A 72,089-nucleotide genomic window follows, 5' to 3' on the forward strand; every position below is an offset into this window, starting at 1 on the left:
ACAGAGGGCCACAAAGTGACCAAACAGAGGCCAATGGTTATTTAAATCCCCCAAGGCGTGGGACTCCTGTGGTGGTACTTACAAAACATAATTGTTTATAAAGTTATAGTAAAATATTCTTTAAAATTTAAACAAACATATCCATGGGTTTCATTTAAAGCAAATAGAGTTCAGAAAATAACCCACGTAATTGAAATATTAATATAATTTATAAAACATAACTTGTATAAAATAAATTATGGTAAATCAAACTATACGTAAAATATATTATGGTGACTCAAGATATAATATAACTCACCTTAAGTTTAATACTTCACTCTTTCTTTCCACTATCAAGGACCTTCTTTACTTCCAATATTTTCTTTCCCCTTCTCTGTTTGTTTTCCTTCTTTTTATTCACAACCCACTCCTCCTTTTATACTAGATGTACAACTTGCTCAGCAAGTTTGGCTGACGCATAGCCATGCCACGTGGCCTCTATACTCAATTCACTTAATTGCATGCTTATCCACGGCTCCCTTATCCATTGATCTCCTTTTTTTTTTCTTTTTTTTTAATGCTTAATTAATCATACGTAAAATTATATTTTTTTATAATTAAATAATACTAATATAAAATTTAAGGGATAGCGTAAATTTTTGGGTTGTTACAAATGTCAAATAAAGGGTATAAATATTATATTTCTCTAAATATAGAGAGAGATTAAAAAATTATTGCAAGGTTATATCATGAGGTCTTGGAAAACACAACTTTATAGATAACAATAGATCTACAAAGTGAGTTGAAGAAAGCCCATTTTACAATATTTTTGTTTGTGTGGAAAGATTGGAAGGGGTAATTTCTGAGTTTAAATTACAATTAAAAGAGAAATCAATATGTACAGTGAAAAGTTAGATCATACAAAACCAAAAACCAAAAACAATAAAGAACATTCCCAAAACAAAAAGTGGGTAATCACTAATTGACTTGTATAAACTACCACATAACACAAAACCCAATTCAAATACAAACATAACGGGTAGATATAGAATCAGAAAATCAAGGGAAATCCAAAAAGAGGAATTAACAATGCAATCATGAGGTAACCCAAGCACCCCTGAAAGAAGTGTGGAAAAAAAAAAACACAGATTCATAAATTAATGTTGTTCCAAATTGATAGAGAAGACCTACCACTGACATGATGAAGATGAGTAACACCACAGTCTGCTCTGATTTTGATCACTCCTGTTGCTAGCAAATACAAGATATGAAGAAGTCCATTTATAAATAGCAATGCACAGATAGACTTTTATTGATGAAGAAACAACAATTTGAGAGCTGGGTGGAGGAAAGGTATCACTTTGTTAGGGTACCAAAGAAAGTAATGACTAAGTGGATCGCTAATGGTGCGTCAATTTTTTCACTAAATTTGAGTAAAAGCTCCCTTTGATATCAAGTGCTCCAACGGAGGATTTTGATGTTTCATCAAACCACCAGTTGACCGGGCGGATGACCAGTCGACCAACCAGTGTAACATTTTCATAGATTTTTGCCTTGAGGTGGTCATCTAAGAGGACATTCGGGGGACATCCGGTGGTGAAAATCTAACGGCAATAAACAGTGATTTGATGAAAGGCATATTGGTCATCATAAATGAAACAAAAGTGAAATCCTGGATTTGATGAACTGTTGGAGAAGCAAAAAGTAACTTTTTCATCAAATTTAAATTTGACGATGGATTTGATGAACCATTGGAGATGGTCTAAGGAAGTGTTCCTTTTTCTTTTGCTTGCTTTCTTTCTTTTCTTTTCTATCCTTTACCTCTATATATATATATATTACAAAATATTTTTTTGTTGTTAGAGCATCTCAAATGTGTACCCTTTTTTTTTCCATCAAATTTGAGTAACAATTTAAGAAAAAACTTCATTTGATATCGCCCATTTCAATAGAACAATCTGGGATTTCATCAAACCACTGGTTGACCAGGAGGACGACCGAGGGATGTCAGGTGGTCGTCCGGCCGGTCGACCGTCCAGTGTAATTTTTTCAAATTCTGAAACAGATTTTTGCAAAGAGGTGGTCGACCAGGGGATAACCGGCCGGTCGTCCAGTGATGATGCATGTTGCCTTACATCTCCAATGGCTATGTACAGTAAATTGATGAAAGACATAACCATTTGATGAAAAGTTTAAAATATCCTAGATTTGATATTGGTTTGATGTAAACGTCAGAAATGTACAGCAAATTGATGAAAGACACAGTCATCCTCAATTTGATAAAAAATTTAAGATATCCAAAATTTGATACTGGTTTGATGTAAACGTTGAAGCAACAAAAGTCTCATTTTTTCATCAAATTTAAATTTCATAAAAGAAAGATGAAGTGTTGGAAATGCTCTTAAAAATGAAAAATGATGATGACCAAAATGTGCATTGGAATGTTATTACAAATTTATTAAAGTATATATATATATATATATTTTAATGTCATATGAAAGTATTTTAGAAATTATGTTTCTTATTATTTTGAACAAACTACAACCTTGTATCTAATTTGATAAATATTTAGTTATATAATTAAATTGTTCAATTTTTGAAATAAATCGAATTAAGTTTCATACAATCTTTTTTCAATTGAACTATATGAACTAAAATGAATAACTGTAAGCACTAAGTAGATAAGTTTGACAATTTTGATATGAAACCAAAAAAAATTAGTGATAATTTAAGAGATAAAAGTGAAATGAAAAACAAAATATTTAAGGGTAAAAAAAAAACATCATTAACCCGTTTATATTATTGTTACTTTAGTGATTACAAATCTATTGTAATTACATCAAATTTGTGAAGCTAAATCCAATTTTCTAATTACTTGGGAGTAGAAAAAAATTGTGAAAGGAGTAAGAGTAAAATTTATAACAGGGTGTAAATACATCCTGCCCATAAATCATATGAACAACCATGAAATACAAACTCAAATGCAAATACACCACAATTAGAAGGGAACATGACTGATACCCTTGTATGGAAACCATCTCGGAGGATGGTGCCATCCAAGAACATCAGCTAAAAAAACTTAAATAGAAAATGCCAATAAAAAATAGCATTCCCAATAATCCATAAGATGTATCGGCAAACTCAATAACAGTTAGCATTCAACATTTGTAAACATAGTCTAGTAAATTATCCGATATAATCTAGCATTCCCCTAATTCCACAAGCAAGAAACCAATAACCCACATCCCTAACTACCTGCAACTTAACTACTCCGTATTTACAGTTTACTGCAAAACTATTTGGAGCTACCCTAGAAATACTGGGGGCTTCTCATTATTTGGAGCTGCATTTGAAGGATTTATGAAGACTGATCTGCACAATCATTGATAACAACACGAAAAAATATTGTTAACATAATATCCATGAATTAAAGCACGATTCTGTAAATAATATCTACATCCAAAACTAGAAACTAATTTTATATGTAAGCAAGTAGAGCAATCCTTTTGATGTTGTGCCCTAGTACATAAAAATCAATTGGAGATCAACTGTTGATAATTTCTTCATCTAACGGGAAGGGTCAGGGTATGAGAGACTCAAATTGTAGGGGTCAAGCGCAGCCTACGCTGTGCGCCAATGCACATTTACTACTATAGATATTCCAATCACCATTCGCACGACACAAAATGACCCCAACAACTAGAGGTGTCAGATTCCGGGTTTAGGGGTTTAGGGATTTAGATTCATTCAAAAAAAAAAAAAAAAGTGTCAGATGGAATAATTAAGAGAAATGCTATATGCCACCGATTTTTGTCATTGTTTTGTCTACATGGATACTCATGATTGATTCCTTGTTTGGAAATATTATTAAAAAACTAATGAAGAAGAATAATATATCGTCATGTATTCCAGACTATTGTTGTCAAATTGTGAATTGAATTGAGAATTGATTTGCTAAATAAGTGAATCATGAAGCATATCGAATTGTAAATCGTAAGACTCGCTTTATTTAAAATATTAAATAATTTTATACATACATACATACATATACATATATATATATATATATATAAAAGTATGCACATAGCATTTAAAATGAAATAAATATCAATATAACTAAATTATATCTATGTATAAAACATATACAAAATCACCTATATTAATAACACCAATTGTTCTTTTTCTTATTTATTTATAGAGGGACAAAAACAACATTGTTTAATGCTTCCCTGGACCCTCATTCAATAAATGTATGAAATTAAAGCATGGAGATGACAATTTATTGCCACTTACCGCATTCAAGAAACAAATTCAAAAAAAATGCAAAAAAATAAAAGAAAGGAAATAGAATATTAGAAAAATAATCACAAGCACAAGATTCATCGACATGACAAATGAGAATGCTAATCAGTATTCTTAATACTAACCATTTTTCCTTGTGAATGCTTCCCATTTAGACCTAAGGACATAAAAAATAAAAAATAAAAAAAAAGAGTAAAGATTAGACCATAAAGTTAAACAAGACAGTTTGTACCAAATTATAACTTTTTAAAGGGTACAAACATGAATAAAAATGGGGTCAACTATTACCAAGTGAAGAAGTTCATAACCAAGTTGTCACCGCATGAGGAACCTTGTGTTAAGTAGATAATCACATTTAGTGGTAGAGACAAAGACGAACTTAATCCTCCTTGTGTCAACTGTAGATGCTTCAACTTATGAAATGGAGAAGAATGACTTCTGAGAGAATCAGGATCCATTGCAAGAACCTTACCACATGCAAAATCAAATAATTAATTAATACAATTTAAAGATAGAATTAGGCAATATCAAGTAGTGGTTAGGCTATTTTATTTTTATGTTCCACATGCCCATGACAAATTCTACATTGCTATACATGAGGGTGAAGTGCAGCAAATACCCACTATAGATATGCCACTCTCACAAATCAACATGATTATTTGTAACTATGCAATTTGATTTAAATGACTATCATACTATAATATTTGGCAAAAATTGGATGGAACATCATAATCTATGAAAACGCACTACCATGGGTTGGATTACATTAATTGTATGTGTGAATCCACTAGGTATCATGGTATTCTCGTTAATCAATTTAAAAACTTTTCAAAAGCAAACAATTCTAAGATAGTTATTTGCCATCGTAGTCCACAAAGGTAAGCCAATTACTCCTAAAAGCAACTATGACTTAAGAAGCACAAACATTTCTAAGAAGGTGGCATGTCCGTGTCTGACAATAATGCTCCACAGGTGTCAGCTTGTCTAGCGATGTTGTATGGAACGGAATGTTGGGCAACTACGAAACAACATGTAGATAAGATGAGTGTTGTTGAGATGAGAATGTTAACGTGGATGTGTGTAGGGGGGTTCAAGGTTACGGAGGTGATTAGAGAGGCAAAACTACGCTAATGGTCCATTGATGGTGGAAGTGGCTTAAGAATGAACAACAACAATTATCTGGGAATTGGAGAGTGTGTAGCTCGGTGAGGGTGAAGCAAGTGGCTCAAGAAGAAGTGTATGGCAATGCCAAATTGGGCAGCATCTTCCCCAAATCCCCAAAATCCTTCTTTTGAACCTTGAGAAATGGGTCCTATTTATAGGCTTTTCCTTGGTGCCAAGAGGACACCAAGTGGCCAAATAGAGAGAAGACATGTCTCATAGAGGATCACATGGAATATTCTGCCTTGAGCCACTAGGATAAAGGTGCCGCGTGTCCCTCCGCATGTACTGTGTACTATCTGTTTGCCTCCGCAACTACTTTTTTGAGCCTCGGCAAGTGTAGTTGCGACGGGAGTGTTTGCCTCTGCACTTGCCTTCTCAGCTTGAACCTCAGCAAGTGCACTCGCAGCGGTGAGCCTTGCCATTGCATTTGCTTTCTCAGTTCTATTTGGCAAGTACATGCATTCTCAGGACTCTATTAGTCTGCTATCGACTATGTTCGTGTTCACCTCAGCGAAGCCTCCACCCTTAGCCACCTAACCATAAACTCCCTGGCTTCTTAGGGTGAAGACCACAGCCAAGCCTACTATCAACCATGCTGCGCTTTAGTACCAAGCCCAAAGGGGATTCCTTAGTCTTGCCTGTGCGACTAAGGTAAGTCCATGACCTAGGTAATGGAAAGTGAGTCATTTATGTTCGGGCTACCTTGCTTCCATCTTCGCAGGGTTGCCGCAGTAAACTGGTATTTCTAGGCCTGCTATCAGCTCCAACTAGTAAGTTTTGGGGCTTGCTATCAGCGCCAAGTTAATAAACTATGGGGCCTACTATCAGCCCTAAGCCAGTAATGCCTTAGGGCCTGCTGTCAGCGCCAGGCATTAGCCTCTACTTGCAGAGGGAAGCCTCTCTCAAAAGCTGTTATCACCTTGGCAAGATATTCCCTCAACAAGATATTCCCTCTGTAACTTAGTTGTTGTAGTAGTAGTTGCTGTGGTAGTCATTTCCCGCGACAAGTTCAGACCGCATGACCGAAGATATTAGAGATGGCGGTGCCGACAGAATGCCTCCGCAACTTGGGCGTTGCTAGTATTGCCTCTGCAACTTAGTTGCCTCGGTCTTCTCTTTCCCTTAGCAACTCCAGATAATCGTGACACCGACATTGCTTGGAATGGCGGCGACACCGAAGATACTTAGAATGGCGGCGCTGAGACAAAGTGCCTCAGCAACTCTGTCGCTGCACATGTTCCCTCAGCAACTTCAAATGGCGGCGAAACCGAAGTTAATAGGAATGGCGGCGCTGAGGTAAAGTGCCTCAGCAACTCTACTGCTGTACATGTTCCCTCCGCAACTTCACCGCTACAAGCGTTGCCTCTGCAACTTGACTTGGACATTTCTCCTCACTGAGTCCATCTAGAGCCCTGGTGGGTCAGACCTGTCTCGGCCCACTTGTTGGCCCACTTCCCTTGGGCTTTGGCCCATGCTCCTTTTTTATCCTTGGTCGCCTTTTAGGGCGATCTTAGTGCTTGGGTTCATACTTAGTTTAGGGCTTAATTTCTGACCCTCTATATTTTGCCCCCTACACGCGTGAGAGACACGCTTCCTGTTTCCCGCGCGTGCATGACGTCAGGGAGCAACCCAAGGGTTGCGTCGGTTGGGTCAGAAGTTACGTTGGCTTTGAAAAGGTATCTTTTTGACTACCAGGTCATAATGACCTAGGGCGACGTGCTGGCACCCTTTGCTGATTTTCTTTATAAATAATGCCCTTGGGTCCACTGGTCCCCCACTTCTTCCCACCAAGAGTAAAGACATACCCACTGGTGGATTTTGAGTCTCTAGTATCCGATATCCAATTTGCATCACAATACCTTTCAAGTACTGCTGGATATCTAGTATAATTTAGCCCAATGTTATGAGTAAATCGGAGATATCTTAGAATCTTTATAATTGCTTTCCAATGTTCTACTCCTGGGTTACTCCTATATCTACTTAATTTACTTACTGCATAAGCTATATTTAGGCGAGTGCAGTTCATCAAGTACATTAAGCTTCCAATAATTTGGGCATACTCTAATTGAGAAATACTTTCTTGTACATTCTTAGAAAGAAGCAAATTAACATTCACAGGTGTTCTAGCAAGATGATTATCATCTTTGCTAAATTTGTCAAGTATTTTCTCAATGTAATGAGATTGTGACAAAGCATAACCTTTTGATATTTTAGTAATTTTCATACCAAGAATTACATCAGCAATGCCCATGTCCTTCATGTCAAAATGTTTATTTAATATTTTCGTAGTAGTTTTAATCATATCATTATTACTACTTATGATGAGCATATCATCCACATAAAGACATACAATGACATAACATTTGTCTGTGTTTTTAATATAAACATATTTGTCACACTCATTAATTTTAAATCCATTTGACATCATTGCCTTGTCAAATTTCTCATGCCATTGCTTTGGCGCTTATTTTAAACCATATAATGATTTAACCAATTTACATACTTTCTTTTCTTTTCCTGGAACAGAAAAACCTTCTGGTTGTTCCATGTAAATTTCTTCATCTAACTCACCATTTAAGAAAGTGATTTTTACATCCATTTGATGAATTTCTAGATTGTACAAAGTTGCAATAGCAATTAGCATTTTAATGGATGTTATTCTAATAACCGGTGAGTACGTGTCGAAGTAATCCAGACCTTCTTTTTGTCTATATCCTTTGACCACAAGTCTTGTCTTGTATTTGTCAATTGATCCATCCGTTTTCATTTTCCTTTTGAAAATCCACTTATATCCCAGAGGTTTACAACTTAGTGGAAAATCCACCAATTCTCAAGTGTAATTTTGCAAGATGGATTCAACTTCACTATTGACAACTTCTTTCCATAAAGGAGCTTCAGGATTGGACATTACGTCTTTAAAAGTTAAATGCTCATTTTCTAACAAAAAAGTTAAAAAATCTGGACCAAAAGATTTTGAGGTTCTAGCACATTTACTATGCCTAGGTTCCTTTTCCTCATCTTGATCTATCACTTGCTCTTGATCTTGTTCTTATTCATTACTAGTAATAGCATTAAAAGATCTTTTATTATTACTAGTCTCTTGTCCAATCTTATTTGGAAACATATGTTCAAAGAAAGATGCATTCCGAGATTCAATAATAGTATTTACATGCATTTCGGAATGTTCTAATTTATAAATCAAAAACTGATATGCACTATTATTCTTGGCATAACCAATGAAAATGTAATCAATGGTTTTAGGACCTATCTTAGTCTTTTTAGGACGAAGAATAGCCACTTTAGCCAAACACCCCCACACTTTTAGGTATTTGTAGGATGGTACTCTCTCATGCCACAATTTATAAGGTGTTTGATTTACTTTCTTTCGAGATACTTTATTTAAAATATAATTAGCAGAAAGTATTGTTTCTCCACAAAAGTTTTGAGGTAATCCAAAACTTATTAACACGGCATTCATCATTTCTTTTAAAATCCTATTTTTCCTTTCAGTAATTCCATTTTGCTGAGGTGAGTAAGGAGCGGTGATTTGATGAATTATTCCATGTTCTTTACAAACCCCACCAAAAGGTGATTCATATTCACCACCTCTATCACTTCTAAGTTTTTTAATTTTTTTACCAAGTTGATTTTCAACTTCATTCTTGTATTGAATGAAAGTTTCCAAAGTTCCATCATTTGTTCGAATTAAATAAACATAACTATATCTAGTATAGTCATCTATAAAAGTGATAAAATATTTTTTCCCACCACTAGTTTGAATTGATTTAAAATCACAAATACCACTATGAATTAATTTAAGTGGTTCCGTACTTCTTTCAATTGAATGAAAATGAGATTTAGATAATTTTGCCTCAACACAAATTTCACATTTATAATTTGAGTCAATGTCAAATTTAGGCAAACATTCCATATTAATTAATCTACGCAAAAATCCATAATTAACATGTCCAAGTCTACTGTGCCATAAAATTTGAAGACTCAAGTAAGAAAGAAGAAGATAAATTTTTATTAATACTAGAGGGTACAACAATCATTATATTCATTGTGAAAAGGCCATCAGACATGTAACATTTTCCTACATACATTCTGTTTTTGATAAGTGCAAACTTGTCACTTTCAAAAACTAGCCTAAACTCATTTTTACTCAACAAAGATCTGAAAATAAGATTCTTGCAAATGTCAGATACATATAGCACATTGTTGAGAGTGAGTTTCTTTCCAGATGTCATTTTAAGTGCAATCTTTCCTTGTCCTTCAACTTTGGAAGTTGAGGAGTTGCTCATAAAAAGTTGTTCACCGTTGTCCTCTATAGAATAAGATGTGAACATCTTTTTGTCGGCACAAATGTAGCAAATAGCACCAGTGTCCACCCACCGTTCTTTAGGATTTCCGACAAGGTTTGCCTCGAAAACAACTGCAGAAAGATTTATGTCATCAACACCATTGGAAATATTGTACACTTCGGTCATATGGGCTTGAGCAGGCTTCTTGCTTGTTCTTCTTTTGCTTTTGCTTTTGCCTTTGCTACGACAATTTTTAGCCCGATGTCCCACTTTGTCACAGATGTAACATTTACCATTAAACTTGTACTTTTTAGTTTCCCTCCCTTTAGAGCCTTGTGATGTACTTTCTCTAGAAAACTTCCGTTTCTTTGCTTTTGGAGCATATTCCACCACATTTGCCTTAGACTCCATTGGATGCTTACCAGCCCGCTTTTCATAATTGTGATTGTCCTCCTCAATCCTCAAACGCACAATCAATTCCTCTAAAGACATTTCTTTGCGCTTGTGTTTGAGGTAATTCTTGAATTCCTTCCAGCCTTGTGGTAATTTCTCAATTAGAGCAACAACTTGGAAGGATTCACTAAGAGACATGCCTTCTGCGTGAATGTCATGCAGAATGAGTTGGAGATCTTGAACTTGGCTGATCACAGTCTTAGAATCAATAATCACAAAGTCCAGGAATTTGCCAACCACAAATTTCTTTGAGCCGGCATCTTCCGTTTTGTACTTTTTCTCCAAAGACTCCCAAAGTTCCTTTGCTGTTTTGATAAGACTGTAGACGTTGTATAATGTGTTGTCAAGTCCGTTCAAGATGTAGTTTCGGCAAAGGAAATCAGTATGTTTTCAGGCATCGACCGCAGCAACCACTTGCCGATCAGTTTCATCCTCTTTCAAAATAAGAGCATTCTCACGGAGAAAACGAGCCAGGTTCAGAGTTGTAAGATAGAACAACATTTGCTGTTGCCATCTTTTAAAATCAGTTCCTGAGAACTTCTCTAGCTTCTCACCGTGATTGACTGGCACAGTCACAACAAAATGGATTAGAGCAATTGCAGCTACCACACTAGTACTTGTTTGGGTATTAGTTTGACTAGTTTCAGTAGCCATGAACTCTAAATTGTAATTAGAATTTTATACTACACAGAAAACTTAAACCAAAGCCACAGAATTAAACTCTGTAAAAGTAAAAGAAACAAAAAATGTAAATTTTATTTTTCAATTAATTTGGAAATAAAATAAAATTTTATTTAACCAAATTAATTCCACACAGAAAATTAAATTTCTATAACACTTCAATAATTAAAATACTAAAGCAGGATTTTAATTAATGAACACTCAGAAATAATTTTTGAAAATCAAAATTACTTTCTGACAAAATTTCACAAATAAATATTCTGAATTGTTTATAACACCAGTATATTACTACGAGTTGTCAAAGAAAATAGACAATATATTACTACTATCTGTCAAACAGTATATTACTACTATTTATTTTTCAACCAGAATATTATTTTGTAAAATCACAAAAAATAATTTCTGTAAGAAGAAGAAAGAGAAAAAGAAATAAACGAAAAATTCTGTAAACAGAATAATTCAAATATGTCTTAAGATTGTTGGAACAATCTTCTATGTACAATAAATAAATTGAAACTAAATCAAACAAATAAAATAAATTACGTACCAAATTTATTTTACCGAACCAAATGAATAATAAAAGATCAAGTCGAGTGTGTGACACTCTGTCCTTAAGACAGATTCGCCCCGCTACGGTGCTTACGGTTATGTGGCGTCTATCTCTCAGGATACAATGACCTTCACAAATTGTAAAACACTCCAAACAACTTGTACGGTGAACCTTGTGTTATATACTCTCTTTAATTTTCCTAAAAATTAATATGAAGAATTTATGCAAACAGAGTAGAAAATTGGACAACAAAAAAGTAATTTTTAGACTGTTTTTCAGATGAGAATGATTGCTGGAAATGGTAGTATTTATAGACAACCAAGGCTGTCTGAACAGGTGCCGTTTTTGAATGAACAGATGTGAAACTGTTTGAACAAATATCATTCAAAATTCAAACAGATTTGCAACTGCTGCAGTTTATAAAACTGTCGAGATTTTGAATCTGTCTGGACAGTTATGAATCTGTCCGGATTCAGCAGATTGGCGACCTGTTTAGACTGTTGTGGAATTTGTACTTAAGGAGGTAACATTGGACAGAAAAATTTAAATTCAAATTTGAATTAAATTAAATTTTCCTGCAAGTATTTTTTGAAACAAAAATGTCTAAGACCCTCTATTTTTCCTACCCCCTTTGACCCCCTCTCTCTCTCATTGGTTGGATTTTCTTTTCTTTTTTTTTTTTGTTTCCCGAGACCGAACAGACGACCGGCGATGCGTGTGTGGTAGTTTGAGCTAAGGTTCACTTTGTCCATAACTCCTCCCTTCTACAACCTTGGGGTGCCCCTTGAGGCCCAACCCAAGTGTTGTCACCTAGAACTTATATACATACATAAGTTCTCTTCAAGTTTTAATGTGGGACAAGCCTTACAAGGAAACTCACATTTAATTCTTTAAATGTCTATTCCACGAACCCGAAAACGACGTCAAGTTCCCATTCACTCATAAATGATTTTGACGAACCGTCTTCACCGTGTGACTTGCTACGCGGCAAGGAACATGTCACCTTTTCGGACTCATCCCAAAAGACATTTGAAGCCCACTCAATTTTGGGCTCAAAGTTACCCCAAAACAAACCTATATAAAACCAATTTTCCAACACCTCAAGCGTCGACAAGGACAAGGACAGTGTAACGGATTTTGCTTCGCGAAGCTATCCAAGCATGTTGATCACATTGAGTGGCATCCTTTCCAAAATCAAAGTTGCCAAATTGGGACAATACCCAGCAGAGTGATGAATTGGCAGAGTCATCTCCTAAACGATGAAGATGCAAAGTGTTTAATGCCGGCAATCGCAAGGGCTTGTCCACAGGCAAACTAACGCACCTAGAATTGACCAATTTGAGTTGTTTTAAAGAAGCGCAGTTAAAGAAGCAGAGAGGAAATTCATAGGGTTGTGTATAAGCTATAAACTCTCTCCATTTCATACTAATCTGATGAATAGGTTGGAGACCATTTTCATCAAAATTGAATTTGAAAAAACATTCTAATACAACCTTAAAAATGATCTTACTTGACATGTCTTGAAAGATGGTATTTTTTTATTTTTTATTAGAGAAATTTCAATTTATTGTAATTTTTTTTAAAAAAAATTACATATAATTGATAAGCTTCATACATATTAATAATTAGAGTAATTCTATTTACATATTATGAATTTTCTTAATACACTCCATGAAAATAATAAATTTATATTATAATAATAACTTTAAATAAAAGGACTATTAAGGATAATAATGGTGTGTATTCAAAGAATTCATGCATTACTCTATGTACACAATGCATATAGATGAGAAATGTTATGATGTGTATTATATATAAATTATGTCATTTGTGAATTTGATTATTATAATAACTTGATCTTACACGAGTCACAACTAAAAAAATAACTAATAACACAAGATCACATAATGTATAACAAAAAACTCATGGATCATAATCAAAATAATGTTATAACCAACACACAATGAGTCATAACTAACAATATAATAAATTATAATCAAATACACAAAGATCATAACTAGGAATGCATATGATACGCACCCCAACCATATAATTTCCCCATATAGTTATATAAATGATGTATTTTCTTACCATCTCTCAACACTTATCATATTTTTCATTATAATCTAACATGTTGCATTCATAATATTATTCATTATCAATTACTTTACCTCATTTTTTTCTCCATTATAATTCTATTCCCAACTTAAAACATTATTCACACTGTTTGGTTTACTCTGTTTTTTTGAAAATTATGTTTTTTTTCTGTGATTTTTTTAATATTTTACACAAATTTTTTTATTTTTAGATACATTTAATCTAGACACACTTACAAAATATAATTTTTTTGAATTTTTTTTTAAAATTATCAAAAATAAAAAAAACACAAAAATTCCGTACATTGTCAAGATTAGGTGGATCTAAAAAGTAAATAAAAAAGAAGAAGATTAAATTATTTTAAAAAATACTAAAAATATAAAAATACAAATTAAAATTTTAGAAAATTATTTTTAAAAATTTCAAATCAAACATAGTGATTGTATTTAAAAATTTAAGGTTTAAAGAATATTAGAATCAATCGATTTTGCAGATTTGTACATCATGGATGACATTTTGATTATTGATTTGAAACAATACAACAATGAAAAGGATAATTAACTACTTATAAACTGGACTTCGTGTTTTTTTTTTTTCATAAAGTCATTGGGTGGATGATTTTGGTCGTTACACATTTAAATAACTAGAGTCGAACATTTGCATAATATTTAAATATTCATATGTGATCAAAGCTATTTTGTTTAAATTATTAAGGTTGATCAAACATTAAATATTTATATATAAAAAATTGAGCATAATAAGTCCAGACGAATTAAAGTTGTTCATCATAAAAAGTATGAACTTATTTTTGTTCAACAGAAATAATTAGAACATATTAATAACTGCTCAACTAGGCGAAGCTAAGCTATACTCTTTGCACTCACTTCTCCTTTATTGATATATTTTTATATAAATTGTATGTTAGTTTCATCAATAATTTCATCAATAAAAAATTTCTTCTTTTGCTAATTAAAAAATAATAATTGTCCAATTTTGTTTTGTCATATAATAATGATATGTTCAGACAACCAATGTCGAGCCAGATTTGAAAAATTAACTTAAGTTAGATTCAAATGTGACAATCGTATATCTCTAGAAGTCACAATCCAAGATCTTCAATATCGACAATACACTGATCTGTACTCAAATCTATTATGGCCCTGTTTGGTAAGACTTATTTTCAGCTTATTTCAGCTTTTAGCTTAATTTAAGCTATTTTGATGTGTTTGGTAATAATACAGCTTATAGCTTTTTGTAAGTCAAAAATCAACTTATTTTTTGAGTGGGGGAGGAGAAACTTAATTTATAAGTCAAAAATCAGTTTATGATCACAGTTATAAGTTATAAGCTATTAGGTTATAATCACTTTCCCACAGCTCTACCAAACGGGGCATATATGTGTCTTAGGGTAAAAAATGAAGATTGTAGTGTGTTTTAAGTAAAAAAATCAAAAATTTAAAATACCAAAGGTGTGAAGTAATTAGCAATGGGTACTGAGACATTTTATGGTGTTTAAATAGGATTTCTCTAATAATTAAAAGGGGTAAATTACAATAAACACCTTTAAACTATGACTCATTTATATTCTATTCTTGAACTTCAAAAGTTAACTGTCAACTCTGCGCAGTATTATCTTATTACAGTTAACATTTTGTTAGGTATTTACAGAAAATTAGATCATGTATAAAGCACATAATACATTTATTAAATTTCATTTAAAAAATTTCATTTCAATTACATTTATTTTGGCATATTTAAAAAAAATTCCATTTAATTTACATTAATTTTTTTGTTATACATTTGATTTGATTTTAATCTATCGTATTACAATGAAACCAATAAACTATATCTAAGGAAACATGTGATATATTTTCATCAACAAATCTTTGGAGCTTTTTTATTCTTTTCATCAACAAAGGCTAAAATAATTATTTTTTTTGATATTAAAGATTCAAACTGAAGTTTGAATTTTGGGTAAAATTATAAATACATTATTGAAATTTACTTAAAATACGACTTGTCTCATGTGTTTATGAAAATGATAAATACTATATCGTTAAATTTTTTTATTTAACAAATTAACAAAAAAAAAAAATTTCCTAACTATTCTCCTATACAACAATAAAATTATTTAAATTGTTAATCAAAATATATCTTTGACATCAATAAAAATTATTAATTGACTTGATAATTTATTAATAAAATGTGTAATTTGTTATGCAATTAGAAACCTAAAGAGGGGATATAATTTTTAAAATTATAAGAAACAATTCATATTTTAAGTAAATCTTTCTCTTTTTTTTGTTCATAGTCAACTTCATTTTATATATATATAGATATATACATATAACTTTGCAAAACAAAATTAAGAAAAAACATTTTAAATCTCGCCAAACATGGTATGTTTGTTTTAAAATGTGATTTTCTTTTTTCTCAGGGTGTTTCGCAACACTTACAAAAATCATTTTTTTCAGGTTTTTTTTTTTTTTTTTTTGTACTTTATCAATTTTTTTACTTTTCTGATCCGTTTTGTATAGGCAAATCTAACAAGTGAAAAAAAAAAATTCTACAATTAAATTGTTTTTTTGAAAAGGTCAAAATAAGCCAAAAAAATTCTACTATTTTTATTTAATTTTGGCTTTACTGGGCTTTTTTTGGAATTAATTTTTCGGCTCATCTTATTATTGAACTGAATCTAAGAGATATTGCAATCGCAATAAATATCACACATGTACTCGTTTGAAAACGTGTTATTTTAATAACTTTTTAATTTTATAAAAAGATATACAAAAAAATAGGGAGAATGATGTAACAACTTATAATAACTTTTTAATTTTTTAACTAAATATATAATTAACAAACGGGTGGAAACCATCTACAAGGATGGGGCCACCCAAGAACATCAGCTAAACCAACATACATAGAAAATGCCAATACAAAACCAATAACATTCCCATTAATTCATAAGATATTTTGGCAAACTCAATAATAGGTAGCATTTACTAAACTATCCACCATTTGCAAAGATAAAGTCTAGTTGCCTCCATTTACCTTGCAACTTTCAGGCTCTGTGTAAGCAGAGTTGAGCTCTAACATTTGCTTCAATCTCTTCAACAATAGTTCTAGAGTCCCTGCAATTATCCTATATAATCTAGCATTCTGCTCCTTCCACAACCAAGAAACCAATAACCCACATGTACAACCACCCCATATTTACAGTCTACTTAAAAACTATTTACAACTACCCTAGAACTACAGGGGCCTTCTCACTATTTGGAGCCGAACTTGAAGGATTTTGGAAGATTGATCTGCACAATCAGTGATAACAGCATGAAATAATATTGGAAAACAAAATATCTATGAATTAAAGCACAATTCTGTAAATAATATCTACATACAAAACTTGAGACTAATTTTATATGAAAGCATGACAATCCTTATGGGGCTTGTTTGATGGGACGTATTATACCATAGAATTTGGATTATTAATCTATGAGATCCACATTTCATTGTTTGGTTATAAATTTTATTTTTTGGATTAGATTTCACTGGCCATTCTAACCTAACCAAACCAAACAAAGCCTTAAGTCCCATCAAATGGGGTCGGCTATATGAATCATTCTTCTCCACGCGGCCCTATCAAAGGTCATTTCATTAGTCAAATTAAGTAGATTCATATCTCTATTTATAACGCTAGCCAATGTTAATCTAGGCCTACCCCGTCCCCTAACACTTCCATCTACCATTACAGCATCGCATCTCTTCACTACTGCCTCTGTTGGTCTCCGTTGAATATGACCAAACCATCTCAATCAATTTTCTCTCAACTTATCTTCTATCAGTGCTACTCCTACCCATTTCCGAATACACTCATTCCTAATTCTGTCTTGTCTAGTCTTACCACACATCCACCTTAGCATCCTCATCTCAACCACATTCATCTTATGTACGTGTTGTTTCTTGGTTGCCCAACACTCCGTCTCATACAACATAGCCGGTCTAATAGCCGTCCTATAGAACTTATCTTTTAGTCTAGTGGGTATTCGTTTATCGCACAATACTCCAGACCCACTTCTCCACTTACACCATCCCGCCTTAATCCTATGGGCCACATCTGCATCAATCTCTCCCGTTGTTGTGATAATCGACCCTAAATAATGAAAATGTTCACTCTTAGGCAGTTGGTTCTCAATCTTCACTTCTCCTCTGCTTTCATTATTACTGTTACTAAATTTACACTCCATGTACTCTGTCTTAGTTCTACTTATCCGGAATCCTTTAGATTCAAGAGTAGTTCTCCAAATCTCCAACTTTGTGTAAACTCCTTCTCTAGTCTCATCCACTAGCACAATATCGTCTGCAAAAAGCATGCACCATGGTACGTCATCGTGAATATTTCTTGTTAACTCGTCCATAACTAAAGCAAAAAGATAAAGACTTAAGGTAGATCCTTAGTGTAACCCTACAGTGATAGGAAATTCATTTGTCTCTCCAGTTAGCGATCTAACAGTGGTCACCACCCCTTCATACATGTCCGTAATCATGTCAATGTAACCTTTTGTCACCCCTTTCTTCTCTAACACCCACCATATTATATTCAGGGGCACTCTATCATATGCTTTCTCAAGGTCGATAAATACCATATGAATGTCTCTTTTCTTTTCTTTATACTTTTCTATTACTCTCCTCAAAAGATAGATTGCTTCCATTGTTGACCTACCAGACATAAACCCAAATTGATTCTCTGACACCTCTGTTATTTCTCGTAATCGGCGTTCCATCACCTTTTCCCACACTTTCATTATATGACACATTAGCTTGATTCCTCTATAATTGTTACAATTCTAGGCATCACCTTTATTCTTATAGATTGGCACTAAAATACTCTTCCTCCACGCATCTGGAATGTTCCTAGTCAACAAAATTTTGCTAAACAACCTAGTCAACCAAGCAACTCCCTTTTTACCCAAACACTTCCAAGCTTCAATAGGGATATCATCGGGTCCGAAAACCTTATTGGATTTCAGCTTCTTAAGTGCAATCTCCACTTCAAAATTCTTAATCCTGCGATAGAACCTATAGTCTTGGTTTATCGTATTACTGGCTATTTCTTCCCCTATTGCCGTACCTCCATGTTCCTCATTTAATAGTTTCTCAAAATAATTATTCCATCTTTCCTTAATCTCTTCATCCTTCACCAATACCTTAGAATCCTCACTCTTGATGCACTTTACTTGATTAAAATCTCTTGTTTTCCTCTCCCGTATCTTAGCAAGTTTGTATACCCTCTTCTCTCCCTCCTTACTATCTAATCTAGTGTATAGGTCATCATAAGCTTTCAACTTAGTCTCTCTCACTACTTTTTGACCTCCTTATTAGCTAATCTATAGCTCTTAAGGTTTTCCTCAGTTCTATCATTTTGCCACTTTTTAAAGCACACTTTTTTTACCTTAACTACCGCTTGAACCTCTTCCCTCCACTACCAAGTTTTCCTAGAGTTGGGTCCTGTTCCTTTCGACTCTCCAAGTACTTCCCTTGAGATTCTCCTCATACAATTGGCCATCAAGTTCCAACAAAATAACAAATTTTTTAATCCTACAACTAATAACACAAATACATATCCATATCTACTACAAAACAAACATGAATAAGAGAGCATTATGTATCTTGCTAATCCAGTTAGATAACCAATCCTATACTAATCTCATAAATTATTAATTCCCTTACTATTAATCCTACTAATCAAACAGGCCCTTGATGTTGTGCCCTAGTACATAAATCAATTGGAGATTAACCGCTAATAACTTCATCTAATTGGAAGGTTCAGTTATAAGAGACTCAAACTTTAGGGGTTCAAACACAGCCAACGATATGCATCAACACACATTTACTACTTTAGATGCTACAATCGCAATTTGCACAACACAAAATGACCCCAAGAGCCAGAGGTGTAAGAAGGAATTATTAGGTGTCACCAATTTTTTGTCACTTTTTTGTATCATGTCTATATGGACACTCATGATTAGTTTCTTGTTTGGAAATGATTATTAAAGAAATACTGGAGAAGAATAATATCTAGTCATGTATTTCAGGTCATTGTTGTCAAATCATTAATTTAATCAAGTATCGATTTGCTAAATAAGTGAATCATGAATCATATCGAATTGTGAATCATAAGATTTGCTTTATTTAAATATTAAATAATTTTATACATGCATGTACAAATAAGAAAATATGGAGTGTTTAAATGAAATAAATAAATATCAAGACAACTACATTATATATATATATACATATATATGTAAACTCACATTTATTAAAATAACTAATCATTTATTCTTTTTATTTATTGGTTGAAAGAGGAAATCAATATTGATTCATGCTCCTCAAGACGGTCTCAATCTTAGGCTCTTCTACGTGTGAGGCTCCCCCGCCCCCACATCCTCCCCCGCTCTTGCTTCATGCAACTAAAATGAAACCTAGTTCTCCTAACACCTTATAGCACTTTCACCATTGTTCCACTCTCCGCAAACCCATCCAATTTCAGCCACATATTGAAATTTTTTGAACCTTATAAATCATGAAAGAGTTCCCTTTATAGAAACCTGTTAGAATTTACCAACCTACCATCTCCACTAGCACCCACTTCACCTACCACCTCCACTCAACTCACCTACCACACACACTCACCTACTACCCAAACTCTCTCCTATATAATAACCCACTCTGATTTGTAATATAACACATCAATCAACTGATCAATTAATAATACATCTATATTTTTTTACATGGTATCAGAGCAATAAGATTTAGGCCTATACTCCTTTCTTTCCGGCGGGCAGCCGGCCGGCAACCTTGCCTTCGCTGCCCGCGGGAGTTTTTCAACACATATCACATACACATACCTTACTCCGCTGCTACTAAACCCACCCACTGAGTCGTGACTCAGTATCTTGAATTGCGGCCCCAGCTCGTCCACACCACGTCGCGTCCTCAGAGCCCAAACTGGTTCTGCGATCTCGGTTTAAGCAATCTCATCATCACTCCGATTTCGAAATCCTCTTGACCCCCCCTCTCCGAGCCAGGCGCCGAATCGCCGGATTGGTGATTCCCTGGAAGTTTGTTGCCCTGTTTCTGAACACAGACATGGCCAATCTGGACATGAATTTTTCCAGAGACAAAATCCAGAATATAAAATCACGCTGACTAGTACCGGCCTTGTCTGTGCCAAAATTGATTTGTGAAAGAATTTACTTCTGCTGTTGTTCATCAGCTCGCTCCCGTGCTTTGCGATAAAGCTCGAGCGTGTCTGTATGGCTGAGATCAAGGCAGAGAGCTGCTTCACAATCTCGGATTGTGGAATTGCAGTCACCCATTGAGTCATGGAATGCTGCTCGGAGATAGAGTAGCTGTAGATCTGGCTTGAAAGCTATGGCATTTGTAAGCTCTGTAATGGCCCCGACGACATCCTCCTTGCCGCCGCCGACTATGGCCCTCGGGGGGCTGTTTGCTGTTCCTCTCTTGCCATGGCCCTCTTCGCCTCCACCGTTCTCCCATCGATGCGATGTTTCTCCTGCAGAACCCTCTCGAGGATCGAAGGATCTGTAACACAACAAATCTGCAACAAAACAACAACAAACAAAAAATGGTCCATTGGTCTCGAAATGGTCCATTGGTCTTGTCTCTCCTCACCACCGTCTGCAAAACCTCACCATCGGCCTCGCAATGGTCCTTGAGCTTCTCTTCCGTCGTCTCCCACGACATCCCGCCGATGCCGAACTTCCCCTGCTCCGACTCCCTTACTTTCTCTCTCTATCAGTGAGAGCTTTCTGTATCTCATATCCCCCACTATGTTTGTCCTCCACAATGGGATTTTTTAAAACCCACCCACTCACTTTCTGACTATCATGGCAACCGACCCACCTTCTCTCTCTACCGCCCACCCCCTACCTTTTTCGCATCTCTCACTCATTTTTTATTTTATTTTATTTTTTATTTTTTCTTATTTTTTTTAATCCCCCCCACCGCCCAACCTTCTTTCATTAGCCTTATGCACATGGTCTCTTTTCTCTTTATATATATATATATATATCTCATTCTTTTGATCATCCACATCCTCCCCCCGCCCATATTCTCTCTTTATTTTATTATTCTTCTTTTTTTTTTCTTTATTTATTTTTTTAAAAAAAACAAAAAAAAATAAAAAAATAAAAAAAAAAAAAAACGAAAAAAAAAAAAAGGAGCCGAAGAAGAACTGCTACCACACTCATTTTATTCATGTTGGGGCTCACCCCGATCACCATTTTACAAAAAAAAAAAAAAAACAACACCCCACACCCACAGTGGGATTTTGTCTCTACTCTGCTGCAGGTCTCTTCTTCTTGCCTCCGTCTTGGCCAGTCCTTGCCGGTGTTGCCTCCGGATTTCCCACGCCACCGAGCACATTTACTCCCTGCTCCTCCACTGCCGCATATGGCGGCCCTCCAAATCGGAACATCACGGTGGCCTTCCGCTTCAGCTCCTTGTTTTCTGCCCTTAGCACGCTTATCTCTGCTCGCGCATCCTTATACATGCGTTGGAGCAGAGCCAGCTGGGAGTTTACATGCTGCACCTCATTTGTCCTACTCTGCAGCCGGTTCGACAAATTTGTGACCGCCGTCATGCTTTCCACACATGCCTTCAGAGTATACTGATTGGCCTCCACATCTGACAGCACTGCCATTCTTTGCTCCACAGACCGCATCGGAAAGTTCAACGGCGTAAACTCCGGGGCACTTGGTTGAGTTTCCAGTGCCACCGCACCAGTTCTCTCTCTCGTTGACTCGTTGAGGTCGGGAAAGAGGGTGAGCAGTCCACGGGAAGACGAGGACGAGGCCATTTTCTGGGCAAGTGTTACAGACTCTCTCTCTCAGCACAACGACGTTTTTTTTTCAGAGGTTTTTCGCAGCTATTCTCTGCCTCAGCCTCAGCCTCAGCCTCCGTCTTATAGCCGAGGCAGCCACGCGCATCGCGCGCCTCTTGCCACCTGCCAGACAAACGGGCACGCCAACCAAGGCACTCACGTGCCTCACCATGATGAATCCGGCACACCTTTTGATAAAGTGGGCACGCCTTTTGATGGCACGCCTTTTGATAAAATTGGGCACACCTTTTGAGGGTGCAACTTTCACCAACGGTCCGACATGACCCTATAAACTGTCCCGACATTTGATTCCGGTTAGCATCTTCAACGGTCCGACATGACCCTACAGTGTCCTCTACAACGTTATGACACCACCCTACAGTGTCCTCTACAACGTTATGACACCGCCATCCAGTGTCCTCTACCACGTTATGACACCACCATCCAGTGTCCTCTACACCGTTATGGCACACCCATCCAGTGTCCTCTACCACGTTATGGCACCACCTTTCAGAGTCTTCACCAACGGTCTGACACGACCATACAGTGTCCCCTATCTTTTTTATTTTTATTTTTATGTATTTTCTTTTTTTTATGTATTTTCTTGTTTTGTTACTCTCTCCAAACTCAAGTTGGTTAGTTTCTATCCTCCTTGAGTTTGCGGGGGGCTGTTAGAATTTACCAACCTACCATCTCCACTAGCACCCACTTCACCTACCACCTCCACTCAACTCACCTACCACACACACTCACCTACTACCCAAACTCTCTCCTATATAATAACCCACTCTGATTTGTAATATAACACATCAATCAACTGATCAATTAATAATACATCTATATTTTTTTACAAAACCAATCTAAATTTTTAGATTTAAATTTACTTGCAACTCTAAAGTTTGTTTTTTCTTACTCAAACAATTTGATAGCTACCAATATTCATAAGTTCCATGTCATCTACATGAAGGTCCTTTCCAAGTTTCTACAATGTTTGCAAATGTTAGAATTTTTTGTTGTAGTATCATAATGCATCTTCCTGATATCACGTAACATGATCAAGTTTGCCAACATTTTTAATTCCCAACAATGAATCAGTCATCATAATTACCAAATTGCTTGAAATCTATGATATTAAAGCATGGAGTTGACAATTTATTGCCACTTACTGCATTCAAGAAAAGAAGAAAAAAATTAAAAAATAATTTTACAAAAAGAAAAAGGAAAAGAGAAGATATAGAATTTTAGAAAAAGAATCACAAGCACAAGATTCATAGACATGACAAATAAGAATGCTAATCAGTATTCTTAAAACTTACCATTTTTCATTATGAATGCTTTCCATTTACACCTAAGGACATAAAAAAACAAAATCAAAGTAAAGATTAGATCATAATTTGAACAAGGCAGTTTGTACCAAATTTTAACTTTTTAAAATTAGTTACACAAGGTATGTGCATTTTAAAGGGTACAAACATGAATAAAAATGGATCAATTATTACCTAGGGAAGAAGTTCATAACCAAGGTTTCGCCATATGAGGAACCTTGGGCCAAGTAGTTAATCACATTTAGAAGTAGAGATAAAGACGTCGATAAGTATAATTTCTCAATAAATATAATTTTGTTACGCCTGTCAAACCATTTATATTATTGCTACTGTGGCGAATCCAAATCCAGTGTAATTACATCAAATTGGTGAAGCTCAATCCAATTTTCTCATTACTTGGGAGAAGTAGTGTAATTTACCCCTTTAGAAAATATGAATATGACAAAAAATTATGGAAGGTGTAAGAGTACAAATTAATTACTGGGTGTAAATAGATCCAGCCCATAAATCATATGAACAACCATGAAATACAAACTCAAATGCAAATACATCACAATTAGAAGGGAACATGACTGCTACCGACCTTCCAAAACAACCATTCATGTGATTACACCACCAAGAACCTTTTTTTTAACCCCGTGAAAATAAGCACCTACTAGATATATCAAAATATATACACCACAGAAGGGGCTGCCTTTGTATTGAAACCATCTTGGAGGATGGAGCCATCCAAGAACATCGCCAAACCGAACACACATAGAAAATGCCAATACAAAACCGTTCCCAACAATCCATACAATGTATTGGCAAACTCAATAACATGTAGCATTCACCATTTGCAAAAATAGTCTAGTAGCCTCCATTTATGTCGCAACCATCTGTTCGGCTGATTGTGTGCAATACCTTTGAGTAAGCAAAGTCAAGCTCTAACATTCCTTTCAGTCTGTTCAACAATAGTTCTGGAGTCCCTATAATTATCCGATATAATCTAGCATTCCGCTCCTTCCACAACCAAGAAACCAATAACCCACATCTCTCACTACATGCAATTCAACCACCCCACACTTACAGTTTACTTAAAAACTATTTAGAACTACCCTAGAACTACTGGGGGCTACTCACTATTTGGAGCTGAACTTGAAGGATTTACGAAGATTGATATGCACAAACAGTGATAACAGCGTGAAATATAATATCTATGAATTAAAGCACGATTCTGTAAAAATAATATCTACATCCAAAACTTGAAACTAATTTTATATGTAAGCAAGTACGGCAATCCTCTTGGGGCTTGTTTGATTGGACGTATTATAGCATAGAATTTGGATTATTAATCTATGAGATTCACATTTCATTGTTTGGTTGCAAATTTTATTATTTGGATTAGATATCATTGGCCATTCTATCCAACAAAATTAACGGATTTTGTAATCCTATGACTAATAACACAAATACATATCCACATATACTACAAAACAAACGAGAATAAGTGAGCATTATGTATCTCGCTAATCCAACTGATAACCAATCCTTCACTAATCTCATAAATTGTTAATTCCATCATTATTAATCCTGCTAATCAAACAGGCCTTGATGTTGTGCCCCAGTACATAAATCAATTGGAGATTAACCGTTGATAACTTCATCTAATCGGAAGGTTCAGGGTAAGAGAGACTCAAATTGTACGGGTTCAAACACAGCCTACGATATGTACCAACACACATTTATTACTTGAGATACTCCAATTGCAATTTGCACAACACAAAATGACCCCAAGAGCCAGAGGTGTAAAAAGGAATTATTAGGAGAAATGCTATGTCACCAATTTTTTGTCACTGTTTTGCATCATGTCTATATGCTATTATGCATGGACATGGACATGGGACCGGGACACGGGACATGACATGGACATACAGACACGCAAATTTTCAAAAAATAAGAAAAACGACACGCTGGGACACGTTTAATGTATATAATTTCATTTATTTATTATATATACTTAATAGTAGATAGATGAGCACAGACAAAAGAAAGAAAGCTCTAATCGGTTCCTATAAAATTACAATAATAATAAAATTAATTAACATATTGCCTAAAAAATTTAATAAAAATTAATTTTTTCCAAATAAAAATAATTTGTTCAATGAATTTTAGGTTCAACAAACACAAGGATAGAAACCCCTATCTGAAAAAGAAAAAAAAAAAGCATACCAAAAAAAAAAAAGAAATCAAGGAAAAAAGGACATAAAAAAGCGAGGGGAAATAAAAAAAAGGAAAGAAACAAAATATTAAAAAAAAAAAGGAGAGAAACGAAATAAAAAAAAAAAAGGGAAAAAAAAAGGAAACAAAAAAAAGGGGAACAAAATGGAAACAAAAAAGAAAGACGAAATCAAGAAAAGGGAGAGAAACGAAATCACAAGAGGGAGGGGAGAGAGAAACGAATTCAAAAGAGGGAGGAGAATAAGAAGAAATGAAGAGGAGAAGACGAAATCAGAAAAGGAGAAGATGAAAAGAAGAAGAACAAAGAGACAAAAAGCGTGTCATCATGATACAGGTTAGGGTTTCTTCAATCTCTTCCCTCTCTCTCTCTCTCTCCAACAAGTTAGGCTTCTTCAATCCACCTCGCGTGTTTGAAACGTGTCATCGCGTATCCACCCCGTGTCTGACTAGAAAAATTCAAAAAAAATAAAATAAAATAAAATGGGACACGTTAGGCAGAGTGTCGAACACCTTTCCACAGCATGTCTGACTTGTGTCCGTGTCCGACACTCGTACGTAGGCTCCAGGGAGGTGTCCGTGCTTCATAGTCTATATAGATACTCATGATTAGTTTAGGAACTAATTATTAAAGAAATAATAGAGACGAATAATATGTTGTCATGTATCCCAGGCCATTGTTGTCAAATCATGAATCTAATCGAGAATTGATTTGCTAAATAAGTGAAAGATGAATCATATCGAATTGTGAATCGAAAGATTATTTTTATTTAAATATTAAATAATTTTATACATGCATATACAAATAAAAATATACACAGTGTTTCAAATGAAATAAATAAATATCAATACAAGTACATTATACATGTATAAAATCACGTACATTAAAATAACTAATTGTATATTTATTTATTTATTGGTAGAAAAAGGAAATCAACGTTGATTCATGTTTGTTAAGACGGTCTCAACCTTAGGCTCTGTGCAACTAAAATGAAACCTAGTTCTCCTAACACCTTATAGCACTTTCACCATTTTTCCACTCTCCCTAAACCCATCAAATTTCAGCCACGTACTGAAATTTTTTGAACCTTATAAATCATGAAAGACTTTCCCTGATAGAAACCAATCTAAATTTTTGGATTTAAATTTACTTGAAACTCTAAAGTTTGGTTTTTCTTACTGAAACAATTTGATAGCTACAAATATTCACATGTTCCATGTCATCTACATGAAGGTTCTTTCCAAGTTTCTACAATGTCTGCAAATATTTTACCGTAGAATTTTTTGTTATTGTATCATAATGCGTCGTCAAGATATCACGTAACATGATCAAGTTTGCCAACATTTTTAATTCCCAACAATAAATCATTCATAATTACCAGACTGCTTGAAATCTATGGTATTAAAGCATGGAGTTGACAATTTATTGCCACTTACTGCATTCAAGAAAAGAGGAAAAAAAAATAAAAAATAAATTTACAAAAAAGAAAAATAAAAAGAAATATAATTTTAGAAAAAGAATCACAAGCACAGGATTCATAGACATGACAAATGAGAATGCTAATCAGTATTCTTAACACTTACCATTTTTCATTGTGAATGCTTTCCATTTACACCTAAGGACATAAACAAAACAAAAAAAAAACAAAATCAAAGTAAAGATTAGATCATAAGTTGAACAAGGTAGTTTGTACCAAATTTTAACTTTTAAAATTATTTAGATAAGGTATGTGCATTTAAAGGATACAAACATGGATAAAAATGGATCGATTATTACCTAGGGAAGAAGTTCATAACCAAGGTTCCGTCACATGATAAACCTTGGCTCAAGTAGTTAATCACATTTAGCGGTAGAGATAAAGACGACGATGATCCTCCTTGTGTCAACTGTAGATGCTTCAACTTGTGAAATGGAGAAGGATGACTTCTGAGAGAATCAGGATCCATTGCAAGAACCTTACCATATGCAAAACAAATAAAAACAGAAAATTAATTTGGACTCAATAGCTAAGACAATTTAAAGATAGAATTAGGCAATAACAAGTAGTAGTTGGTGAGTGCTTATTTATTTTTATATATGATCCACACGCCTACAACAAATTGTACATTGTTATATATGAGGCTGGAAATGCAGCAAATAGCTACGATAGATGTACCACAATCGGAATTCAGCATGACTATTTGTAACTACTCAATTTGATTTAAATGACTACCATACTATAGTATTTGGTAAAAATTGGATGGAACATCATAATCTATGGAAATGCACTACAAAGGGTATCATAGCAATCTTATTACTAATTTCAAAAAATTTCAAAAGCAAACAGTTTACTAAGATAGTTATTTGCCATCCTAGTCCACAAAGGTGAGCCAATTACTCCTAAAAGCAGTTATAATTTATAAACTAAGAAGCACCGCACCTCATGTGTGGCCAAACTCCTCCCCAAGAGTGAATAAACACATGGATATAATTTATTATTGGACAAGCAATGAGATTTGAGCTTAGAGTCTTTCCTTGTTTTATGCTATGTTTGAGAGTTTAATCAACTCAATGAAGTATAACTATGGCTTTTCATATCATTAACATTCTAGTGATAATAAATAGAAATTTAAAATCGATTGTCAAATGCAGAATGTAATTTAAAAAACAAAATAAACTACAAAAGCTACAGAAATTCCCAAAGTTGATGAGTGGGGAAATTTTTTTTGCATCTCGAACTTCTTAAACAACCGAACTTCATAACTCCAAAATTGGGGAAGCTAGAAGTAAGCTCAGCAATTAAATTTTTTTGTCTCGGAAAGTGGAAGGCTGTAAAAGATGCACAACTAATAGACAAGGCTTTTACTATATCCGATTCCTTTTTTCAGTAATCAACAAATGTGATATCTCAAGGCTTCACCGCATAAGAATTTGGTACGAATCAAAATGGTAAATCAATGCGAGAATTTACTACATCGCTAGCTCTTGGACACTTGAGGAAGGACTTCCAGTCCACATGTCATTCTCATACTTCTATCGACACCAGAACTAGAATCTGACTGAACCAATCAATTGCTGATGCATTCACTTCATGGACATCAAAGAAGCAATATATGTAATCTACCATCATTCCTCGAGTTCACCCTGTGAAACCCTAGCTAAAAAAAGACTTTTTTAATCTCTAGACAATGTGATGGGTTTGGTTCAATGATGTTGAATGGAGTCAGGAGAAAGCATCCTTCAATTCATCCACCGTAATTTCCACCCGCCCCTAGGAAGCATGGATATGGATATGATACAATACGGATACAGATACAGCAAAATTCCTGTTATTTGCGAACAGATGGCCTAAAAAACAAGACATCAGATAGCAGTAACTGTCGTAAAAGGGGTCACATGTGACCGAGGGCAATGTTGCATGTTCCATTTGCAATATGATTTTTGTGTAAAAGCATGCATTCAAGTGGCGATTTTGCTTTGAGATAAAAGCACAATTTCAAATTTCAATTTCACTGCAGCCATGTTGGCTAAATTACGAAGGTGGCATGTGAGAAACTCAGCATAACATCACATCTTGAGCTTACCAAATAACAGTAATGAATTTTTACAACATATTATTTAAAATCCTATGAGAGATGGTTCAACAATACAGTCAATAGCATCAATTACCTCAAGCGTCGACAAGGACAGTGTAACGGATTTTGCTTCTCGAAGCTGTCCAAGCATATTGATCACATTGAGTGGCATCCTTTCCTTGACGATTGAAGCAAGCTGAAACCTATAAAACATTGGGATCACATCCACATATACATGGTCCAAACAGGGAAAGCTGGCCGGAGAAAAGACAGGCGAAGCATGACCTTCGAACTTGAATGAAGTCAGTCTAGGTGCTGAAATCACAATCTCCGATTCATAATACAGTCCAAGAGAATCTTCAGCGTAACATAATTCCAACTTCCTAAGTTTAGGGGCAGTGATATTAAAACAATTAAGGTATAAGCAATCCAAAATCAAAGTTTCCAAATTGGGACAATTCCCAACAGTCTGAGTGATGAAATTGGCAGAGTCACGTCCGAAACGATTAAGATGCAAAGTCTTTAATGCCGGAAATCGCAAGGGCTTGTCCAGAAGCATACTATTGTTGCCACAATTGGCCAATTTAAGTTCTTTTAAAGAGGCATAGTTAAAGAAGCAGAGAGGAAAATCATCGAGCTCTGAATAACCAAATGCGTTGAGATGGAGTTGTTGAACATTGTGGCGAACTGCGTAAGATATGCATTTCTTGAACAGGCATGGGTCAACAAGATAACCGGACGAGAAGTAGAATATGTAGACATTGGAGTTGTTATCTCGGAGAGACAATACCTGATTGACGAAGCGTTTGAAACGAGACATACTGACCTCATCTAGTTGATTGAAATCGAAGCGGAGGTTGGGGAGGGAAGTCCAAACATACCGCCATCGTTTTGACAGCACGCAGGTCTGAATTGCGGAGGCGAGGTCGTCCATGGAAGAGAGGATTTCGTGAAGAATGGAATCTGGTAAACTGCTGATTCTGTCTTTTTCTTCTTCTTCTTCTTCTTCTTTTTCACCATCATCGTTTACTTTCTTTTTCCTCTGATTCCTCCTTCGTTTCATGCCTACTTTTTTTAGCAGTTCAAGCTTCCCTTTTTTCTTTTTCTTTTTTGGTTTGTGTGTGTTAGTGAATCGTTCAACTTGGAGAAGCTAGCTGAGCGGTGGTGTTTGGCGAGGCTGGGGAAAGATGTAAGAACATTGGGATGAGAGGGATTTTCTTTTGGGGGGCATTTAAGGCTTGTTATTAGCTGTCGTGTTTGGAGACGGTATTCTTCATTTTCTAGGACAACTTTGCATTTCTTTATTTTGTATCAAATTTTACTTTGTTCCTTACATATAAAATTATAATAATCAATTTGTTATATTTTTAGTCAAATCTTACTTTAGTTCTTACATATAAAATCGTAACAGTTAATTTCCTACACTTGTGGTCAAGTGTCTATTTGCCCTTTCTATTATTCCATTATTTAAGTTTTTATTAAAATTCAGTCATATAACAAATATATGACTATGAAATGAGAATAAAAGTATTTTTCACCGGTATGTACTTTGTTCCACGTGATAAGCACGTGAGAATTATATAATACAATATGTGTGTGTGTGTTTAGGACGAAAATGTAAGAAAATGTAGTTTTTGAAATAAATAAAAAAATGCAGTAGACAAATCGAAGACTCTATTACTGTAGAAAACAAAATTTCATTATTCCAATTTTTGTAAAATCTTAATTTATCTCCTTAATCGTTCACAATATTTTATGTTTTGTTTTAACTAAATACAATCAAAATTTGATGTAAATTTTAGGATAAAATGTGTATAGATAGGAAAATTTGAGTGATTTTTCTCTTTTACCCTCATTTATAGTCATATGTTTGTCGCATTACCGACTTCTATTAAAGACTTATACGACGGAGTAACAAAAGGGAGACATTGACATTTGACTACTAATGCATGGAGTTAACTGTCACGATTTCATAAGTGCAAACGATTGACATTTGTGTGTGCGCGTGTGAATCGTTCAACTTGGAGAAGCTAGCTGAGCCGTGGTGTTTGACGAGGCTGGGGAAAGATGTAATATTGGGATGAGAGGGATTTTCTTTTTTTTTTTGGGGGGGGGGGGGAGTGAAGGCTTGTTATTAGCTGTCGTGATTGGAAGATGGCATTTTTCATTTTTCAGGGTGAACTTCGCATTTCTATATTTTGTATCAAATTTTACTTTAATTTTTATATATAAAATTATAATAATCATTTTTTTATATTTTTAGTCAAATCTTATTTTAGTTCTTACATATAAAATCGTAACAGTCAATCCCCTATACTTATGGTCAAGTGTCGTTTTGCCCCTTCTATTATTCCATTATTTAAATTTTTAACAAAATTCAGTCATATAACAAATATGTGACTACGAAATGAGAGTAAAAAAGAAAAATCATTTTCATTTTTCACCAATATATACTTTGTTCCACGTGATATGCATGTGAGAATTATATAATACAATATATATGTGTGTGTCTGTTTAAGACGAAAACGTAAGAAAATGTAGTTTTTGAAATAAATAAAAAAATGCACTAGACAAATCAAAGACTCTATTACTATAGAAAACAAAATTTTATTATTCCAATTTTTTTTTAAATCCTAATTTACCTCCTTAATCGTTCACAATATTTTACGTTTTGTTTTAACTAAATACAATCAAAATTTGATGTAAATTTTAGGACAAAATGTGTATAGACAGGAAAATTTGGGTGATTTTTCTCTTTTACACTCATTTATAGTCATATGTTTGCCGCATTACTGACTTCTGTTAAAGACTTATATGACGGAGTAACAAAAGGAAGATATTGATATTTGACTAGTAATGCAAGGAGTTAACTGTCACGATTTCATAAGTACAGAGGGTTAACTGTCATGATTTCATGTGTAAGGACCAAAGTGAGATTTAATCAGAAATGTAGAGGGTTGAATATCACGATTTCATGTATATAGACCAAAGTGAGATTTGGTGCAAAGTGCAGGCTTACAAAGTGTAATTTATCCTATTTTTTATTCAAGAAATTTTAATTTATTGTAACTTTAAAAAAAAAATTACATATAATTGATAAATTTTATACATATTAATAATTAAAGTAATTTTATTTACATAACATAAATTTTCTAAAGGGGGATTTTTTTTAGAGTCCCTACTATTAAGTTTTTATAGCATAAAGGACATTCAATATTTTCATAATGTCTAATGTCCTTCACACATCGATCCAGAGAAATTTCAATCTAGAGAAAATTGAAATTTCTCTGGTTTGCACAAATTTCTCTAGTTTGCAAATTTCTCTGATTTGTACAAATTTCTCTGGTTTGCAAATCTCTTCAAGCTTTTATTTCAGACATTGAAACTGAAATGTTTTCATTGGAGTTCGATAAAATAAAGCTAATTGTGTGGTTGTGTTTCACGACGGTGGTGGTTGTTCGGTTTTCTAGCAGTGGTGGTGGTTATGTTGAGGGCGTGGTCTTGGGTTGTTTTGCATCGTTCGACGAACTTGAGGCGACCATGGACGGTGGTTCTCATAAGGAGAGTGTATTAGTGAAGAAGAGTTGAGAATTTTGATCTGGAAAGAGGGGTTTGTGATGAGGGGTTTCATTGATTGACGTTTTGGGTTGAAATTGACATCAATGGAACTACTGGGTTGTGAATGGAATGGAAGGGATGATTGATTAGCTCACTACTCCAAAAAATCGCTATTACAGAGAGAAGAGAGAGAACATGGGTGATGCAGGAGATGGGCTCTCTTTCTGCAATGGTACATGAGGAAACTCCACGATTTCTTCTTTGCTCTGGTGGACAAAGGCGGCGGTAGAGAAGAACCAGATGGTGGCGGAGGATTAAACAATGGCGAAGGTGGTGGAGCACACTCTCAACTTCGATGAAAGCAAACAAAACAGAGCTTGATTTGAGAAAATCAAATTTCTCTATGATATATGGGTATCAAGGGTTAAGGGACCTTAGATATTACAAAATAATATTATGGATCTCTTCCATTATTAAAAATAGGAGAAGGACCTTGCACTAATTTTTCCTTTTCTAAATACATTATATTACAATAATATCTTTAAATAAAAGAATTATTAAGGACAATGATTGTGTGTATTCAAAGAATTAATACATCAAAATACAAAATACATACATCAAAACACAAAATATTATATGTACACCATAATAGGAATAGACTTTCATAATCTTCTCAAATTTCCAATGAGACTCCTCCTTATGAGATAAGACTCTTGAAGCAAGAATTTTGAGTCAAAATTTTGAAATATATTTATATATATATATATATATAAGAAAGAAAGGAAGAAAATAAAAGAAGAAGAAAAAAAAGTTAAAAACAAAATAATAATAAAAAAAGGGGCAACCCTCAAAACCCGGTCTGGGTCACTGGTTTTGCCGGTTTGACCGTTGGGCCTTCTAGTTTTGCTCCCACTCTAGTTTTAGAGAGTTCGCTAGACCGGAATAAGGCCCTGTTCCCGGTCCGACCGGACGGTCCAGTCCAGATTTCAAAACATTGGTATCCATTGCTAGCATTGAAGATCTTGGATTATGATCTTCTGAAAATAGTGATTGTCACATTTGAATCTCACTTAAGTTAATTTTTGAATCTGAATCTCACTTAAGTTAATTTTTGAATCTGGCTTGACACTGATTGTCTGAACATATTATTATTATACAACAAAATATAATTGAACAATTGATTTTTTTAATCAACAAAAGAATGAAAACTTTATTAATGAAACGCACATACAATTTATGTGAATATTTATCAATAAAGGAGGCGCGAGTGCAAAGAGCATAGGTTCTCCTAGTTGAATAGTTATTAATATGTTCCAATTAATTCTGCTGAACAAAATAATAAGTTCATACTTTTTATGATGAATAATTTTAACTCATTTGGACTTATTATGTCTATCTTTTATGTATGAATATTTAATATTTGATCAATCTTAATAATTTGAAAAAAATAATTTTGTTCGCATATAAATATTTAAATATTGTATAAATGTTTAACTCTGATTATTTAAACGCGTAATGAACAAAATCATCATCCCAATGATTTTACAAATAAGGAAAAAAAAAAAGAAACAAAAAGTCCTGTTTGTAAACAGTAATTTGTCTTTTTCAATGTTGTATTGTTTCGAAGCAATAATCAAAGTGTCATCCATGATATGTAAATCTACATAATTGATTGATTTCAATGTTCTTTAAACCCTAAATTTTTAAATATAATAATAATATTTTAAGTTGGGGATAGAAGTACAGTAGAGAAAAGAATTTATCTATATTATAATGAAAAAAATGATGAAATGCACCCTTAGTTGTAATCTTTGTGTCTTTGGTTATGACTTATTATACTATTAGTTATGACTAATTGTGATATTTGTTATAATATTATTTTGGTTGTGATCCATGAGTTTTTTTGTTATACATTATGAGATATTTGATTATAATTCTTTATTTTATTTTATTTTATTTTATGTTTTTTAAAGTTATGACTCGTGTAAGATTAAATTATGGCATTTGTGGTAATCAAATCCACAAATGACGTAACTTATATATAATATACACCATAGCATTTATCATCTATGTGTGATGGTGTACATATAATATTTTGTATTTTGATGTATATAGTATTTTGTATTTTGATGTATGAATTCTTTGAATACACACTATCATTGTCCTTAATAATTCTTTTATTTAAAGATATTATTTTAATATAATGCATTTAGAAAAGGGTTAGAAAAGGGAAAATTAGTTTAAGGTTCTTCTCCTATTTTTAATAATGGAAGAGATTCAAAATATTATTTTGTAATGTCTAAGGTCCCTCAACCCCCGACACCCATATATTACAGAGAAATTTGATTTCCTCAAATCAAACTCTGTTCTACACTTGGCTATCATCGAAGTTGAGAGCGTGTTGCGCCACTTCCGCCGTCATCTGGTTCTTCTCTACCGCCGCCTTCGTCCACCGAAACAGAGAAGAAATTGTGGAGTTCCCTCATGCACCATTGCAGAGAGAGAGCCCATCTCCTACATCACCCATGTTCTCTCTCTTCTCTCTGTAATTGTGGTTTTTTAGAGTAGTGAGCTAATCAATCATCCATTCCATTTCATTCACAACCTAGTAGTTCCATTGATGTCAATTTCAACCCAAAATGCCAATCAATCAAACCCCTCACCGCAACCTCCTCTTTCTAGATCAAAATTCTCAAATCTTCTCTGCCAATACACTCTCTCCATGAGAACCACCGTTTGCGGTCGCTTCAAACTCGTTGAACAATGCAAAACAACCCAAGACTACGCCCTCGACATAACCACCACCACCCCCGTGAAACATAACCACACAATCAGCTTTATTTTATCAAACTCCAATGAAAACATTTCAGTTTCGGTGTCTGAAATAAACACTTGAAGAGATTTGCAAACCAGAGAAATTTCAGCTTTTTTCTGGATTGAAATTTCTCTAGATCGATGTGTGAAGAACCTTTAGACATTATGAAAATATTGAATGTCCTTTATGCTATAAAAACTTTAATACGAGGGACCCTAAAAAAAATCCCCCTCTAGAAAATTTATGTTATGTAAATAAAATTACTTTAATTATTAATATGTATAAAATTTATCAATTATATGTAATTTTTTTAAAAGTTATAATAAATTGAAATTTCTTGAATAAAAAATATGATAAATTACACTTTGCAAGCCCGCACTTTGTACCAAATTTCACTTTAGTCTATGTACTGAAATCGTGATAGTCAACCCTCTACATTTTTGATTAAATTTCACTTTGGTCTTTACACATGAAATCGTGACAGTTAACTCCCTGCGCTTATGAAATCATGACAGTTAACTCCTTGCACTTATGAAATCGTGACAGTTAACTCCTTGCATTACTAGTCAACTATTAATGTGTCTCTTTTGTTACTCCGTCATATAAGTCTTTAACAGAAGTCAGTAATACGACAAATATATGACTATAAATGAGGGTAAAAGAGAAAAATCACCAAAATTTTCCTGTCTATACACATTTTGTCTTAAAATTTACATCAAATTTTGATTGTATTTAGTTAAAAACAAAACGTAAAATATTGTGAACGATTAAGGAGATAAATTAGGATTTTTACAAAAATTGGAATAATGAAATTTTGTTTTCTACAGTAATAGATTCTTCAATTTGTCTAGTGCATTTTTTTATTTATTTCAAAAACTACATTTTCTTACATTTTCGTCCTAAACACACACACATATATATTGTATTATATAATTCTCACATGCTTATCACGTAGAACAAAGTATATACTGGTGAAAAATGAAAATGATTTTTCTTTTTTACTCTTATTTCGTAGTCACGTATTTGTTATATGACTGAATTTTGTTAAAAACTTAAATAATGGAATAATAGAATGGACAAATAGATATTTGACCATAAGTATAGGGAATTGACTGTTACGATTTTATATGTAAGAACTAAAGTATAGGAGATTGATTGTTACGATTTTATATGTAAGAACTAAAGTAAGATTTGACTTATAAAAAATTAATTATTATAATTTTATATATAAGGATCAAAGTAAAATTTGATACAAAATATGGAAATGCAAAGTTCATCCTAAAAAATGAGAAATACCATCTTCCAAACACGACAGCAAATAGCAAGCCTTAAATCCACCCAAAAAGAAATCCCTATTTTCTCAATGTTCTTACATCTTTCCCCAGCCTCGCCAAACACCACCGCTCAGCTAGCTTCTCCAAGTTGAACGATTCACAAACACACAAACCAAAAAAAAAAAGAAAAAAGAGAAAGCTTGAACTGCTAAAAAAAGTAGGCATGAAACGAAAGAGGAATCAGAGGAAAAAGAAAGTAATCGATGATGGTGAAAAAGAAGAAGAAGAAGAAGAAGAAGAAGAAGAAGACAAAGACAGAATCAGCAGTTTACCAGATTCCATTCTTCACGAAATCCTCTCTTCCATGGACGACCTCGCCTCCGCAATTCAGACCTGCGTGCTGTCAAAACGATGGAGGTATGTTTGGACTTCCCTCCCCAACCTCCGCTTCGATTTCGATCAACTAGATGAGGTCAGAATGTCTCGTTTCAAACGCTTCGTCAATCAGGTATTGTCTCTCCGAGATAACAACTCCAATGTCTACAGATTCTACTTCTCGTCCGGTTATCTTGTTGACCCCTGCCTGTTCAAGAAATGCATATCTTACGCAGTTCGCCACAATGTTCAACAACTCCATCTCAACGCATTTGGTTATACAGAGCTCGATGATTTTCCTCTCTGCTTCTTTAACTATGCCTCTTTAAAAGAACTTAAATTGGCCAATTGTGGCAACAATAGTATGCTTCTGGACAAGCCCTTGCGATTTCCGGCATTAAAGACTTCGCATCTTAATCGTTTCGGACATGACTCTGCCAATTTCATCACTCAGACTGTTGGGAATTGTCCCAATTTGGAAACTTTGATTTTGGATTGCTTATACCTTAATTGTTTTATGCTGTGTTTGGTTGGGAATTTGGAAAGAGATTTGGAAAGAGAAACAGAAAAGATAGGTGAAATAAGAATAAAATATACCTATATTTCACCGAATTTCACACCCCTTTTCCCTTTTCATTTCTAAATCACTCCCCAAATCTCCCAACCAAACACGGCATTAATATCACTGCCCCTAAACTTAGGAAGTTGGAATTATGTTACGCTGAAGATTCTCTTGGACTGTATTATGAATCGGAGATTGTGATTTCCGCACCTAGACTGACTTCATTCAAGTTCGAAGGTTATGCTTCGCCTGTCTTTTCTCCGGCCAGCTTTCCCTGTTTGGACCATGTATATGTCGATGTGATCCCAATGTTTTATAGGTTTCAGCTTGCTTCAATCGTCAAGGAAAGGATGCCACTCAATGTGATCAATATGCTTGGACAGCTTCGAGAAGCAAAATCCATTACACTGTCCCTGTCGACGCTTGAGGTAATTTGATACTATTGATTGTATTGTTGAACCATCTCTCATGTGCTTTAGCTAAAAATTGGATTTTAAATAATATGTCATAAAAATACATTACTGTTATTTGGTAAGTTCAAGATGTGATGTTATGCTGAGTTTCTCACATGCCACCTTCGTAATTTAGCCAACATGGCTGCAGTGAAATTGAAATTTGAAATTGTGCTTTTATCTCAAAGTGAAATCGTCACTTGAATGCATGCTTTTACACAAAAATTATATTGCAAATGGAACATGCATCTCCAGACTCCATTCAGCGTCATTGAACCAAAATCCGAAATCGTCAAAGCGAAATCGTCACTTGAATGCATGCTTTTACACAAAAATTATATTGCAAATGAAACATGCAACATTACCCTCGGTCACATGTGACCCCTTTTACGACAGTTACTACTATCTGATGTCTTGTTTTTTAGGCCATCTGTTCGCAAATGCCAGGAATTTCGCTTTATCTGTATCCGTATTGTATCGTATCCATATCCATGCTTCCCAGGGGCGGGTGGAAATTACAGTGGATGAATTGAAGGATGCTTTCTCCAGACTCCATTCAGCGTCATTGAACCAAACCCATCACATTGTCTAGGGATTAAGAAAGTCTTTTTTTAGCTAGGGTTTCACAGGGTGAACTCGAGGAATGATGGTAGCTTACATATATTGCTTCTTTGATGTCCATGAAGGGAATGCATCAGCAATTGATTTGTTCAGTCAGATTCTAGTTCTGGTGTCGATAGAAGTATGAGAATGACATGTGGACTGGAAGTCCTTCCTCAAGTGTCCAAGAGCTAGCGCTGTAGTAAATTCTCGCATTGATTTACCATTTTGATTCGTACCAAATTCTTATGTGGTGAAGCCCTTGAGATATCACATTTGTTCTCCACCTTGATCACTGAAAAAAGGAATCAGATATACTAAAAGCCTTGTCTATTAGTTGTGCATCTTTTACAGCCTTCCACTTTCAAAGATGAAAAAATTTAATTGCCGAGCTTACTTCTAGCTTCCCCAATTTTGGAGTTATGAAGTTCGGTTGTTTAAGAAGTTTGAGATGCAAAAAAAATTTCCCCAGTCATCAACTTTGGGAATTTCCATAACTTTTGTAGTTTATTTTATTTTTTAAATTACAATTCTGCATTTGACAATCGATTGTAAATTTCTATTTATTATCACTAGAATGTTAATGATATGAAAAGCTATAGTTATACTTTCATTGAGTTGATTAAACTCTCAAACATAGCACAAAACAAGGAAAGATTCTAAGCTCAAATCTCATTGCTTGTCCAATAATAAATTATATCCATGTGTTTATTCACTCTTGGGGAGGAGTTTGGCCACACATGAGGTGCGGTGCTTCTTAGTTTATAAATTATAACTGCTTTTAGGAGTAATTGGCTCACCTTTGTGGACTAGGATGGCAAATAACTATCTTAGTAAACTGTCTGCTTTTGTAATTTTTTGAAATTAGTAACAAGATTGCTATGATACCCTTGGTAGTGCATTTCCATAGATTATGATGTTCCATCCAATTTTTACCAAATATTATAGTATGGTAGTCATTTAAATCAAATTGAGTAGTTACAAATAGTCATGCTGAATTTCGATTGTGGTATATCGTAGATATTTGCTGCACTTCCAGCCTCATATATAACAATGTACAATTTGTTGTAGGCATGTGGATCATATATAAAAATAAATAAGCACTCACCAACTACTACTTGTTATTGCCTAATTCTATCTTTAAATTGTCTTAGCTATTGAGTACAAATTAATTTTCTGTTTTTATTTGTTTTGCATATGGTAAGGTTCTTGCAATGGATCCTGATTCTCTCAGAAGTCATCCTTCTCCATTTCACAAGTTGAAGCATCGACAGTTGACACAAGGAGGATCATCGTCGTCTTTATCTCTACCGCTAAATGTGATTAACTACTTGAGCCAAGGTTTATCATGTGGCGGAACCTTGGTTATGAACTTCTTCCCTAGGTAATAATCGATCCATTTTTATACATGTTTGTACCCTTTAAAATGCACATGCCTTGTGTAAATAATTTTAAAAGTTAAAATTTGGTACAAACTACCTTGTTCAACTCATGATCTAATCTTTACTTTGATTTTGTTTTTTTTGTTTTGTTTTTTATGTCCTTAGGTGTAAATGGAAAGCATTCACAATGAAAAATGGTAAGTGTTAAGAATACTGATTAGCGTTCTCATTTGTCATGTCTATGAATCCTGTGCTTGTGATTCTTTTTCTAAAATTATATTTCTTTTTCTTTTTCTTTTTGTAAATTTATTTTTTATTTTTTTTCTTCTTTTCTTGAACGCAGTAAGTGGCAATAAATTGTCAACTCCATGCTTTAATACCATAGATTTCAAGCAGTCTGGTAATTATGAATGATTTATTGTTGGGAATCAAAAAATGTTGGCAAACTTGATCATGTTATGTGATATCTTGAAGACGCATTATGATACAATAACAAAAAATTCTACGGTAAAATATTTGCAAACATTGTAGAAACTTGGAAAGAACCTTCATGTAGATGACATGGAACATGTGAATATTTGTAGCTATCAAATTGTTTCAGTAAGAAAAACCAAACTTTAGAGTTGCAAGTAAATTTAAATCCAAAAATTTAGATTGGTTTCTATCAGGGAAAGTCTTTCATGATTTATAAGGTTCAAAAAATTTCAGTACGTGGCTGAAATTTGATGGGTTTAGGGAGAGTGGAAAAATGGTGAAAGTGCTATAAGGTGTAGGAGAACTAGGTTTCATTTTAGTTGCACCGAGCCTAAGGTTGAGGCCGTCTTGACAAACATTAATCAACGTTGATTTCCTCTTTCTACCAATAAATAAATAAATAAAACAATTAGTTATTTTAATATACGTGATTTTATATATGTATAATGTAGTTGTATTGATATTTATTTATTTCATTTTAAACACTGTGTATATTTTTATTTGTATATGCATATATAAAATTATTTAATATTTAAATAAAAATAATCTTATGATTCTCAATTTGATATGATTCATATTTCACTTATTTAGCAAATTGATTCTCAATTAGATTCATGATTTGACAACAATGGCCTGGGATACATGACAACATATTATTCGTCTCTATTATTTCTTTAATAATTAGTTCCTAAACTAATCATGAGTATCCATATAGACTATGAAGCACGGACACCTCCCCGGAGCCTACGTACGAGTGTCGGACATGGACACAAGTCAGACACGCTGTGGACAGGTGTTCGACACTCTCCCTAACGTGTCCCATTTTTTTTTATTTTATTTTTTTGAATTTTTCTAGTCGGACATGAGGTGGATACGCGATGACACGTTTCAGACACACGCGAGGTGGATCGAAGAAGCCCTAACTTGTTGGAGAGAGAGAGAGAGAGAGAGAGAGAGAGGGAAGAGATTGAAGAAGCCCTAACCTGTATCGTGATGACATGTTTTTTTGTCTCTCTGTTCTTCTTCTTTTCATCTTCTCCTCTTTTGATTTCGTCTTCTCCTCTTCATTTCTTCTTATTCTCCTCCCTCTTTTGAATTCATTTCTCTTCCCTCCCTCTTGTGATTTCGTTTCTCCCTTTTCTTGATTTCATTTTTCTTTTTTGTTTCCATTTTGTTCCTCTTTTTTTGTTTCCTTTTTTTTTCCCTTTTTTTTTTGATTTCGTTTCTCCTTTTTTTTTTAATTTTTTTTTTATATTTCGTTTCTTTCCTTTTTTTATTTCCCCTCGCTTTTTTATTTCCTTTTTTCTTTGATTTCCTTTTTTTTTTGGTATGCTTTTTTTTTTCTTTTTCACATGGGGTTTCTATCTTTGTGTTTCCTAAAATTCATAGAACAAATTATTTTTATTTGGAAAAAATTAATTTTTATTAAATTTTTTAGGTAATATGTTTATTAATTTTATTATTATTGTAATTTTATAGGAACCGATTTTTTTTTTTTTAATTTTTTTTTTAGAGCTTTCTTTCTTTTGTCTGTGCCCATCTATCTACTATTACGTACATATAATAAATAAATGAAATTATATATATTAAACGTGTCCCAGCGTGTCGCTTTCCTTATTTTTTGAAAATTTGCGTGTTCGCATGTCCATGTCATGTCCCGTGTCGCGGTCCTGTGTCCATGTCCATGCATAATAGCATATAGACATGATACAAAACAGTGACAAAAAATTGGTGACACAGCATTTCTTCTAATAATTCCTTCTTACACCTTTGGCTCTTAGGGTCATTTTGTGTTGTGCAAATTGCGATTGGAGTATCTCAAGTAACAGTAATGCTATAGAGCCCGAATATAGAGGCTCGAATTTGGCTCGAAATTAGGGGAAGAAGAAGGAGGAGGAGGAGGAGAAGAAGGAGAAGAAGAACTCAACTGGAGGAGCCAACAAAATCGGGCGGAGGTGGAGGTGGAGGTGGAGGCGGAGGTGGATGCGGAGGCGGCGGCGGGCGGAGGCAGAGGTGGAGACGGGGCTGCGATGCCGACGAATGACGAGGGATGAGCTGCGAGATCGGCCGACGAGCTGGGACGCCGACAGGCTGCGATGCCGACGACGACCTGCGTTCTCGCTCTCGCTCTCGCCTCTGTGTTCTTCTCTCTCTCGCCTCTGCAACGAAGAAGAAGAAAGAAAAGGAAGAAAAAAAAAAAAATTAAAATCAAAACCCAAAACGACGTCGTTTTGGGTTTTGAGCTCTGTTATTAGAATCTCACGATTCACGATTCGATTCACGATTCGATACGCAATTTTTGCAAAATCAATACGAATCTATGAGTGAATCTATTTTGGAAGTGAATCTCTATTGAATCACACGATTCACAATCGATTCACGATTCGATTCACTTTTTACGATTCATGCAATTTTTAAAATTATTGTGTTCGACATATTTTCGACTCATTTTTTTCATCTTTTTAGTGAAAATGACATAATACAACTTCTAATAGCATTTAATACCAAAATAATCAACATATATATATGATTTTTTGTTATTTTAGTGATCATGGAGTTTTTTATAGGATCCAATCAGATTCAGTTAGACCTAACATATTTTTAACCTTTCTTCTTATTTTTTTCTCCTTCAAAAAATTGTAATATATCTTTTAAAGATGTTTAAGATTAAAGTTACACTATGAATTATCTATTACTATTTTATTAAATTGAATATTACATGTATGAGGTCAGTTATACCATTTAAAATGTTTTAGGCTTTAAAATAAAATATCCTAAATAATTCTTTCTTATTATTTGCTCACTCTTACTTAAAAAAGTATATATGCTTATTGTCCAAATATCAATATCGTTGTTAACTATTGTTACTTTAGAAATTAATAGTTTGTCTATTTGGTTATTATCTTTATTAAGAATGGTTGATAAAAAATATCTATAAAAAAAATAAAAAATAAAAAATAAAAAAAAGAAGATAAGATGGTGATTTTACATAAGAACCTTTGTTAACTTCTTACCTATTAAATTATGTGATTATCATTCAAAATAACATTTTTTGTTGATTTAAGTCTAAATATTTTATATTCATAAGATATATTTAACATCTAAATGTGTAGATATATGTTTTTAAGTAATTTAGAAAAAGTGACCGAATCTTTACGATTCACGATTCGATTTGATTCGCGATTCGGTACGAGGCCATTTCGATTCACGATACGAATCCCGATTTGACAACTATGGTTTTGAGCCAAATTCGAGCCACTAATTTCGGGCCCTCAAACATTATTCCTCAAGTAATAAATGTGTGTTGGTACATATCGTAGGCTGTGTTTGAACCCGTACAATTTGAGTCTCTCTTACCCTGAACCTTCCGATTAGATGAAGTTATCAACGGTTAATCTCCAATTGATTTATGTACTGGGGCACAACAACAAGGCCTGTTTGATTAGTAGGATTAATAATGATGGAATTAACAATTTATGAGATTAGTGAAGGATTGGTTATCAGTTGGCTTAGCGAGATACATAATGCTCACTTATTCTCATTTGTTTTGTAGTATATGTGGATATGTATGTGTTATTAGTCATAGGATTACAAAATCCGTTAATTTTGTTGGATAGAATGGCCAATGAAATATAATCCAAATAATAAAATTTGCAACCAAACAATGAAATGTGAATCTCATAGATTAAGGCCTCGTTTGGGAACATGCTTTTGTAATAATTTTTTGGCTTTTTGGCTAAAATATGATGTAAAAAAACTAGTATGTTTGGGATGACTTTTTGGTTTTTTACGAAAAGATGTGCAAAAAGTAGATAGAAAAGGGAATCTTTGACTTTTTGGTATGGGCGGTTCGCTTTTTGATTTTTTTAGTAACTTTTTGACTTTTTGACTAAAAAAGGCACTTGCCAAATGAGGCCTAATAATCCAAATTCTATGCTATAATACGTCCAATCAAACAAGCCCCAAGAGGATTGCCGTACTTGCTTATATATAAAATTAGTTTCAAGTTTTGGATGTAGATATTATTTTTACAGAATCGTGCTTTAATTCATAGATATTATATTTCATGCTGTTATCACTGTTTGTGCATATCAATCTTCGTAAATCCTTCAAGTTCAGCTCCAAATAGTGAGTAGCCCCCAGTAGTTCTAGGGTAGTTCTAAATAGTTTTTAAGTAAACTGTAAGTATGGGGTGGTTGAATTGCATTTAGTGAGAGATGTGGGTTATTGGTTTCTTGGTTGTGGAAGGAGCGGAATGCTAGATTATATCGGATAATTATAGGGACTCGAGAACTATTGTTGAACAGACTGAAAGGAATGTTAGAGCTTGACCTTGCTTACTCAAAGGTATTGCACACAATCAGCCGAACAGATGGTTGCGACATAAATGGAGGCTACTAGACTATTTTTGCAAATGGTGAATGCTACTTGTTGTTGAGTTTGCCAATACATTGTATGGATTGTTGGGAACGGTTTTGTATTGGCATTTTCTATGTGTGTTCGGTTTGGCGATGTTCTTGGATGGCTCCATCCTCCAAGATGGTTTCAATACAAAGGTAGCCCCTTCTGTGGTGTATATATTTTGATATATCTAGTAGGTGCTTATTTTCATGGGGTAAAAAAAGAAGTTTCTTGGTGGTGTAATCACATGAATGGTTGTTTTGGAAGGTCGGTAGCAGTCATGTTCCCTTCTAATTGTGATGTATTTGCATTTGAGTTTGTATTTCATGGTTGTTCGTATGATTTATGGGCTGGATCTATTTACACCCTGTAATTAATTTGTACTCTTACACCTTCCATAATTTTTTGTCATATTCATATTTTCTAAAGGGGTAAATTACACTATTTCTCCCAAGTAATGAGAAAATTGGATTGAGCTTCACCAATTTGATGTAATTACACTGGATTTGGATTCACCACAGTAGCAATAATATAAATGGTTTAACAGGCGTAACAAAACTATATTTATTGAGAAATTATACTTATCGACGTCTTTATCTCCTACTTCTAAATGTGATTAACTATTTGACCCAAGGTTCCTCATATGGCGAAACCTTGGTTATGAACTTCTTCCCTAGGTAATAATTGATCCATTTTTATTCATGTTTGTACCTTTTAAAATGCACATACCTTATGTAACTAATTTTAAAAAGTTAAAATTTGGTACAAACTGCCTTGTTCAAATTATGATCTAATCTTAACTTTGATTTTGTTTTTTTATGTCCTTAGGTGTAAAGGGAAAGCATTCATAATGAAAAATGGTAAAGTTTTAAGAATACTGATTAGCATTCTTATTTGTCATGTCTATGAATCTTGTGCTTGTGATTCTTTTTCTAAAATTCTATATCTTCTCTTTTCCTTTTTCTTTTTGTAAAATTATTTTTTAATTTTTTTCTTCTTTTCTTGAATGCAGTAAGTGGCAATAAATTGTCAACTCCATGCTTTAATATCATAGATTTCAAGCAATTTGGTAATTATGATGACTGATTCATTGTTGGGAATTAAAAATGTTGGCAAACTTGATCATGTTACGTGATATCTTGAAGATGCATTATGATACTACAACAAAAAATTCTAACATTTGCAAACATTGTAGAAACTTGGAAAGGACCTTCATGTAGATGACATGGAACTTATGAATATTGGTAGCTATCAAATTGTTTGAGTAAGAAAAAACAAACTTTAGAGTTGCAAGTAAATTTAAATCCAAAAATTTAGATTGGTTTCTATAAAGGGAACTCTTTCATGATTTATAAGGTTCAAAAAATTTCAGTATGTGGCTGAAATTGGATGGGTTTGCGGAGAGTGGAACAATGGTGAAAGTGCTATAAGGTGTTAGGAGAACTAGGTTTCATTTTAGTTGCATGAAGCAAGAGCGGGGGAGGATGTGGGGGCGGGGGAGCCTCACACATAGAAGAGCCTAAGATTGAGACTGTCTTGAGAAGCATGAATCAATATTGATTTCCTCTTTCAGCCAATAAATAAAAAGAATAAATGATTAGTTATTTTAATAAATGTGAGTTTACATATATATGTATATATATATAATGTAGTTGTCTTGATATTTATTTATTTCATTTAAACACCCCATATTTTCTTATTTGTGCATGCATGTATAAAATTATTTAATATTTAAATAAAGCAAATCTTATGATTCACAATTCGATATGATTCATGATTCATGATTCACTTATTTAGTAAATCGATCCTTGATTAAATTAATGATTTGACAACAATGGCCTGAAATACATGACAAGATATTATTCGTCTCCAATATTTCTTTAATAATTATTTCCAAACAAGAAACTAATCATGAGTGTCCATATAGACACGATACAAAATAGTGACAAAAAATTGGTGACACCTAATAATTCTTTCTTACACCTCTGGCTCTTGGGGTCATTTTGTGTTGCGCAAATTGCGATTGCAGTATCTAAAGTAGTAAATGTGTGTTGGTGCATATCATTGGCTGTGTTTGAACCCCTAAAGTTTGAGTCTCTCATAACTGAACCTTCCAATTAAATGAAATTATCAGCAGTTAATCTCCAATTGATTTATGTACTAGGGCACAACATCAAGGGCCTGTTTGATTAGTAGGATTAATAGTGAGGGAATTAATAATTTATGAGATTAGTATAGGATTGGTTATCCAGCTGGATTAGCGAGATACATAATGCTCTCTTATTCACGTTTGTTTTGTAGTAGATATGGATATGTATTTGTGTTATTAGTTGTAGGATTAAAAAATTTGTTATTTTGTTGGATAGAATGGCCAGTGAAATCTAATCCAAAAAATAAAATTTATAACCAAACAATGAAATGTGGATCTCATAGATTAATAATCCAAATTCTATGGTATAATACGTCCCATCAAACAAGCCCCATAAGGATTGTCATGCTTACATATAAAATTAGTTTCAAGTTTTGGATGTAGATATTATTTACTACATTGTGCTTTAATTCATAGATATGTTGTTTTCCAATATTATTTCATGCTGTTATCACTGATTGTGCAGATCAATCTTCCAAAATCCTTCAAGTTTGGCTCCAAATAGTGAGAAGCCCCCTGTAGTTCTAGGGTAGTTGTAAATAGTTTTTAAGTAAACTGTAAATATGGGATGGTTGTAAATGTGGGTTATTGGTTTCTTGGTTGTGGAAGGAGCAGAATGCTAGATTATATCGGATAATTGCAGGGACTCTAGAACTATTGTTGAAGAGATTGAAACAAATGTTAGAGCTCAACTCTGCTTACACAGAGCCTGACAGATGGTTGCAAGGTAAATGGAGGCTACTAGACTTTATCTTTGCAAATGGTGGATAGTTTAGTAAATGCTACCTATTATTGAGTTTGCCAAAATATCTTATGAATTAATGGGAATGTTATTGGTTTTGTATTGGCATTTTCTATGTATGTTGGTTTAGCTGATGTTCTTGGGTGGCCCCATCCTTGTAGATGGTTTCCACCCGTTTGTTAATTATATATTTAGTTAAAAAGTCGAACAATTATTATAAGTTGTTACATCATTCTTTATTTTTCTGTACATCTTTTCATAAAGTCAAAAAGTTATTAAAATAGCACGTTTCCAAAGGAGTACATGTATGATATATCAATATCTCTTAGATTCAGTTCAATAAGATGAGTTGAAAAATTAATTCCAAAAAAAGCCCAGTAAAGCCAAAATTAAATAAAAATAGTAGAATTTTTTGGCTTATTTTGACCTTTTCAAAAAAAAAAAATTTAATTGTAGAATTATTATTTTTTTCACTTGTTAGATTTGCCTATACAAAACGGATTAGAAAAGTAAAAAAATTGATAAAGTACAAAAAAAAAAAAAAAAAAAAAAAACCAGTAAGTGTTGCGAAGCACCCTGAGAAAAAAGAAAAACACATTTTAAAACAAACATACCATGTTTGGCGAGATTTAAAATGTTTTTTCTTAATTTTGTTTTGAGTAAAAAAGGTTTAGAATTTTTTACTTTTTCAGTCTATAAAGGTTTGAAAAGTTATATATATATATATATGAAAAGAAGTCAACTATGAACAAAAAAAAATAGAGAAAGATTTACTTAAAATATGAATTGTTTCTTATAATTTTAAAAATTATATCCCCTCTTTAGGTTTTTAATTGCATAATAAATTACACATTTTATTAATAAATTATCAAGTCAATTAATAATTTTTACTGATGTCAGAGATATATTGGCCCTGTATGGTAGAGCTGTGAGAAAGTGCTTATTGGCCCTGTTTGGTAGAGCTGTGGGAAAGTGCTTATGGCTTATGCCTAAACAGCTTATAGCTTATAACTATGAACATAAGTTGATTTCTGACTTATAAATTAAGCATCTCCTGCCTCACTCAAAGAATAAGCTGATTTCTGACTTTCAAAAAGTTATAAGCTATAAGTTATAAGCTAAACCAAACACATTAAAATAGCTTAAGGCTTCGTTTGGGAAGCCATGGTTTGGGCTTTTTTGGCTATTTTAGCCACAAAAAACAAAATAGGCTATTTTAGCCATAACAAACAAAACATCACATCCAACCCATAATCATTACATTCTTCTCTCACAAAAAAACTCAAAAAAGCCAAAAAGCCAAAAAGTCCTTCCCAAACCAAGCTTTTAAGCCCAGGCTAAAATAGCCAAAAAAGCCAAAAAGCCAACCCACTTCCCAAACGGAGGCTAAATTAAACTGAAAGTAGAAATAAGCTGCTTTTAAGTTCTGCCAAACAGGCACATTTTGATTAACAATTTAAATAATTTTATTGTTGTATAGGAGAATAGTTAGGAATTTTATTTTTTTTTGTTAATTCTGTTAAATAAAAAAATTTAACGATACAGTATTTGTCATTTTCAAAAACACATGAGACAAGTCGTATTTTAAGTAAATTTCAATAATGTATTTATAATTTTACCCAAAATTCAAACTTCAGTTTGAATTTTTAATAACAAAAAATAATTATTTTAGCCTTTGTTGATGAAAAGAATAAAAAAGCTCTAAAGATTTGTTGATGAAAATATATCACAGGTTTCCTTAGATATAGTTTATTGGTTTTATTGTAACAACAATGATTCATCCCCCTTTTCTCCCACCCTCTTTGACCTCCTCTCTCTCTTATTGGTTATCTTTTCTTTTTCTTTTTCTTTTTTTTCCTGCTCCTCCAATCACCATCCGCCACGTGGCAAAGGGGGGTGAGGGGGTGACCCCCAAAAGGGGGTTCCAAGCATTATTCTCATTGTAATACGGTAGATTAAAATCAAATCAAATGTATAACAAAAAAATTAATGTAAATTAAATGGAATTTTTTAAATATGCCAAAATAAATGTAATTGAAATGAAATTTTTTAAATGAAATTTAATAAATGTATCATGTACTTTATACATGATTTAATTTTTTGTAAATTCCTAACAAAATATTAACTATAATAAGATAATACTGCAAGGAGTTGACAGTTAATATATTTTTATATTTTTAGTATTTTTTAAAATAATTTAATCTTTTTTTTTTTTTACTTTTTAGATCCACTTAATCTTGACTATGTACGGAATCTTTGTATTTTTTTATTTTTGATAATTTAAAAAAAATTCAAAAAAAATTATATTTTGTAAGTGTGTCTAAATTAAATGTATCTAAAAAAAAAATTTTTGTGTAAAATATTAAAAAAATCACGGAAAAAAAAAATAATTTTCAAAAAAATAGAGTAAACCAAACAGTGTGAATAATGTTTTAAGGTGGAAATAGAATTATAATGGAGAAAAAAAAATGCGGTAAAGTAATAGATAATGAATAATATTATGAACGTAGCATGTTAGATTATAATGAAAATTTGAGCCACTTTTGAGCCACAAAATTTGAGTTACGAGACATTTTCCAAAAAAAACCACTTTCTTTCCAATTTTTTTTTTAGATTTTTTTTAAAAAAATTATATGGAATTTTTTACTTTTCTAATCCCTTTTGTATAAGCAAATCTGCAAAGGAGAAAAAAAAAATTTCTACAATTTCAATTTTTTGTATTTGAAAAAGTAACCAAAAAAAAAAGTCTACTATTTTTATATACTTTTAGTTTTACTGGGATTTTTTTGAAATTAATTGCTTTAATTTTTCAATTTATCTTGTAGAGCTGAATCTAAGAACCGAAATCATTCTAATTTTTTTTTAAAAAAAAAGTTCATTAAAAACAAAATACACCACAATTAGAAGGGAACATGACTGCCACCTACCTTCCAAAACAACCATTCCTGTAATTAAAAAGATCGAAATACACCAAGGGTGGAATCAATCTAGGAGGACGGCACCACCCAAAAACATCAGCTAAACCAACATACATAGAAAATGACAATACAAAAACCAACAACATTGCCATTAATCCATAAGATATTTGGACAAACTCAATAATAGGTAGCATTTACTTAACTATCCACCATTTAGTAGCCTCCATTTACCTTGCAACCATCAATGTCTTGTACTAGCAGTATTACTATTGCAAGTCTAGCGAACTTTGTTATGCATATACTCTCTTTATAAAAAAATTAGACTCAGGAAAATATGAAGAATAAATGCAAAGATGAAGAAGAAAATGACTAATTCTCTATGCAAATTGAAGTGAGGGAGATAGAATTTATAGATTCTCCCATGACTCTTCAGAAAGGTTGTGACCCTTCAAAAGGACACACCATTTCATCTCAAGAGACACAACTGTTGGAGTAAATTTTAATTCAAATTTTTCAACAATCACCCACATGAATGAAATTTATGGAAAGGACATGCAACAACATACAGACAAAGATAGAGTACATTAAGGAATACCCTACATCGGGATAGGTAGCTTTTGGCTTTGATCCTTCTCTAGTAAAAGCCTATCGAACTCACTAGCTAATCAGTGGATGTGATTTCTTGAACTATTCAGCCGTTTGTATAAGCCAAGACAATAGAATTCACACAGAATATCTCCAGACACAGTTTATTTCTCACGATTATGCCCATTTTGGCCTTAGGCATTTCCTGGTATTTCATGAGTGCTTTAGAGAATTTTGCCTTATCAATTCTCATAGAAGCGGCCACTTTACACTCATATAGGTGATCCTTATTTCGAGTCTCTTAAATACTCATCTTGAAAGATACCCCTCTAGGGTTTTCAAGATATAAGTGATCATTAAGAGCATAACTTACCCTAAGTCCCCTACATACAACACATGTTGCAGATATCACTCTCATCATAGAAATGGATAGGAGATAGACTCCTTTAGTGATTTCTGGTGAGCCACACATAACTTAGTTGTCCTTTTGAACTTAGTTCTTGGGATCTCCAATCATCTAATTAGGATTACCATTATGATGACGCTGATGTAATAGGTTTTAATCACATTCCCCTCGATAAACTTTCCCTCATTTGCTCTCTCGTTAAACTTTTTGTTTAGCGGCCACTATTTTTCGTTTGACCTTCTCAGTTATATATCATTGAGTAGTTAGCTGATGTATTATATTATCCTTAAACAATATTCACAATTGAAAGCAAATGTCCTACGGCATTAAGTCTTTGATAACATCGAGACTTACCGTTACTTTATGTCACTCCCATTTTCAAATTTAAATAATAAACATGGAGTTGTTCCTTAGAAATTAATGAAACCATTTTTGTTTCTACCCCAACTTTGTCCTATAGAAAGAATTGAGATTCTTTGTGGATTTGTTATCAAAACCGTTAGTTTGGTGAATCCTCCAAGCACCCCCACATGTTAAGTACTTTAAGAAAAATTTAATTTCCTAGTTGGATATTACCACACGAAAATATCAACACACCTTCACAATTCTAATATAAATCAAAATATAATATCCATCACTTGTTGACTATGGCGTGCTTGGGTAACAAAATTCTAAATCAAATTTATGAAATAGAAAACCCAGAATAATTATAACTATACAAGTCAGAATTAATGCTTAGATAAAATCATGTCCTCATAAAAAAATTTCCCAAGAACCAAACAAATTAAGATTCAAACTCTTCAATTTGAGTACTTTTGTTCGAGTTTCTGTGAGTAACGTGCCATGAATTATGATTAGAAACAATTATGGTTCTCTTCCCCACATTTGTAGTAATACACAAATTGTCACATAATATGATTCATTTCCACACAAGTGTCATTGTCACAATAATAACTCATTTTTGAATAAATAATGTATGAATTTATCAAAAATGTTTGTGTAGACCGCCCGAACTCCGCTCCGCGCGCGAGGGCGCAAATTGTGTTCTTAGCTACTACAGTTCGAACTCCTGTCACAGTTCTGAATTTAATCTCACAAAGTGCAATGTAAAACTGATAAATCACCAAAGAGTCCAAATCCGACAAATCATTTTGGAAAATCGATTTTAATCAAAAGCGCCAAACATGGACTGCTTTGCTAGATTTCAGAGTCGCCACCTTAAATATTTTATTTTGGAAAATTTAGGAAACCGTGACTCGTGCCTAAGGCCACGTGTCCGTCATCACCAAAGTTACTTCGGCTCGGGAACTTGGGTACGAGAGGGGAATGTCTTGAAATGAACACCCCCGCTCGCCCGATCAAAGGATTGGCCTTAACATGATATGTTGTTTTTTAAAACACATGCGTTCTTATTCCGGTTATTAATCTAGAATTACTACGTGATGCGCACAGCATACAAGTATAGACCAGATCGCTTAAGTTGAAACAAAACATCTCATGTTTGTTTTTCGAAAATGGTTTGAAGTTGTTACTTGCAAGTAGGCTAAAACGCGGATTTGTCACCCTCAAGTGGGCTTAAAACATGATGATTTACCACCTCAAGTGGGCTTAAAACTCATATTTCAATGAATTGTTCCAATTCAAGCAATAAAGCCTTCATCCACAGGCATTCATGCAGTTATATCAAATAAGCACATAGCCTCATGGCAAGCATGCTGTCATGGCAACACTCATACTCATGCAAGGATGCTAAAGCATAAACACTTACAGTGTACTCCGAGCCAAAACAGGAAACTAGTTAGAAATATGCATGATCCTAACTATATCAACAATGCTTAATGCAACACATGCAAAATGCAACTAAATAGGCTTGGCTATCTAAGATGGCATGTGAATGCAACAATTGATACATGTATTCAAATAGGAATTGAAATACGATGCCGTTTGAATGATACGCCGAGCCCGGTGCATGCAATACGAATGAATGATGCACGCATGCAAAGCATAAAGATGCTAATTGAAATATGCCCTAATCTAACCACTGAAAGCGGATAAGTAAAAGGGAGAAAGACGTGGGGTTGGAAGACATTCACACACAAACGCACACTTATTACAACATTGTGCCCTCTCGCAGGAGGGTCCGAATAAATAGGCTAAGCTATGCTAAGCTAAGCTACTTACTACAGATAAACTAATTAACTACTTTAGCTAATTAATTACAAACCGAATTGAATAACTAGCTAATCTAAGCTAATTAAAATATTACAAAACAATTTAAACTAATTAAATACAACACATGTAATTAACTATATCTAGCTAACAAAGCGATAAATGGCCTCGCGGGCGAGGGAGAAATGCATGCTCGGTCGGCTTCGCTAGGAAATCCACCACCGTGCCTCAAGATGCCTCTGTTTGCATACTTCTGTACTTCTGAAAATTATGCCAACTTCCAGAATGCTTCTGACCCACCTTAGGAATATGATGAGGGATGGTCGGCCAAGAGGGATGGCCATCGGCCAAATTTTATGGCCATCGGCCACTTCTAATAGCCGATCGGCAGCCTTGGTGGCCAGTCGGCAGATTTGATGGTTGGTCGGCCACTGCTTCCTACAATTTCTCTTTTTGCTGCAACAGAGCACAAACAGGGGCATGGCAATGTATTTGCAAGGAAATGTGTGTACCACCACACTCCTTATCATTTCTCAAGCTCAGAGGAATGCGGTACTCGACTCTCGGGCCACCAACCGAGCATCGCAATGCACGATGGCCGAGAAGCCGGGTTTGTAGAAGTCAATGAATGCACAAATAACACACAAGACTCAAGAGGCCTCCACCCTATCATGCACAATCAAGGGGGACGACAACTAAGAAATGAGGCACGTTTCATCACTTCAAGTATGAAACGTCCCTCGTTTCTCGTGTTTGGATTAACGTCCGATCCAAACACATGCAATGCAACACAAACATGTTATCTTGGCATGTTTTACTTCAATTCAATTTGTTTACTCATTTTAGATTACCAATTAATCCTTTAACTGGTTAAGTCCAAAAGTGAGAAGCCCTCTAAATGGAAAGACAGACTACCACAAGCATCTTGAGCATGAAAGAAGCATCATGTCGTTGGTTAGTAGAAACCCTCAAGAGAAGGCTAAAACCATTAGGCATGAAAGCCTCAATTTCATGCTCAAGCTAACAAGGGGCTCAAGACCACTTTCAAAGCAAAGTCACAAATGAAGAGTGGAGTGATATGGCAAACATTTCAGTGCTGAAATAGGATGCTAAAAACACTAAACCATGCAAGCAACGCATGCATAACGTGTTAAGGGCCAAAGACATTGAAACTAGTGACAAGCATTACACTAGAGGCATGCAATACAATGCTCAATGGACTAAACCAAATCTGGACAGAGCTTAAATAGGCCAAAATAGTGGCCTAAATGAACTAAAAATGATGGCTTGAAAGGCAAGAAAATGATGCCCATGCAATAGCTCACATACAAGGCATAAGGTACAACTCTCAAGAGCACTTAAAGAGTGAAAAACATGGAAGTGTGACAACACTATATGCTTTGAAGTAACATGCCAAATGATGCCAAAACATGCAAATACCTAAAGCCAAGCATGCAAAATGCTTTAAAACTCAAAGCTAGTCGAGGCTATTGCACTACAATCATGCATAACAAGCACCATACGGCCAAAAGGGCTCAAAACAGAGCTAAAGCATGTTAAAATGTGAGCAAAAACTTGCTAGAGTGTAGCCAAAACATGCTAGAATAATAGGCTAAAGAGACAAGCATGCAAGGCTAGCTAGCAAGGATTACACTACAAGTGTATAAAGCATGTGAGAGGTGAGTCCACCAATCAAAATCAGAGTTACAACATGCCCAAATAACACCAAAAACATGCTTGAACTAAGCTAATTCAAACCACAAGAGCATGCTACTTTGTAAAGCTAACAAGGCTAGTGAGCAAGATTGCACTACAAGTGCAAGAAGCATGCAAGAGGTGACCAAGCTGACCAAAATCAGAGTTAAAACATGCCCAAAAAGTCACAAAAACATGCTCAAACTAAGCCTCAAGAAGGGAGAAATACATGCTCATTTGGTGGGCCAACAACACAAGCAAACACGACAAGAGGAGATGAGACCACCCCCTCCTATTTAGGACCTCAAAACAGGGTTCTTACCACTAAAAATTCTTTGGATTTCAATGGTTAGAAGGCCACAAAAAGTTGTTTTGAAAGGCCTTGAAAAGATAGCTCAAGAGGCTTTACAAGCCAATGAGCAAAAAGGAGAGACAACCCCCTAGCCAAACAAGGCTTAAACCACCATTTTAGAAACTCAAAATCAGAGTTTTTTATGGTTCAAAACCAGCCCCAAAATAGTCCAAAACAATGGAAAAAGGATGGTGAAGCAAGTGTGAAAAACAAGCTTAAATGGAGAGAGATATACCCCTTGATGCACAGCAGGAAAACAGCCACTTTCTTGGCTCAAATGACCCTTCAACAGCCCAAAAATAAGTTCCAAGGGACCTCAGCCCAATGACATGCAACTTTGATGAAGGACGTGTATGCAAATACGTAAGGAATTCTCACTTTCAAGCCTAAAACAAGAGGAGAGAGGGAGAATTCTAGAGAGAGGGGAGGATTTGCTCACAAAGCTCCTAGAGAGAGAGGATTCTAGAGTGAGAAGCTCTCAAATTTTCCCTAAGCCTTCAAAATGTTCTCACCCTTTAAAATATGAGATATAGCCTCCATATATAGCAAAAGCAAGAGCTTGGTCGAAAATATCTGAATTGGGACAGTTGTAGCAAGTTGGAAACAGCTTGAGGAGAAATATCTTCAAAAATTCTGAGTTTGGATCACTCTTGGCCGGCCGGCCATCTTTGGTGCCGACCTACTACTTGTGATGGCCGACTGTGCACATTTGTGGCCGATTGCAAATTCTGCTCTGCAGGTTCAACTTCAAATAGGCATAACTCCTTCATATGGACTTCTTTTCAGGTCATTCTTGTGTCCAAATTGAAGCCCCGGAAATAAGATTTCCAATGGTGGTATCCTTGTATCAAAATTCCAATTGTGCTAAGAGATATCCCTCTTTTACTGAAGGCTGCTCAGTTTCAGTCCAACCGGAATGATGCCCAACTTCAACCAATCATACCTCCCCCATCCGGACTCGGCTTTAGGAGATTCTTGAGTGTAAAATGAAGCCCCAGAATTATTCTTTCCAACGATGGTGGCCTTATAGCTTAAATCCAAGTGTATAGACGGATAGGCCCGATTTAGCGAGGGCTGCTCGACTTTCTCTCAACGATTCATGCCCATCTTTTCCCCCAACTTGGTTTCTTCCCTCTCCTCTTCTTTTCTTCAACTCCAAACCCCTAAACAAAGGTGTTTTGAAAGATTTTCCAAAGATTTCATCTCTCTTTCATTCATTTCCACTTTGTCCTTACTCGGTTTACTGAAAAGCACAATATTTGACAAAATGTGAGCTTCGGAATATCGTAGAAACTTCTTTTCAAAAATATTTTGAAAGAGACGGTTTTAAGGTCTAAAAACCATTCGAAATAGTTTTAGTCCAAAAATGGGGTGTGAGGTTAGGATTTGACTCTCCTCTTCCCGAAGAAATCGAACCTTTGCACTGCACAACTTTCACCACCAAGTAAACCGTCAGTAGCGCCTAAGTCTTAAGGGCAGTCAAAAATGGGGTGTCTACAATTTGTAACAAAAGAAAAATTAAATTTTCTCTTCAAATTCAAGAGATAAACTCCCACATGAGTAACATATTTACTCTTTCTTTTATGGTTAATGCTTAGCGCAACAAATATCTATGTAACCCAGACATAATTGAGTACTCACTAAAACATATAAAACAACTCTACTTCACAAGTTTCATAATAAATAATGACAACTTATGTCAAAGTTATTTTAAAAATAACTTTCAACTTGATTATTAACAAAATAATAATCAATACAAAAGATTCCTCAATCTATTTCCAATTAAATGGAACAACACCACTATTTAAATTATCATGTTTAAATTTCTCTAGTGTTAATAATTGTTTTGATATTGCAAGAGTATTATTACCATAATCAAATTACATATATAATACTCCAAAAGAGATCCATTGCTAGTAGCACCACCACAATTTAATTAAAAGTTCAAAACTTTTAAATAAAATCTAATTTAATCCCATACATAGCACTAAAACTAAATCAGTCAAAAATAACACTTATCACACAATATTCCCAAAAATAAAAATAAAAAAATTTATGGCAGCATGATGTCATAAAATTCATTCCAAATTAATTAAAAATACTAAAATTAATATGCTTAGGTAAATGACATCAATAAACCATACTTGGTTTTAAATTTAAAAATCAAAAGCCAAATGGTCAAAACCGTATTTCAATACTTGAATGTACACATGACTCATCAGGAAAAAGTTGCACCTATTCATAATTGCTGCAAGATAATAAATTACCATTCTAACATGGATTTGCAACTTACTCACAATTGCCACAAGAACAAATAAATAAATATATATATATATATATATATATATTGATATATATTTTAACGTAGTGGTCTTATTTACCAGAATCAGTTTCTTCTATAGAAACTCACATTGAACAAGATGAAAGCCAATAGAAATACTTTCCTTAACAAAGTATTCTTTGTTCGTAACCAATGTCTAGTATTGACATGATAAGTTGTAGACAGAAAATTAACTAACATAAATCATTTTTTTTTCTCCCAAAATTTCATCAAACACTAGATATAAACCTTTGCAATCTCCCAAATCAGTGTAACCTCTCACCAATGACGACCCAACAAACACACATGAATTTAGTGCTGAACGGAGTGCAAGGCCTTGGAGTTGAGGGATCAAAAGGTTAAATCCTGTGTTTGAAAGCGTGCTTGAAATGTCCCAAATTTCTAGCCCAAATGATAATACAACAATCATGGCTTTTTTAAGGAAAATCGAATATAAATCTCCAAACTTACGTTACATGATACAATAGTTCTTCATGCAACAACACATTAATCAAACAACAAGTAAATAAACAAATAAATACCCCCAAGGGGTTTACAAGTTTCCAAAGCTTGAGCCTGGTTACACAAAACGGTTATTCAAACCCACACAAACACAACCCTTGGCTTACACACAGAGTCATAGCAAAATGAGAGCATTATACTCTCAATACACATACTTCCACGCCCCTAGTTGGGTGGAATCACACATCTTTTCCTACACAAAAATTTCGTAGGGTGAGCATAAAGCCTAGTAGGAAATTCTTAACAAAATATACACATTTTATACAAGTCTCAAGAGATGAAATACACATGCCATGCTATGCCCTTTTTGAAGATAAATCACATTTTCATCTTTGAAAACTATCATGCTCAATGATATCATGCAATTTCAATTGTTCAAAACTTAACAATTTATTTCAAGGGCAGTAAATACGATTTTGGTAATCCCTAGGTCGGTGTCTGCAAGTAGACTATACAAGTACTACCAATTTGTCATTTTTACCAGTATTGACTGGAAGGCTCAACACCTATAATCTGTCATTTTACCAATATTAACTGGAAGGCTCGACACCTATTCAATTTCATCTACACCACCTGTCAAGACTTACCACCATATTTACCCCCAAACCAATTCATGAAAACTTGTTTCTCAGCATTCTTTTCTCAATGCAAGTTTTCAAATCAACTTTCAAAGTTTAATGTAATCAAATGAATTGATAGGCCAATAACACAATATGAATATAAATACTTTTATTCCAATTCATCATCCAAGGAATAATACAATTCTCTCTTCTTAAGTATCCTCAACAATTAGTCATTTCAAGACTATTTCAACGTTTTGAACAATAATTTCCAAAATGAACAACAATTCTCATATTTCCTGAAATTCATCATTTATATAAATATAAATAAGAAATTTTCCAAACATCCATTTATTTTGATACACAAAATAAATATAACAATATCATTCATGGATTTTCAGTCTCTTTAAAAAAAATCCCCAAATTCTAGATTTTCTCACCAAAACTATACAACTCAAATCTTTTGGAAGAAAACTGTCACGACCCAAACCCGCCCCTATGGGTTTAGCACCGTAACCGGCCAGTAATCCGTGATTACCGAAGGCCTACTTAACAGTAACAACAGTATTACAGAGTACAGGGGCTGGCGGAAACCAAAACAGTAAATGAAAGATGTCTAATGAGCTGTGACAATCTGTATGCAAAAGGACTTTTCATAACATATTCACATTCAAAACAAAAATAGTATATACACACATCATTTACAGGCATTTAGGTTAGGGACCAAATCCCCACCATAACAGTACAGTACAAATATTATTCAATCTATACATAACAGAGACAGATAGGGTGAATCTGAGACACCCCAAAAGCAGTCTTAGCTTGAACAAATCTGGAACCTTGAAGTGAGGCACAAAGGTTGGCTTGACAAAACAAGGGCTTAGCCTGACGCTTCTAGCAACGGTCTAGTGCCTAAACACCTACATATATATATATGAATAGTGAGCTAAAGCCCAGTGAATAACATATGCGTAAAGAGGTTAAGAATGAATGTCCTTTCAATATTAAAAATAGAATTTATCAGTATATCAGTCATTCAGTTTGTGGCTCATATTTCATGCCATAACAGTCATTCAGAAACTATAATAGTCATATGTGGTACATCCAATAGCAAAACAGTACAGTAGGTCTTAACAGACCGAACAGTCAGTTGATGGCCATCATATCAATAAACAGTAGTGGTTCCAAACATGGGAACCGACAGAGATCTCTGTGGCAGTAGCAGTACAGTACAGTAATAGTAAATTGCTATGAATGCCACGAATACAGCTCGCAAATAGGACAAGCATTCATTCAGTAAGAAATATCATTTCAGAAAGCAGTATAGTTGTTCATTCAGAAAATATTCATGATTGAACATATCTTTACAACATTGTTACTCACAGAGTTCTGGGCTACAAATAGGCTAGTGAGCGTCCTCGGATGCCAACCCTACACAGTTACAGGATGAATACACACTAAGTTGCACGTTTGGGAAACAATAACTTAGTCTCTATCTTGACTCGGTGTGGTTCTAAAGCATTATCCTCATTAAGATGCCTTAAACTAGGCCTAGGAATGCCTAGGATGGAATGAAGATGCAAAAATGCACTTAAAAACACTTATCAAAATTTTGCTAAAACAGGGTCCCGCTCGAGCGTGGGTTTCCCCGCTCGAGCGGGCATGTAGACAAAAGAGCCCCGTTCGAGCGTGACTCACTCCGCTCGAGCAGACTGCAAAAGTACTGGATGGGTGAAATTCAAGCTCAATGGGTGCTCGACCTCCGCTCGAGCGTGAGACACAAGTCTTCGCTCGAGCGTGCATTTCCCCCGCTCGAGCGGACTGTAAACACATGCAAAGTACTGGATACACGCATTTCCTGCTCGAGTGTCACTTTTCTCGCTCGAGCGGACTGCATGAACTCAGTGTGTACGCTCGAGCATGGAGTTCCCTGCTCGAGCGTAAGTCCAAAATCTGGAATTTCCAGATTTGAACCTCAAGCTCAAAACTCAACTTTAATGCATCAAATTCGATCCTTTTGGGCTAATTTTCTGGAAAACACTTGTAAACTCATAATATGACATGTTTCAAAGATCAATTTGCAAAATCAAAGCCCAAAGGTAGTTCAATTAAACACAATTTCGAAGAAGTTTTCAGGAACATGAAGAACATATGACATGCATGAATTCTAGTGAATTCTAATGCCTCAAAACATGATCCAAAGCAAGATTAAACTCAAAACCATGATGAACTCATGGACTAGAACAAGAATGTAAACTTGCATGGCAAGAATATGTACACGCATGCATGATTCAAGCTTCAATTCAACAATTTAAGCCATAACTTGGCTCTAAACTCCAACAATCCTCTAAACCATGCAATAACCAACCCAAAATATGAACAAGAAGGTAAATTCCCTACCTTAAGTCTCCAATTTCAAATGTAGAAGCTCAAAAATGCAATCATCTCTTCAAAACTTCTGATTTCAAGCAAGAATTCTAAATGAATTCAATGTCTCCAACACTCTAACTCTCTCTCACGTTTGGTCTTAGAGGAAATGAAGAATGATGCAAGTTCAAACAACATTTGGTGAAGTGGCCCACTAGATGGCAAAAGGGTAATAAATATAACTAGTGTAGTTTAACATTATTTAATCTAATTTAATCATACCAAATCAAGTTCCAATTAAATATACCATAAAATCACATAAATTCTAACTAGCATAAAACATTACTCGATTTCATATTCGACCGCCGATAAGGCCTTCAATTTACAGTTTAAAGCGCAAAACACGAACAGATCATTCAACAGTCAACAGATAGAAATGCACTTAAGCTATACACTCAATCAATCAGTTCAGGATTTCAGTCAATCAGTCATTTAACATGCTTAATCATTTATTAGCACTAATCAGTGGTGAGGGTTGTCACAAAAACTTTCCAAAATCATCTTTTCTTCAATCAAGGAAGATCAAAACCCATAAGATCATTTTAAAAGAACAAGAGACAAACCCACTTTCAAAATCGCTCAACTTCTTGAATTAACAATTAATTTTCAAAGCTATCAAGGATGATTTCGAAAATCATCTAGATCTTGCAAAAATATATATATAACTCTAAGAAAATCCTTACCTCAAGTTTTGAAATAGAAATGAGATGAAACCCCCAAAATCAACGGTGTCCAAACTCGATCTTCACCGCACACAACAAAGCCCTCAAGGAGCTAACCAACTTTGATGAAGAACTTAGGTCCAAATCCCAAAGGATTCGAATAAATCAAAGATTTTGTGAGATTTTTTGGTGGGAAATGTAGAGAGAATGGAGAGGAAATGTTTTTAGAGAGAGAGAGATATACAAAAGTTATTCAACTTCAGCCCAAAGAGAGAAGAAAAGGGAAAAATTTCAGATCTCACCAACCCACCGCACCTCACTCCCGCACCTGCCTTTTTAGCAATGTGCAAGTTATGCTCTCCCTTAAAATCCGCATGTGCGGCTTGCTCTCCCGCTCGAGCGGACAAGCAACTTCGAATGCATTTTGCATTTTTGTTTTGGGGGTGCTGCCCCTCAACCCAGCCAGGGCACTGCCCTAGGACTCGCCAAGGAACGCTGTCCCTTGGACCCCCGCGCGCTAACCGACAGCTCGACCCTCGCCATACTCAGCGAAGTAGCAAAACTGGGATCGCTACAGTGCTGATGAAAAATGTGAAATCAATGGGTCTCAATTGATCTCTTCCCATATGTAGGAAACAATGGTTGATTCCTTGAGGATTTTGGATCTTTGTGCAAACCAAATAACATGAGAAACAACGTCTCTTAGGAGCATTTGATCGAACATGTGTTGAGTGTGTTGGATTTGGTTGTGTTTTATGTATCCGGAAAACATCAAATTCCAAGAGACGACGTCTCTCGAAAAGGGGTTTTCGTCAAACAGTTTACAAGCAACGTTTATATTTCCCTCACGAATGTAACCATTCAATCTCCGAATAACCAATGCACAAAAATAATTTCCACCAAAAATCGAAATCAACTCTAGGAACTCCATAAAATTGGAATAAATACGATCCAAGTGCAATTAAGAGAAGAGAGACAAATCAATCAAATTTGATCAAATCTCTAACTGATCACGTGAAAATTGACGAGAAAATAAGTAATTCATAACAGAATTCCACAATTCCACCATGGATCAAACCAAACATCTCCAAAAAAAAGAAGAAGACGAAATTCAACGAATTCAAGCCAAATTCAACAACGTAGAATCTCATTACGTATACAGATGATAAAATACACACGCACAAGTAATTCGATCGGCTTACCACTTCAAGATATAATCGCCAATTTAAATCTGTATAATATGTATTTGCGTTCGAATTCGCTTCAATAAATTCATGTCACATGAAAAACAATTCAAACTCTTTCTCTCTCTCTCACTAGAGATGTGGGACGTGGTGGTTGTTAAACAAAAATTTCAATCTAAAAACAAAACTTACTAGTATTCAGAGAACTCAGATATGTCTTATCATAATATTTTCTATAACACACATAAATAATAATAAACAGATATACATTCTGAACTAACATGATTATTTAAACAAAAATACCAATTTTTGAGTTAATGAGTGAAGTTCCAGAACAAACCAATTGACTCCCAACATAAATTCAAAAATATTACAATAGAAAAGATGTAAATTGGTTTCTAATAGATTCAAACTACTTATAAGTTATAACTGAAACTGTTTTAACAATGATAAATCTATTTAACAACAGTTCCTGATACACAAAACTATATTTTCCCAAAAACCATAAACATGGTCGAATCTGTCTTAAGATTGTTAGAAAAATAGTACCAAACTATATGGAAAATATAATTTAAAAATATGTAAACGGTTTTTGGGCAACACCAAAACTGAAATAAATCAACATAATAACATAACAGAACTTACAGTACATAAATAGATAAAACCTGATCGAGTCGAGTGTGTGACACTCTTTCCTTAAGACAGATTTGTCCTCCCACCGATGCCCAGAATTCAATGGACGTCTATCTCCCAGGATACAACGATCAATGTCTTGCACTAGCAGCACTACTATTGCAAGCCTAGCGAACTTAGACTCAGGAAAATATGAAGAATAAATACAAAGATGAAAAAGAAAATGACTAATTCTCTATGCAAATTGAAGTGAGACAGATGGAATTTATAGATTCCTCCATGACTCTTCGGAAAGGTTGTGACCCTTCAAAAGGACACACCATTCCATCTTAAGAGACACAACTATTGGAGTAAATTTTAATTCAAATTTTTCAACAGATTGATATGGACTAGTGTAGTAAATAGAGATATGAATATCCTTAATTTGACTAACGAGATGGCTTTGGACAGAGTCGAATAGAGAAGAAACAATCATGCAGCAGACCCCATTTGATGAGACTTAAGACTTGATTTGGTTTGGCTTGATTTGGTTTATTTTAGACCCTTCCCATACTCGCTTTGTTTGAGAGACACATGTGTCCATTTCTTAGACGCATGAAACTATTAAAAAGTTTGAAGATAAATTACGGTATAATGATAAAAGCAAAACAATGCAGATTTATAGAAAATTAGTATTATGTTGTATTTTTTTTATTATCTTTGCACAATATATTTATATATTCAACATTTAATAAACATATAAAACTATATATGTTGTGTGAATCCTCCACGGGTAGTGTCCTATTTTTTAAATTATCATGCGAAAGTGTCCTTGTTATATCCAATGTCACAAGTCCATCTGTACTTATTATGTATGCGCATGATTGTGAGAATAAGAAAAGTACAAGTGAAACATGACATAGAATTTTACAATGATTGTAAACATTAAATTAATAATCAAAAAAAGTTTTATGAAATTTTCATATTGAAGAGAGATTAATTTTGCAACTTTAAATATTTTGTGCAAGTGAGTTTCATCATTATTTCAAAAAATGCGCTTCAAATTATAAATTCTTATATGTAAATGAAAACGCTTAATGATGCACAATCTACGAAGCACAGATACAGACACAAACACGCGACGCGACACAACACGGATATGACATAGACACGCTGACACGTTAATTTTCAAAAATATGCAGGACATGACACGTGGGGGACACGCATGAAATATATAATTTTATATATTTATTATATGTTATATATATTAATATATCATTCAAAGATAATAAAAAATGTAATATGGCATTAATTCCTATAAATTTATATGATTTTTGTTTTATTATTGTAGCTTAAGTTATTTTGTTCAAACTTATAATCAGTTTCATATGTCTAATTGATACACGTGTTTAAGTGAGGGCCCAAATTGAAAAGTCTAATGCGACGTATAAGGCGGCCGGTGATGTGCATAGGCGAAAAATGGTGTTTGGAGTAGGGGATCTTGTGTGGGTGGTATTGAGCAAAGAGAGATATTCGCATGGTACCTACACTAAGTTGAGTGGCAAGAAGGTGGGACCTTGTGAGGTGTTGCGCAAGATTAACGACAATGCTTATAAAGTCAAGCTACCGCCTCATTTAGGCACCTTTAATACCTTTAACATGCAACACCTTGTACCGTACTTTCCGGATGCCTCTTCCATTGATGATACCTCTACCCTTGTAAAATAGTTCCTTGAAAAGTTGTCATCTTGTACTTTGGATTTGTGTCTTTCATTTCTAGTATTGGTTGTATTTTGTTGTCTTCACTTGAGGACAAGTCTTTTCTTAAGATGGGGAGTATGATGTAGTGTCATGTGCATAGCATGTGTTAGATAGTGTATCCTATAAATAGAGGATTACCACATCACATGTAACTAACTTGGATATATTGAATTGAATTGAATTGAATTGAAAATTTCTCTCTCTAGCATCTTTCTCTAAGTTCCTCTCTCTTTCTAGTTCTGATTGACCCATCAAGATTAGCAATGTTTGTAGCATCCATGGTCTTCTTGCAAGGTATGAAATGTGCCATTTTGGAGAAACGTCCACCACTACCATGATAGAATCACTCCACCTTTGAGTAGGAGGGAGGCCCAACACAAAGTCCATACTAATGCACCGCCAAGGAGCATCCAGCACCGGTAAAGGTAGATATAGCCCTGCATTAGTGGCAGTCCCCTTGCTCCTTTGACAAATTTGACAATGCTTCACATGACTTTGCACATCCTTGTTCATGCCCGACTAATAATAAGCATCTTGAAGCAACCCAAGGGCCTTGTCCTTACCAAAATGCCCCATCTTATGATGCTTAACCAACAAATGTGCCCTCAAGGAACAACTAGGATCACACAACTTAAGGCCATGGAAGAGGAATTCATCATTTATCATGTAACTTGGATAAGTCGTCCTATCCCCCCTTTGCAAAGCATCAAAGATCTTGGCAAAGTAAGGATCACTTGCATAGAAAGTGCGAAATTCATCAAAACCCACAACTTCATTTTTCATTTCAATCAAGAGAGTCGTTCGCCTACTCAACCCATCGGCCACCTTATTAAGAACCCCCAATTTGTGGCGCAAAGAGAATATGAATTGTTGCGAGTAGGCCACCTATTTGGCATGGCGCTTGTTAAGATGGGATTGACTGTTGATGTACTTTAGAGCTTCATGATCGGTGTTGAGCACAAACTCTTTGTATACAAGATAGTAGCTCCAATGCTTGATGGCTTGGATAATGGCATAAAATTCCAAGTCATAAGTGGAATACTTGAGCTTAGCCCCATTTAACTTTTCACTAAAGAAAGCAATGGGCCACCCTTCTTGGCTAAGGACGCCTCCAATACCCAATCCCGATGCATCACAATCAAATTCAAAGGTCTTGTCAAAATTCGGTAATGCCAAAATTGGAGCCTCGGTAAGCAACTTCTTCAAAAGATGGAAGCTAACGGCGGCTTCCTTGCTCCACTCAAAAGCTTAAAGTTTGAGAATGTTGGTCAAAGGGGCACCGATACTACTAAAGTTATAGATAAATCGCCTATAGAAAGTAGCCAAACCATGAAAACTTCGTACTTCTTGGATACTAGAAGGAGTGGGCCATTCCACAATTGTTTTGACCTTCTCCACATCCATAAGCACCCCCACGAGAAAACACAACATATCCCAAGAAGATGACTTGGTCCACGGCAAAAGTGCACTTCTTAGTGTTGCCATAGAACTTGTCTCGCCTCAAAATCTCAAAAACTTGCCAAAGATAGCACAAATGCTCTTCCAAACTTCGACTATAGATCAGGATATCATCAAAGTAGACCTCGACACACACTCCCAAAAGTGGTTCCAACATTTGTGTCATCACTCTCATAAAAGTACTCGGAGCATTGGTAAGCCCAAATGGCATCACAAGCCACTCAAATAAGCCACGAGGTGTTTTAAAGGCCTTTTTCCACTCATCATTGGGCTTGATGCCGATTTGATGATACCCACTTCTAAGATCAATCTTAGAAAACACCTTTGATCCGGTAAGGCAATCTAACATATCATCCAATCTTGGAATTGGAAAGCGGTACTTGATTATAATCTTGTTGATTGCACGACTATCCACACACATATGCCAAGAGCCATCCTTCTTAGGTGTCAAAAGTGCCGGAACACCACAAGGGCTAAGGCTAGGCTAGATATACCCTTTAGCCAAAAGCTCTTCTACTTGCCGTTGCAACTCCTCCTTCTCCTTTGGAGACATGCGATAGGCCGGTTTGTTTGGGTGCGCCGACCTGGGGACTAAATCAATACGATGTTGAATGTCACGCATAGAATGCAAATCGGGAGGAAGCTCTTGGGAAAAGACATCAGAATACTCTTCCAAAAGAGTAGCCACCTCAACCTTTTGTTTAGAAGCACCCGTGTGTACAACCGGAACCAACACCAATACAATCCCAAAATCCTGACTTTCTTTCACAAACTCCCTGGAAGCAAGCAACGTAGTGGCACTAGGAGATGACTTGGAAACATCCTTGGAAGTAACCTTTTCCTTCATTGGAAGCAAGGTAAACTGGATATCATTCTTGACAACGATGTAGGTGTTTCGTTTGCCATCATGCGAAGATTACCGGTCATATTGCCAAGGTCACCCAAGTAGAATGTGACAAGCATCCATAGGCACTATATCACACCATGCCTCATCAAAGTATTTTTTCCAGATAGAAAATAAAACCAAGCACTGTTTGGTAACCTTGATCTCATTGCCTTTCTTAAACCAAGATAGAGAAAAAGGATGGGGATGTTCTTGTACTGGAAGATTGAGTTTGTCCACCACTTCTTGAGAAACTACATTCTCACAACTTCCACTATCAATAATCATGTTACAAACACGGCCACCAATGTTGCAAGTGGAATAAAAGATATTGGTACGCAACCAATCTTCTTGCCTCTCTAGTCTTCTTCAACATAAGAGTAAGACCTCTTCTTCATCATTATCTCCACCAATTGCCACATTACCCGAAGGATCAAAGATTGAAGCATCTTCAAAGTCACCATGATCCTCTACTTCTTCAATGAGAAGTGCCTTGTTCTGGTTATTACCCATGTTCTTGCGGCAATCGGAAGATCTATGCCCGGTTCACCATACCTAAAGCATTTGAAGGTTCCACCTTATGGTGGATTTTGGTTTCCGAAAACACCGTTAGGACAAGAATCTTGAGAGGAGGAAGCACCCTTATCCACAAACTTAGAAGGAGGAGTAGCTTTGGCAAAGTTAGGAGTGGAAGGATCCGGCCTAAAGCCACCTCGAAACCCTCCTTGGAAGTATTGTCCCATTGGGGAAGCACAACGGCTTTTGTTGCTTCTCCACAGCTAAGGCCAGATTATAAGCTTCGGAAACACTATATAATGTGTGCAAGGCAAGGACATCTTGGATGGAAGATTTCAAGCCGCTCACATAGCAGGCCACCCGTTGCTCCTCAATTTCACTTAAGTCAGCGCGCAATGAGGTGATAAAAGGCTTCCGTGTATTAATTCACACTACCATCTTGCTTGAGAACATGAAGGTGTTGATAAACACTTTGGAGGTAGTTGAATGGTAGAAAATGGCCCTTTAACTTCTTTTTCATTTTCTCTCAATCCTAGATTTCTTCTTCCCACATCGGCGACGGTTGAGTTGAAGTTGTTCCCACCAAGCGGAACCTCTCCCCTTCAATTGAATAGCCACAAAGCTTAACTTTCTTTTCAGTGGAGACCTCTCTATAGTCAAAGATCCGCTCAATGGTGTTGAGCCAATCGATGAACTCATCGGGATTGAGGCTTCCATGAAATTCGGGAAGTTCAGTCTTGATATTGTTCTCCCATTTGCGTTCCATTCTATCCACATCCGTTCAACGCTATCGTGGGGCCCAAAAGATCTTATTAAAAGAATGATGAATACCACCCTCGGTTTCATCGGAACCATCACTACCCTCGGTAGGAGGAAGGAGATGTTGCACAGTCTCGATTAACGCGACAATTTGCCGTCTCATCTCGGCCATCTCATCTCTTGGATACGGAATCCCATTATCCCCATCATGATCACCCAAATCCGAGACATAAGCCCTACCACGACCACCCCTATGACCTTGACCTCATTGAGCCATTGAACAATTCCCAAGAATATGCAAAGACACATTAATCTCACCCAGTTAAATATTTGATAAAACAGTGCACCAATATACAATCTCAGCACAGTGAACAGATAATGTCACAACAAAGACAAGACCCAAAATGTTGAAGACAAGAATTGAACCCAAATTGATGCACACAGATTTAAAGAATTCGAGACTTGATATAACATAGGAAATTCAACACAGATGAATTAAAGACTCCAAGAATCACTTACCCACATGTTGATTTCAATCAATCGAGTCCAGAACAACTTCAAAGACAGCCCAGGTATGATTTCATCGCAAGAGAACAAAACCCAGATTCGCAATTGAGAAAATCCAACAAACTTTGAATCGATGTGTTTTGTGATTTTGAAATCGCAATGTGAACAACAACTTCGATTTGTGACTGCGACTCGGATCTTGACTAGGGCTTGGACTTGAGTTCAGATATTGGCTTTGAATTCGACTGTGAGAAGCCCAACTTCGAAGAATCTCAAGTCAAATCTTGATCATGAAAGAACTGAAAATCTTCAATCGAGCTCCCAGAAATCACGAAGGACAACTCGCGAAATCAATTCAACCCCAAGTTGCGATTCACGATTTGAGACACATTTGCGAACCACGAACTTCGATTCTATGTCTTGAGTTCGACGGAATTTCCACTACTGCTTCATGATGGCTTCTCACACAACTGTGATTGTGATTGTGATTCGTAATTAGGGTTTCAAATTTAGAGGTACATATCTCTCCCACAATTCATGCATTTAGAACATGAATTAGGAACAATAAACCTGAAGCTCTGATACCAAAATATGATGGGTCAATCAAGAACTATAGAGAGAGGAACTTAGAGAGAGATATTAGAGAGAGAAATTTTCAATTCAATTCAATTCAATATATCCAAGTTAGTTACAAGTGATGTGGTAATCCTCTATTTATAGGATACACTATCTAACACATGCTATGCACATGACACTACATCACATCCTTTCCAAAATCAGAGTTTCCAAATTGGGACAATACCCAACAGTCTAAGTGATGCAATTGGTAGAGTCATCTCCTAAACGATGAAGATGCAAAGTGTTTATTGCCGGCAATTGCAAGGGCTTGTCCACAGGCAAACTAACGCACCCAGAATTGACCAATTTGAGTTGTTTTAAAGAGGTACAGTTAAAGAAGCAGAGAGGAAATTCATAGGGTTGTGTATAAGAGATAAACTCTCTTCATTTCATACTAATCTGATGAATAGGTTGGAGACCATTTTCATCAAAATTGAATTTGAAAAAAAAAATCGAATACAACGTTAAAAATGATCTTCCTTGACATGTTTTGAAGGATGGTATTTTGTTATTTTTTATTAGAGAAATTTCAATTTATTGTAATTTTTTTAAAAAAATTACATATAATTGATAAGCTTCATACATATTAATAATTAGAGTAATTCTATTTACATATTATAAATTTTCTTAATACACTCCATGAAAATAATAAATTTATATTATAATAATAACTTTAAATAAAAGGACTACTAAGGATAATAATGTTGTATTCAAAGAATTCATGCATTACTCTATGTACACAATCCATATAGATGAGAAATGTTATGATGTGTATTATATGTAAATTACATTATTTGTGAATTTGATTATTACAAATGTCATAACTTAATCTTACACGAGTCACAACTAAAAAAAATAACTG

At 34.7% G+C, this 72,089-nt stretch overlaps 3 protein-coding genes across 6 annotated transcripts; 2 read left to right on the forward strand and 1 right to left on the reverse strand.

Moving 5' to 3' along the window:
* Positions 1-16,458: 16,458 nt before the first annotated feature.
* On the reverse strand, positions 16,459-30,810 carry LOC114257310 (F-box/LRR-repeat protein At3g26922). Its single transcript, XM_082874712.1, has 5 exons — positions 29,624-30,810; positions 27,752-27,930; positions 27,559-27,590; positions 23,749-23,780; positions 16,459-16,838 (listed from the first exon to the last, which is right to left on the reverse strand). Exons 1-4 carry the CDS (start codon positions 30,590-30,592, stop codon positions 23,758-23,760), a joined length of 1,203 nt encoding a protein of 400 aa, XP_082730838.1. The 5' UTR covers positions 30,593-30,810; the 3' UTR covers positions 16,459-16,838; positions 23,749-23,757.
* A 6,386-nt stretch (positions 30,811-37,196) lies between these two features.
* LOC114257495 (uncharacterized) lies at positions 37,197-48,421 on the forward strand. 4 transcript variants are annotated; one of them, XM_082874713.1, is made up of 6 exons: positions 37,221-38,541; positions 40,371-40,549; positions 40,713-40,744; positions 41,737-41,814; positions 46,251-46,282; positions 48,038-48,421. In XM_082874713.1, the coding sequence occupies exons 1-5, from the start codon at positions 38,422-38,424 to the stop codon at positions 46,271-46,273; spliced, it is 432 nt and encodes a 143-aa protein (XP_082730839.1). In that variant the 5' UTR covers positions 37,221-38,421; the 3' UTR covers positions 46,274-46,282; positions 48,038-48,421. The 4 variants fall into 4 exon arrangements, with proteins under 4 accessions (XP_082730841.1, XP_082730839.1, XP_082730840.1 ...); XM_082874716.1 differs by lacking the exon at positions 41,737-41,814 and having other exon boundaries at positions 37,228-37,593; positions 37,723-38,541; XM_082874715.1 differs by lacking the exon at positions 41,737-41,814 and having other exon boundaries at positions 37,197-38,541.
* Positions 37,400-38,061, forward strand: LOC145793563 (F-box/LRR-repeat protein 25-like). The gene is made up of 2 exons (XM_082876418.1): positions 37,400-37,913; positions 38,006-38,061. Exons 1-2 carry the CDS (start codon positions 37,400-37,402, stop codon positions 38,059-38,061), a joined length of 570 nt encoding a protein of 189 aa, XP_082732544.1.
* Positions 48,422-72,089: the final 23,668 nt, after the last annotated feature.

This window comes from Camellia sinensis, chromosome 6, assembly GCF_055761805.1.
Source record: "Camellia sinensis isolate YWXY chromosome 6, ASM5576180v1, whole genome shotgun sequence".
NCBI classification, from domain to species: domain Eukaryota; kingdom Viridiplantae; phylum Streptophyta; class Magnoliopsida; order Ericales; family Theaceae; genus Camellia; species Camellia sinensis.

What these genes read in the sequence shown, in the direction of transcription:
- LOC114257495 (XM_082874713.1), top strand. Translation starts at nt 38,422, where the DNA reads ATGTTTTATAGGTTTCAGCTTGCTTCAATCGTCAAGGAAAGGATGCCA. An exon ending in TGTCCCTGTCGACGCTTGAG is followed by an intron (nt 38,542 to 40,370) that starts GTAATTTGATAC and finishes GCATATGGTAAG; the next exon opens with GTTCTTGCAATGGATCCTGA. An exon ending in GTCAGACACGCTGTGGACAG is followed by an intron (nt 41,815 to 46,250) that starts GTGTTCGACACT and finishes TTATGTCCTTAG; the next exon opens with GTGTAAAGGGAAAGCATTCA.
- LOC114257310 (XM_082874712.1), bottom strand. Translation starts at nt 30,592, where the DNA reads ATGAAACGAAGGAGGAATCAGAGGAAAAAGAAAGTAAACGATGATGGT. An exon ending in TGTCCTTGTCGACGCTTGAG is followed by an intron (nt 27,931 to 29,623) that starts GTAATTGATGCT and finishes GCATATGGTAAG; the next exon opens with GTTCTTGCAATGGATCCTGA. An exon ending in AGCATTCACAATGAAAAATG is followed by an intron (nt 23,781 to 27,558) that starts GTAAGTGTTAAG and finishes TTATGTCCTTAG; the next exon opens with GTGTAAATGGAAAGCATTCA.
- LOC145793563 (XM_082876418.1), top strand. Translation starts at nt 37,400, where the DNA reads ATGAAACGAAAGAGGAATCAGAGGAAAAAGAAAGTAATCGATGATGGT. An exon ending in GGCCAATTGTGGCAACAATA is followed by an intron (nt 37,914 to 38,005) that starts GTATGCTTCTGG and finishes TTCATCACTCAG; the next exon opens with ACTGTTGGGAATTGTCCCAA.